This window comes from Helianthus annuus, chromosome 10 (genome assembly GCF_002127325.2).
Source record: "Helianthus annuus cultivar XRQ/B chromosome 10, HanXRQr2.0-SUNRISE, whole genome shotgun sequence".
NCBI classification, from domain to species: domain Eukaryota; kingdom Viridiplantae; phylum Streptophyta; class Magnoliopsida; order Asterales; family Asteraceae; genus Helianthus; species Helianthus annuus.
Window position 1 is genome coordinate 145,898,062 of NC_035442.2, and position 72,089 is coordinate 145,970,150.

General features: G+C 37.1%; 3 long non-coding RNA genes across 3 annotated transcripts; 2 read left to right on the forward strand and 1 right to left on the reverse strand.

Annotated features, from left to right (window-relative positions):
- Nucleotides 1–20,198: 20,198 nt before the first annotated feature.
- On the reverse strand, nucleotides 20,199–21,362 carry LOC110886086. Its single transcript, XR_002562606.2, has 2 exons — nucleotides 20,823–21,362; nucleotides 20,199–20,555 (listed from the first exon to the last, which is right to left on the reverse strand). It is a non-coding gene; the product is annotated as an uncharacterized LOC110886086 (long non-coding RNA).
- Nucleotides 21,363–26,229: 4,867 nt separating this feature from the next.
- LOC118483126 lies at nucleotides 26,230–27,409 on the forward strand. The gene is made up of 3 exons (XR_004869630.1): nucleotides 26,230–26,556; nucleotides 26,849–26,992; nucleotides 27,166–27,409. It is a non-coding gene; the product is annotated as an uncharacterized LOC118483126 (long non-coding RNA).
- Nucleotides 27,410–27,946: 537 nt separating this feature from the next.
- LOC110886087 lies at nucleotides 27,947–29,773 on the forward strand. The gene is made up of 4 exons (XR_004869631.1): nucleotides 27,947–28,036; nucleotides 28,163–28,503; nucleotides 28,583–28,866; nucleotides 29,495–29,773. It is a non-coding gene; the product is annotated as an uncharacterized LOC110886087 (long non-coding RNA).
- The last annotated feature ends 42,316 nt before the right edge of the window (nucleotides 29,774–72,089 follow it).

The window sequence follows — 72,089 nt, forward strand, 5'->3', positions numbered from 1 at the left end:
AAGTTTGTAGCTTTTAACTAAGCCACAAGCAAATAAAATTTCAAAAGAAAAAAGCCGACATTTTACAATTTAAGCCACTTTCAATAAAACACACCTACCCGAGCCACAGCATACCCTTTTAAAAGTCTTCTCGATACTTACAAGGATTAAAACGTCAAAAAGGAAGAGCTTTGATTGCTTGTCAAGCCTATAGGAGGAGTAACTTCCAAACCAGGTACGAGTGTCTTCACTTAAACATCTTCGACCGAGTGTTGAGTGATTACTTGTGAGGTGTGTAAAAGTTGTATATAATTAAAGAGAATTTTATTACGGCATGCTATGCCCAAAAACAAATAAGTTTTCTTAAATTGTTGTAAATAAATCACGACGAATAAGAATGTAAATAAAATAAAAACAAAATAAATTAGAACTTGGATTCCCTAAACTCTAAGGATAAGCCTAAAACCTTCTCTTCTACCAATTTCGTTTGGGTGTGTAAGCCACGCTATAGAATTTTGCTTGAGGACAAGCAAAGATTCAAGTGTGGGGATATTTGATGTACGTAAAATACAACATATAAATTGTATCAAATACGGTAATCAACCATTTTTCGGTACTAATCTTGGAAAAAGCATGTTTCTTTATTCCTTTTTAATTTATAGGGTAAAAAGAGCTTAAACGCACAAAAGGAGCAAAATAACAGTAAAAAACAACATAAATACGAAGAAGGAGGATTAACAAAACTCACCAAGCCCCCGTCCACGTCCAAGCCAATAAAATAACAAGATCAGAAGCTTTGGCACAGGGTCGTGCCCACTAGGCAAGGGCCGTGCTCAGTGGGGATTCTCTTCAAAAGAAAAAGACAACAACAAAAGACAAATCAGGAGCTCAACAAGGGGCAGTGCTAAGGCAACACGGGGCAGTGCTAAGGCACACGGGGCGTGGTCAACTCTAGGATTCGCAGAATATGAGAAAGTACAACAAGTACATTGGCCACGGGCCGTGCCGTTGACACCGGGGCCGTGTTAGTAAGAGGCCTAACACTGCAATTAATGAAGAGGAGATAGATTGAAGGCCACAGGGTCGTGCCAGGCGGGCAAGGGCCGTGTTGGATGTCTGATTTTCAGCTATAAATAGGGGTGCTTGGTTTCATTCCAATCGATCCCTTGGCAAACCACTTCTCTCATACTTGCCACCACTCCACCACCACTACAACACCATCATCCACCACCATCATCCATCTTCCATCATTTAGAATGTGTAGTAGTCTCGGGATCCAAGATCGATCGTAAGAGTTCTTGTCAAACAAAGGCCATGCTTGGCTAAACTCTTACACCACTTGGTGAAGACAAATCTTTTATGTATTTCGTTTTGATTTCCAATCTTTGGCTCCTTTTAATTTGGGTATATATTAATGACTTTAATAACTAGTTTTTATATTGAAGGGGAATTTATCAAACCATTCTTCATATGTTGTTGAGTCACATATCTGTGTCTTTACGGTATATATAAAGCGCGTTAACTACTTGGAATGGGGGTTAAAAGGGTGGTTGGGTAATTCCATGTCTCGTTCAGTGTATAGATCCTGCGAGAACCTGGTTCAAGCTTAGTATTACTTCTCGAGATTGGGCAGGAATGACTACCCCGAAAGTCAGTAAGAAACCACTTGAACCCCCTATCTATAAACTACTATTAAAACTTTAAACCAACCCTACGAGGACTGTATCCCTGCTGACTCAGACCAAAGGGTTGAGGGTAACGCTGCTTGGAATGGGGCCTACCACTTTTCGAATTAATAACTTACTTAATTAGCTTTCAATAATCCAACCTTGCGGGACTGTATCCCTGCTGACTCAGACCAATAGGTTGAGGGTAACGCTGCCTGGAAGGGGGCCTACTACTATAACTTAAAGATAATCTCTTAAAATGCGCAAAGTGCGAAAATCATTAAAGGATACATTAAAGAGGAGTTGGAACCAAGTGATTCCTTCTTGTCTATTTGTTTTTCCTTACATTTTATTTTGCTTTTTAGTTTATCTTTTTATAGGTTTAAAACCTTTTCATCAAAATCTGGTTAGATTAGACGTTAACGATAAGCCGGTATTAAAAGCTCTTGTGTCCTTGGACGACCTGGGTATCTTGCCATCACTATACTACGCCCGCGATGGGTGCACGTGCCCTAACGTGTGTGTAGAGTGATAGTATTATATCATGTTTTATAAATGAAAAACTTGAATTGGCATGTAGATAGAGCTAAAATATATCTAAAAGATATACCTACACCCGCGCACGTCAACGTTATTAATTTTATATCCATCATTGATGTTTTACATAAGTAATTTAAAGTATAAATCTATGAAATGGCATTAAACAATTGTATGTACTACTTTAACTTCTATAGAAAAGATGATTATATAACCCTGCAAACCACGTAATACATTTGTGTGCATAACGTGTATTAGGGGTGTGCATGTGTCGGTTTTGACCTAAAACCATAACCATAATCGAGATGTCGGTTAATGGTTAAACATAACCATAATTGATCGGTTATGGCAGTTTCGGTTAATTGATTTTGATGGTTATAGCGAGTCAATTATGGTCAATTAATCGTGAATTTGAGCCTAGCTAAAACAATACAATTATGCAATTATTTGGGTCTAAAAATTTGGGCTTAAACTTTTTTATAATACAATAAGTTGTTATTACATACTTCTGTATATTAGTATATTACATAGCAGTGTGAGATTCAATGAGGAATACCAAAAAGTGAGGAACTGGGAACCTCCTTTTACACCCTTGGATAAAAAAAATCGATGGATGAGACTACTTTATGAGTTCTGAGATGAAAAAACGGGGGAGGGGTACTTTTGTCCACTAAATATCCATCTTATTTTCCCCCATCTTCAGATCTTTTTTTCATCATCGTCCAACTCCTATAGAATCCTAACAATTCTCCACCCTAACCTACTCTGTCTTTGACACCCGTGAATTTTGTCGTACCGAACCCTTACCCTGTCGGAAACCACCGTGCTCTGAACGCTTGAGTGTTTTCTTCTATGCTATGCCATTCTCTTGATAACCATAACTAACGAGGCATTCACCCTCATCCAATTTGAAGAGGATCTCAAGGACGGGCATGTCCATGATTCATCTTCCATCACCTATTGAGACGAATTGGATTTAGGTCTAACGCCATAGCGCACCATCAATTCTCAGATCTTCCTCGTGATTGTATTCCCTTGTGATGTATCATCTGAAACTACTTTCTTATCTAAGATCTAAATGTTTAGATTCGGATTCACTTGAATATCTGTTTATTTGATCTTATATTAGGTGGACCAATAAATTTATTTCCATTTCTTCTAGTCGATGTATACTAATAAAATTTTGTTTGATGAATGTTTAATAACATGCTGAATGTGTTCCGAAACCGAAATCTTTATGTCTGGTAACTACGGTTTAGGTTAGATGATATGAGCAAAAATGCACATTTTTTATATCAAATTTCCCAACTTAAGTCAAGTGTGAGGAAGGAGGGGAAGAACAACTAGAAAAAGGCTGAGTGAGGGTCGTTCTTGCGAGTAGGAAATATTGGTGCCATTTGCGTTTAGACTTTGCTTTCTCCCCTTTTTACCCGGTCCAATATTAGTTCTCCTTGACATGACACTTACTTATTCCCACTCAAGCTAGCACGTAACGATTACGATTCCTATTCGGGTAATTACCCATTTTTTATATGTTTTGTTAATGAAATGTTCAAAATAGGATTAAATTGGTTTATATTGAATTTTTTGGACAAAAATAACCCATGTTAACAAAGGAAGAAAAACCGGGCTAACAACGGAGAAAAATAGAAGAAATTGTCCAGACACGCCCAATGCCTCGGATCCGGGTACCACCAGACACCTCTAGAAGCTCACCATGCGGAGATCAGCCAAAGAAAGCTAGGCACAGTCCGTGCCTTGGCAGTACAAGACAAAGAAGAGCTTCTGAAAGATTTGAAAGTTTTGTAGGGCCTACAAAGTTGACCACGCCCCGTGTTGACGAGGCACAACCCATGTCTTGGGAACCGGACTAACCAATCACCTGGCCAGGCACGACTCATGTGATCCAGGCACGCATCATGCCTGCCCCAGACTACCTATAGATGGAAGCCCCATTCCATATTCCACCATTTTCACTTGCTCATTCTTTCCCCCTTCTCCATTACACACTTCTCTTCTACCCACACTCTCTAATCATGGTAATCATTAGAAAAAACTAAAGAATCATTAATGTAGTCAAGCTGTTTATGATTTATATAATCTTTACAAGTTTGATCATTTATTCTTCCATGATTATTCTTGGCTAGGTTCTTGAGGGTGTTTGAGAGAAACTTACCCCCTTGATGTCAAGCTAACTAAGTAAGATCATGGGTAAGCAAGGTGTGTGTGTGTGTGTGTGTTAATGACTTTAATTAATTAAATAGTTTACTGAAAGTGAGTGAAATAATAGTGTCTCCATTAACTTGGGTCATTAGAGTTTCCTTCTAATCCTTAAAATCTACCAACAATCTTGCGACACCATTAACTTGGGTTGTTCATGTTTTCTATGTCTATGTAGAGTCAAAACATGTTGATGCTCTTAAAGGAGATTAACCATAACAGACCCGCTACATTCGGTTTTCAGGAAAACAATTAATCGACCCATATGTTTTTACTTTGGTTCGATTTTGTTGACTAATCCGTTATTGGTCAGTTAATTTGATTTCTTGCACACCCTAAACGTGTACCAAACATTATGTGATGGTTGTAGTTTATGTAAAATTAGTTTTGTGTTAAGTTTATCCTTGAGGTTAATAAAAAACTTTATAAACTATACTATATAATAAAAGAAATCATTTTGGGGATACTTTCATCATATTAGGCCATGTATCTTTTGATTCTCTACCAATCTCGTATAGTCTTATTGATAATTATTATTTATAGATAACCCTCCTACTAAATATTATTTAGTTTAATCTTTTATGGATAATTATTATTTAGTTTAATCTCTTCTAATTAATTTTAAATAACTCCCCTACTAAATATTATTTAGCTTAATCTCTTCTACTTAGTTATAGATAATTATTATTTAGTTTATATTTAATGTATACTTCTCATTTATAATATTATTTATTTGATTTTCTATATCATATTGTCTTCAATGTTTATATTACCACACATGTCATAACAGCTACAATTTTTAATTTTGTTTTACCTAAATTATTACTTCTTTTTGACAGACACCTACTTTTTATTTGTAATATACAAATTTACTCTTATTCTGTTCGATGTGTAACTATCTCTAATAAACTTTAAACTTTTACCATAGTATATATATTGCTAGACATAAACTGAAAAACATTTTGGATGGCATCAATAACTTAAGACACAATATAATTGTATGTATAATATACACTTTTTAATAAAATAATACCAAACAAAATTACAAATATAAAATTACTGATTTTACTAATAATAACAATATCTTATTTTAAAAAAAAATAATTGAAAAAATATCTAACTAAAAACATGTGACATTATAATAAAGTTAACCGATTTATTGTCATACAACCTCCCAACTTCAATCATTTTTTTTCTATCTTATATTAAGTAAATAAATAAAAATTAATATTAAATCTTATCCTACTTTAAATGTTGAATCAAATACTTCTATTTTTCTAATAAAATACTATACTTTAGATTGTTAATTTAAGATATTTTTAAGAGTAAACTGCCATTTTGGTCCGTGAGGTTTGGTCACTTTTGTCATTTTAGTCCAAAACTCAAACCTTTTAAATCTGAGTCCCTGTGGTTTCACTTTTATTGTCATTTTGATCCAAAAATCAAATCACCTGTTATTTGGCTATTAAATATGGTTATTTTGTCTTTTTCTTCAGGGACAAAGGTCCATCTCTATTTATTATAACATATTAATAATTAAATTAATTATATTAAATCCATACCCTCATAAATGGTCTGATATCTCTTCCCCCCATAAGTTCATCTTCCCCAAACCCCTTTTCTGGATGCCATGGGAGGATCCAATCGATCCCTCTTCTTCTTCTTCCAATTCTGCAGACAATTACACACATTAATCAAAAGTAGCCCTAGCGATGCATTCAAGAAAAAGATTGCCGAAATAAATAGGGATCGACGAAGGAGGAACCCTAAAAGGAACCGGTTGTTTGTAGAGACTTCAGAATCGTTATCATGTACCGCCAGTATACATATGTTTGCTACTGTTGCAGGCATCGCACTTTTTGCTAAACTTCTCATGATGGTAATTTCACCAATTTATTTGTTAATCGCATTGTTTAATTCATACAGCTAGCTACAATATATGGATGATTGTATTTGCAAATCGTTAGACTAGTGAGTAGTGAATTTGATTGAAGTATATTGATGGTTTTATTTTTTAAAGAGAGAGGTATTAATGTATAATTGAAAGGATAATTACATTACACAAGTTTTCCTTAGTTAGATGATCATAGCTATAGCACATTTCAAAATCAGCAAACAAGTTTATACCGGTGTCTAGAAAGAAACCATAATATATAGTTTGAAGAGATATTTATTATTAAACAGAGGAATTTTCAGGTGATGGCGGTGCCGAAACCTTAAACACTCCGACGTCTAAACCAACATCGAAAGTCACCGGCGGCGGTGAACCGAATCCGCCGGAAAACTCCGTAATCGATACCAAACCACCAGCTAATGACGAACACGGAGAGACACGAAAGCGTACGAGGCTTGTGGAGGCTAGTGATGGCGGGGGGGGGGGGGTTGTGGTGGCTGATGGTGGCGGGGGGAGGGGGCTAAACAATATAGATCTGCAACAGTATCGCTGGAATCAGCCTAATCGACTGAATCTGTAGTTGATGGTGGTGGGGTCGGTGGCAGTGTGGGTAGTGAGAAAGAGAGAGTCTGGAGATGCAGGAGAACTAGAGTTCGGGTATTTGCTAATGATTTATTTGGGGAAGATGAAGACAATTCTCTGCTTTTATACGGTCAAACATCCTATTTTTTATTATTTTATTTAATAATGAGTTATAATAAAATTATAAAGACCAATTTACCCCTGAGGAAAAGGACAAAACATCATGATTTAATTTAAGGAATATTGTCTAATTTCACTTTTGGACCAAAATGGCAACAAAACTGAAACCACAGGGACCCAGATACAAAAGGTTTGTGATTTGGAATAAAGTAGTAAAAGTGACCAAACATCAGAGTCCAAAATGGCAGTTTACTCTATTTTTAAATAACCAAATTATTTATCACCAAAACCAAACTTTGAATTAATATATTATTTATTTTTATTTTCATTATTAAAAAAATTATTATATCAACTTTATTACATAATTTTTAAACGAATTGTATATAACTTTCAATATTACTTTATATATAAAATTAGATTTATTACGGGTTTTTTAAAATATAATTTATATTTTATCACTCAAATGGCTGTTTAGTTGTTTCTTGAATAACATGTTTGGCCACTGTATCTTCTTTTCAATAATAATCTCTGCAATCACCATATCTATTGTCTACAAGTATATCCATTAGCTTTTCTAAGTATAAGTTTCTTATTATTTAGTATATAAAATCATTTTTATTCAACCCGTGTAATATACGAGGGTTTTTAAAGATATAGTTCTTTTTTATTTGGTTAACAATATTATATTTATTCAACCTGTGTAATACACATGGTTTTAATGATATAATTTTTTTCTATTATTTGTTATATAAAATTACATTTGTTCAATCCATACAATACATATGGTTCTTATAGATATAATTTTTTATTATTTAATATATAAAATTACATTTATTTAATCCGTACGGTTTTTAAAGATATATTGTTTTATTATTTAGTATATAAAATTCATTTATTTAACCCGTGTAACATGAGGTTATAACCTAGTATTATATTAAACTCTTTTAGATCTTTAAAAATTATATTATTTAGGAGACCTAACTATTGATATAAAGCCTTCCAAATTAAGTACCCAGCCCGTGATTTAACAAAAATATATATTTTTATAAGGACACGAAATTAATAAATCAAAAGTGCATCCCTAATGCAATTTCATGCCCATCGTTTCTTATGCCCACTAAATAATATATGATGCTAGTATGATTTTTCATAGATTCCACTTTAACGTTTTCATGCTAAAAAAGTATAAGAGACGAGGCATGTTTTTCAAAGTTGACATCAATAAGGCTTACGATTCGGTGAATTGGGCATTTCTTGACTCGATGATGATGCAAATGAATTTCCCAAGTCGGTGGCGATCCTGGATTATGGCTACATTACGGTCCGCCAAAGCTTCCGTTCTAGTGAATGGCTCCCCAACTAGGGAGTTCGAATGCTCTCGTGGGCTCCGTCAGGGTGATCCATTATCACCGTTTTTATTCGTCATAGCCATGGAGGCGCTAACTGGTATTATGAAAGAGGCTGAATCCACAGGCCTTTTCAAGGGTATAAAAGTCACAAATAATGGTCCGTACATGTCCCACTTAATTTACGCGGATGATGTGATGTTTGTCGGTGAGTGGTCTTCATCGAATATTAATAATCTTCGAAGAATGTTAAGGTGTTTCTATTTAGTCTCCGGATTAAAAGTGAACTTAGCTAAGTGTAGTATTTTTGGTGTCGGGATAAGTGAGCTTGAAGTTCAAGATATGGCGAATCGGATAAGGTGTAAACAAGGTACGTTCCCATTTAAACACCTCGGTCTATTAGTCGGGGCAAATATGAATTTAGTTCGTAACTGGAAATCGATAATAGATATATTCAAAAGTAGACTTTCGATCTGGAAGGCCAAAACTCTTTCGTATGGAGGTAGAATAACCCTTATCAAATCGGTGTTGAATTCACTCCCTACCTATTATTTCTCTCTTTTTAGAGCTCCGATTAAAGTTCTTGAATCGTTGGATAGAATAAGAAGAATATTCTTTTGGGGTGGATCGGAGGAAAAAGCTAGGATGAATTGGGTTGCATGGGAAAAAACGATTGCTCCTATTGAAGTTGGGGGGTTGGGGTTCGGGTCTCTCAGGGACGCCAACCTGGCTATGTTGGCTAAATGGTGGTGGAGGTTCAAAACGGAAAAAAATGGACTGTGGAGGAGGGTTATTTGGGCCATTCATCACAACCCAAGAGTGTGGAACGATACTCCGGTTAAAAAATCAGTAGCTGGCCCGTGGAAGAATATATGTAGTATTCGACATTATCTACTGAACTCAGATATCGACCTGAAATCAGCCACTTCAGCGGTGTTGGCGGACGGGAGAAACATATCTTTTTGGCTTGATAGTTGGGCGGATCAGGTCCCGTTTTACATCAGGTTCCCAGTTTTATTCAAAGCGGAGTCAAATAAAACCTGCTTGGTTGCTGATCGTTTGGGCTTTGGTGAAGATGGGCCTGTTTTTAATTGGGCTTGGCTGCAACCGGAGTTAGATGGGGCTGCACATGTTCAGCTTCAACAATTGCTGGGTATCATTGATGGGCTGGGCTGTACATTGGGTAGGGACGCATGGGTCTGGAAACATGATAAAGATGGGGTGTTTAATGTGGCTAGTATCAAAAGTATTCTCGGGCTACATAACCGGACTCGACCTGACCGTGTTTTTGAATGGAACAACTGGGTCCCGAAGAAAGTTGGAATCGTGGCATGGAGGGCGGACATGAATCGGTTACCGACCAGAGGTGCATTGTTGGAGCGAAACATCCCGGTGCAGAATTCGATGTGTATGTTGTGTGGAGATGGTGTAGAGACTTGCGAACATGTGTTTGTCTCGTGTCACTTCACGCAATCGATCTGGCAAAATGTCGCGTGTTGGTGCAATTTGTCCCCTATCTTCGCTTTTGGTGTAAATGACTTGTTGTCACTACATGAGTTCGAGATCAGTGCAAGAATGCGGAACAAAAGGAAAGCACTTCATGCAGTGATTCTTGTGTCATTCTGGAGCATTTGGAAGCATAGGAACGAGGTGTTGTTCAGGCAAGCAGTTCCGAACTGTACGAAGGTTTTAGATGAGATAAAGTTTATGGCGTACCTTTGGGTAAAAAACAGGTCAAAAATGGCTTCTTTAATTTGGGAGGATTGGTGTCGGTTCAATATAGTTGGTTAGATGCTTGTAACTTGTATTTTGTAAATGTGGTGAAAAAACTGGTTGTATGTTTGGTGGTGTAGCGCCTTGCTACAATGAATAAATGGTTTTTTGTCGGCCGTTCAAAAAAATAATAACATGTTGTGATGAACACTTAAATTAAATTATTATGGTTTCAATCTTTTGTAACTAACTCTATAAAATTAAATCTATAAATTATAAGATATATTATTTGGGTCTGGTCATCAGTGCAGGATCGGGCGTTAACCCGTTTGTGGTATATTTGGTGATAATTAGGAATAGCTACTCAGGTTCTCGGTTTTAATGGGTATCTGTTAAAATAAAAATAAACCATTAGAAGAGGCATAAGACCAAAGCCTAATTAAGGATCATCATATCCTTCATCGCTAAGTCAGCAATATCATCATGTAAATCAACATAAACATGACTATAGGCATGTGTGTGTAGGTGTGAGAGAGTGATGTTAGTATGAGAGGAAAAAATAATCAGTATTTTTTTAACGGTAAATTTGAATCACTGATAAACAATGAGTATCTAGGGAGAAGGGAGAGTGCTTTTTGTAGGCTTAAGTCTCGTATGGTAAGAAGAGTATTTGGGTGAATTAATTACATGAATCGTTCTTGCAGTTTAATAAAAATAAAATATTTACGGTCTAACTTTATAAAGTAACAAATCTACGTCTTGCGACTAAATATAAACGTCTAATTTTTTTTTCTCAACCTTTTGTCAACGAATACTAAGTTAAGTTTTATTTTTCTTCTACTTTTTCAACGAATACTAAGATAAGTTTTATTTTTCTTCTACTTTTTTTTTCATATTATGACCAAATATAACTGGTTCAGTCGTAAATAACAGAAAAAAATAAAATTATTATCCAATTGCAAAAATGTGAGAAAATATAAATTTGATATCAGTCTCAAAAAGATCAGATATATTGAAAAATATGACAAAATTAATTTGCTATTAAAAGTTAAGTTTAGGTAGTATTGTAAAAATTGTTATGTGTTAGTTGGTTGGTTGGGTACCAACGAACAATTAATTAGTATTAATCTGATTGAGATTCTATATGTAATTTTCAGTTTTACATGTATATACACACAATTTTATAATTTTTTTTTGTAAACATGTTTTAACACCTTATTCGATCCATATTTTCAAGTAGATATGATTAATTTGCAAGATTAAATATAATTGTTATGTTATATTTAATTGTGAAGCCATTATAATCATTTATATTATTTGGATCAAAATATATTAAACCTATTATATAATTAGTTGGTAATTGTTGATGGACCATATTACCCTTATTAACTAATTGGGTTCACTCTTAGGTGTATATATAAGGAGTAACTAGAGAGGCTAAGGGTTAGATAATTATTATAACATCATTATCATCAAAATCGTTCCCCATCTCTCTATCTCCATATTCACGAACTCAAACCCTAGAGTTCGGTATCACCATCATTAACTTACACTCTAAGGAGGAACCAAATCATCCTGACAAGTTTGTCGAACTCCATGGCTGCATCTCTGACTGGATTCTCGCTGGCATGTATGCTGTTACAGGTATTTCTTTATGTTTTCCATTATATTTATACAGAACTGATCAACATGTGGTATCAGAGCATATGTTGATAAATCATTTCGGTTTTTTGTATCCATAAATTTGGAATAAGAATCTGGAAAACAAAATTTTAAAAACCTAATAAAATTCGAACTATTGTGCCAAAATCACATAACTTTTGAATTAAAATTAGGGTCTTATGTTTAATGGGTAAACCACTTTTACGAAATCATCACTGTTCTGAAACTATTTACAGAACTAAATCTTTCAGTTTTTGGATTCCAGAACTTGGTTTTTATTATTTAGGGCCCATCATAATGTTCATAGAAAATTCTAAAAAATACCTTATTTTGGAATGAATTTAGGATCTTAGGGTGTTTTGCTGTTTTGATCTAGTTTATCAACTAAAATGTTTTCGAAATCTGTTATAATCATAAATGGATATTATTTTCAAAATAATTAGATAAACATAATTAGCATTAAAACAGGAAACTCAATCTCATGATCTCTTAAAATTCAGATTTTCAACCTTATCATAATTAACTGCCAAAATTAAAAGATTTCGAATCTTGGAGAACACATTTCGGATAAATCCGAAATCAAATTTGAACTCCTCAATTTCGGGCAGATCCGAAATCTCATTCGAACTCATCAATTTCGGATGAATCCGAAATATTATTCGAAGGCATACATTTCGGAGGTTTCCGAAATCTAACTTATTCGAAATCACAAATGTTCTTGAAATGTCAAGATTTATCCGAAATTCCATTACTTTATTAGCTTGTTAATGTGAACTAAAATTTTGTTATTAAATTATTGGTTTTGTAAATACTTGATTAATCAGAATCTGATAATTTTTCACAAAACCAAATAGCTTAACTTGAATGAGCTTCTGATGTATCACTTCTGCCCAAAGGTGATTTGATACATCTATTTATTGTTCAAGTATTATAAAAACTATGTTAATTATGCATTACAAACATGAATGTCTTATTTCTGGCCAAAGCTGATTTAATTCATTCATGTCTAGCATATTTAACAAGTGCATAACTAAGGTGATTGTCTCATTTCTGGCCAAAGTTGATTTGTCACAATTACTTTACACACATGCTTAGATGATTACACTTCTGCCCAAAGATGATTTGTCTTCATTTAAGTAGATTTTTTTTTTTTAACTTAGGCTATTATTTTGATGTTAGTAATAGACAATATCACAGCTTCATAACTAAAATGGTCATTATCTATGCTTGCTTTAGTGTAACATGCCCTTAGATCACATTAAGACTTCTTTCTTAGTATCATAATTCGCTCATATATTTTCCACTCTCAACACAATTGCGGGATTCCATCATTGACTGGTGATAACTTTGCTGCATGGAAAGACTCTCATATGCTTACTCTTGCGTTGCTGGATTTCGATTATGCTTTAAGAGAGATAAGCCTGCAGACCTTACTCCTTAAAGTACTGCTGTTGAGCAGATGCTATGGAGAAATGGACTACGTGTAACCGCATGTCTCTCATGTTTATGAAGCAATCCATAAGCAATGCGATTCGAGGAGCTATTCCTGATTCTGATGATGCTAAAACCCACTTGGCTTCTGTGGAGGAACAATTCAAGGGAATGTCTAAAGCACACGCTAGTACTTTAATCCTCAAGCTGGTGACTACTAAGTATGATGGGAGGAGCGGCATTCGCGAACACATCATGATGATGAACGACATTGCCCATAAGCTCAAGGGATTAGACATGGAGATCAGTGATGGTTTTCTTGTTCACTTCACCATAATTTCGCTTCCTTCATCCTATGAAGCATTTAAGATCAATTACAACACTCAGAATGACAAATGGACAATGAGTGAGCTAATCTCCATGTGCGTGCATGAGGAAGAGCGTATGAAGATGGATCGCATTACTGATGTTGCAAACTTCACCACCTCCAACTCTAAGAAGAGGAAGAACAATTATCCAAGAAAGGATGCTTCTAAGGTCCAAAATCCTAATCTTAATACAAGTGCAAACTCTCAGTACTCCAGTAGTTAAGGGAGATGTTTTCGGTTCATTCTAATGTCCGACAACAGAGGTTGAGAAGGAGCAAATGAGCCAAGTACCTTACGCGTCAGTAGTCGGGAGCCTGATGTATGCTCAAGTCTGTACTTGCCCAGATATCATTTATATTGCTGGAATGCAAGGCCGTTATCAGACTAATCCTGACCTAGATCACTGGAAAGCAGCTAAGAAAGTACTTCGATATCTGCAAGGGACAAAAGGCTATAAACTGACTTATCGAAAAAGTGATCATTTTGAAGTGTAGGCTATTCTGATTCTGACTTTTCAAAATGCAAAGATGACAAGAAATCCACTTTGGGCTAAATTTTTATGTTAGTGGGTGGACCCATCTCATGGAAGAGTCATAAACAACAGTTAACCACAACTTCCACAATGATGGCGGAATACATTGCTGTTTATAACGAAATCTGTCATGGAATGTTGCTTAGGAATCTAATCACTGGACTCAAAATCCTTAATTCCATTTCTAGACCATTGAAGCTTTACTGTGATAACTCAGCTGTCGTTAGTTTCTTGAACAGTAACAGTTCGATCGGAGCTGGTTTGATACAAAGTATTTGTTCATACGTGAATGAATTGAGGAAAATAATCTTTGTATTGAGTATATTAGTACTAAAAATATGCTTGCGGATCCAATGACTAAAGGTCTCCCATCTAAAGTTTTCGAAGAACATGTTTCGAATATGGGATTTACTAAAGACCTTATTTAATAGCATATTGTACTTACTTATGTTTTAGTTAATGAAATTTCCTCAGTTTGATTTTCTATGTCTCTAACATATGTTCTGTCGGTGTAATGACATATATACAAATATAAATACAAATCGAACGCTAAAGGGCTTATTTGCGTATTTTGATCATAACTGTTAGGTTTTAAATTGAGGTTGAAGTATGTCTAATAGGGGTCCTAAGTCGAATGATGATTCAACGATTGTATTTCTCTGCTACGGTTCTTGGTTTAAAGCTAAAATGAGTATTAACTTCTGATCAGACTAATCTAACACTCATGATAAATGATTACTTGGCTAAGTCGAAGAATGTAAGATTAAATATAATTATTATGTTATATTTAATTGTGTAGCCATTATAATTATTTATATTATTTGGATCAAAATATATTAAACCTATTATATAATTAGTTGGTAATTGTTGATGGACCATATTACTCTGTTAACTAATTGGGCTTCCTCTTGGGTGTATATATAAGGAGATAACTAGAGAGGTTAAGGGTTAGACAATTATCATAACATCATCATCATCATCAAAATCGTTCCCCATCTCTCTCTCTCTCTCTCTCTCTCTCTCTCTCCATATTCACGCACTCAAACCCTAGAGTTCGGTATCACCATCATTAACCTACACCCTAAGGAAGAACCAGATCATCCTAACAACTATGTCGAACTCCATGGCTGCATCTCTGACTGGATTCTCTGCTGGCGTGTCTGCTGTTACAGGTATTTCTTTATGTTTTCCATTATGTTTATACAAAACTTATCAACATAATTACCAAAATTTACAAGTTTTGGTCAAGAATCAAGTCATAATCACTAGATTGCTACCGATTTTTGGCCAATTTAGGACTAAATTTGACAATTGTTGACGGCCTACCGATTATATATATATATATATATATATATATATATATATATATATATATATATATATATATATATATATATATATAGGGAGCCGCTAAAATGAAAACCACCTCCAGTTGTAAGAACCATGAGAACCACTCTCCACCAATCACAATCAGCCAACGAAAAGGGTAGTTTGGTCATTTACCCTAAATGTCTAATCTCACCCCTCTCTCTTCATTTAATTCACACCCTCTCTCCTCTCTCCTCTCTCCTCTCTCTTTCTTTGAAATTTATATCACGCAGACAATTTCATCTCTCCATTAATCTCTCTCTCTCTTTCTTTTCAATACAGACTCTCTCTCTTTTCCTTTTATAAAACTCCATTGATGATACCATTAATTTTAAAATATCTGCATATTCTCTCTCTTCAAATCCACCATCTTGATGAGAGAAAGATCGGAGAAGGAGATCGCCCCTGTTTCCGGCGACAACCCCGCAGCCAAACACCCTCTCCCCTCCGTCTATACCGTAATCGCCCCCTTCGAAATGTTCTGCACAGTAATCGCCGCCGGCTGGAACTCATACACCCCCCCTAATCTTCTCCGGTGAGCCGCAACCCTTCATCTCCCTCGCTTCATCATATAGATTCAACCACGATTTGTCACCACCGGAAATCTGGTGGTGGTGGTAGGCAGAGATCGGTGATGGTGGTGGTGTGGGGTAGAGGTGGGCGACGGTGTTGGCGGTAGTGGCGTTAGGGTTGGTGGCGGTGGGGGGTTTTTTGGTGGTGTGTGGCAGAGGTGGGTGACCGGTGGTTTTGTGGGGAGAAGGTGGTGGGGCAGGTGGTGTGTTTGGAAGCCGGTGGTGGGGCAGGTTCCCTCCGTTGCTGTCTCCGGTTCCCTCCTTCTCCTTCGCCATCTCCGGTGGTGCCAAGACGTGGTGGATGGTGGGTGACCGGGACGATCGTGGTGGATGGTGGGTGAGCGTCTTGGTGGTTGGGTGCTTACCTGAACCCTAGGTGTTTGCTTTTGTTTCCCCCAGATGGTGTTTACTTGTTTTGGGATTTTGGTCTGGTACCAAGCCGACCGGTCAACCTTTCGTGAGTCCCAAAGGTTCAATTTGTTTCTGTTGTGTTACAATTACACAAAATTGGTTGTTATTGTTGTTGGGTTTTACTTTGATTTGATATTGGGTTTTTACTTTGATTTGATCTTGGGTATATGCTGGGTTTTACTTCGATTTGATCTTGGGTATATGCTGGGTTTTACTTTTGATTTGATCTTGGGTATATGCTGGATTTGATCTTGTGTGATGTTTGTCTGCTACTTTTGATGTTTACGACGGATTTTTTATGATGCTGGTTATTTTGATTTGATCTTGTGTGATGTTTTGGATCTTTTGGGCGATGATGATGCAAAAAAAAACCCGTATACTTTGATGACGAGGGCGCAGCAAGGATGGTGGAGGGTAGGTTTTTGAACCTGCAACCCCTTCTTGCAGCCTCTGATTATCGGAAAAATCTGAGCCAAAACATCGTATTTTTTAAAGATTCCACTCGTTTTTTTTTATTTTTGTTTGTTGGTTTTTTTTTTTTTTTTTGAGGTGTCGATGATGATAACAATATATCTGAGACACCTCTCGAGTTTTCGATTTCTGGGTGCGTATGTAAAATGTAAATCGTAAAAAGTTTTACGTACAACGTAAAAAGTTTTAACGTAAAATGCAAAACATAAAAAGTACAAAGTTCTACATAAAACGTTAAACGTAAAAAGTAAAAAGTTTTAACGTAAAACGTAAAAAGCTTTAACGTAAAACGTAAAAAGTTTTACATAAAACGTAAAAAATTTTTAGTAAAACGTAAAAAGTTTTACGTAAAACGTAAAAAACCGGCGCGTAAAACGTAAAAAAACGTTAACGTAAAAAACTGGCGCGTAAAACGTAAAAAACCGGCGCGTAAAACGTAAAAAACCGGTGCGTAAAACGTAAAAACGTAAATCATAAAAAGTTTTACGTAAAACGTAAATCGTAAAAGTTTTACGTAAAACGTAAAACGTAAAAAGTTTTAACGTAAAATGCAAAACGTAAAAAGTACAAAGTTCTACGTAAAACGTTAAACGTAAAAAGTAAAAAGTTTTAACGTAAAACGTAAAAAGCTTTACTTAAAACGTAAAAATTTTTACGTAAAACGTAAAATGTTTTTAGTAAAACGTAAAAAACCGGTGCGTAAAACGTAAAAAAACGTTAACGTAAAAAACCGGCGCGTAAAACGTAAAAAACCGGCGCGTAAAACGTAAAAACGTAAAAAACGTTAACGTAAAACTTTTTTACGTTCCGTAAAAAAAACGCTCGTAAAAAAACGGGCCGTAAAATACGGAACATAAAAAACAACGCAAAAAAAACGGGGCGTAAAAAAAGTTGGGCAAAACGAGGCGTAAAAAAAATTGGGCATAAAAACGGCGCGCAAAAAAACGTGTAAAAAACGGCGCGTTAAAACGACGTGTAAAAACATGTAAAAAACGACGTTAAAAAAACGGCGCATAAAAAAACGGCGTTTTAAAAAAACGGCGTAAAAAAACGGCGTTAAAAAAACGGCGTTGAAAAAAACGGCGCGTAAAAAACGGCGTGTTAAAAAACGGCGTTAAAAACGACGCGTCAAAAAAATGTAAAACGTAAAAAGTTTAACGTAAAACTTAAATAGTAAAAAGTATAAAAATTTTATAAAAAAATCTGAATTTAAACGGGGCGTAAAAAAAACGGCGCGTAAAACGGGCCGTATGAACGGCACGTAAAAACGGGACGCTAAAACGGCGTGTTTAAAAAAACGGCGTTAAAAAACGGCGCGGAAAAAATGGCGTTAAAAAAACGGCGCGTAAAAAAATGGCGTTAAAAAAAAGGATCGTAAAAACGGCGTTAAAAAACGGCGCGTAAAACGGGACGCTAAAACGACGTGTTAAAACAGGACGCTAAAAAAACGGAGCGTAAAAACCGCGTTAAAAAACGGCGCGTAAAACGGGACGCTAAGAAACGGCGTGTTAAAAAAAACCGCGTTAAAAAACGGCGCGTAAAAAATGGCGTTAAAAAAACGGTGCGTAAAAAATGGCGTTAAAAAAACGGCGCGTAAAAAATGGCGTTAAAAAAACGGCGCGTAAAATCGGCGTTAAAAAACGGCGCGTAAAACGGGACGCTAAAACGGCGTGTTAAAACGGGACGCTAAAACGGGACGCTAAAAAAACAGCGCGTAAAAACGGGGCGTAAAAAAACGGCGCGTAAAACGGGACGCTAAAACGGCATGTTAAAAAAACGGCGTTAAAAAACGGCGCGTAAAAAATGGCGTTAAAAAAACGGCGCGTAAAAAACGGCGTTAAAAAACGACGCGTTAAAAAAACGTCGCATTAAAAAACGGTGCGTAAAAACGACGGTTGAAAAAACCCGGCGTGCAAAAACCGGCCCGCAAAAAAAAATTGTCTTTGTTAAAAAAATTTGAATTTAAAAATGTTTTTACTAAAAAAATCTTTTAAAATAATAAAAAGTAATATAATAAAACTAAAAGGTAATATAATAAAAAAAAAAGTAATAAAAAAATAATAAAGGCAAAAAGACAAAAAAGAGTTATTTTACTTAAATACCCTTTTAGATTAAAATAATAATGACATAATAAGACAAAATCTATTTAATATTAATTTTTGTTACTTTTAATCTCATCCATTCATCTTGTTGATACAAAGGCTAGAAAGTGGTTCCCATGGTTTTTACAACTAGAGGTGGTTTTCATTTTAACGGTCCCCTATATATATATATATATATATATATATATATATATATATATAGGGGACCGCTAAAATGAAAACCACCTCCAGTTGTAAGAACTGCGCGAACCACTTTCTAGCCATTAGATCAAGATGATGGATGGATGAGATTAAAAGTATTTAAAAATAATATTAAGTCTTTTTTGTCTTATTATGTCTTTAATATTTTAATTGAAAAGGGTATTTAAGTAAAATTACTTTTTTTGTCTTTTTATATATATTATATTTAATTACCTTTTTGTCCTATTCATTAATTACTTTTATTTTTTAAACATAATTTCTTTATTAAAAACATTTTTAAATTCTGATTTTTTTAAAAGATTTTTATACTTTTTACAATTTAAGTTTTATGTTAAACTTTTTACGTTTTACGTTTTTTTGACGCGCCGTTTTTTATCGCGCCTAATTTTTTACGCGCCGGTTTTCAAGCGTCGTTTTTTACGCGCCATTTTTTTAACGCGCCGTTTTTTTAACGCCGTTTTTTAAAGCCGTTTTTTACGTGCCGTTTTTTTAACTCCGTTTTTTAACGCGCCGCTTTTTAACGCCGCTTTTTCGCCCGGCTTTTCCACGCGCCGTTTTTACGCCTGCCTTTTTCACGCGTCGTTTTCAACGTGTCATTTTTACGTTAACGATTTTTACGTTTTACGCGCCGGTTTTTTACGTTAACGTTTTTTTAGGTTTTACGCACCGGTTTTTTACGTTTTACGCCAGTTTTTACGTTAACGTTTTTTTACATTTTACGCGGCCGGTTTTTTACGTTAACATTTTTTACGTTTTTACGTTTTACGCGACGGTTTTTTTACGTTTTACGTAAAACTTTTTACGTTTTACCTAAAACTTTTTACGTTTTACTAAAAACTTTTTACGTTCTACGTAAAACTTTTTACGTTTTTACGTTTTATGTTAAAAAGTTTATGGTTTAAGTTTTTTTAACAAAAACGTTTTATGTTAAACTTTTTACGTCTTACGTTTTACGTTTTTACGTTTTACGTTAAACTATTTACATTTTACGTTTTTACAAAAAACGGACAGAGCTTCCTCTGTTTTTGGAATAAGCCGACTACTCAAGTTGTCATTATCTTTTCAAAACTCAACAATATAAACATAATACATAAAATTTCTATCAAAATGCCAAACGTAACAAGTCACTAAAGTATCGGTTCGAGCTCGGTGCGCGTTAACTAAATAAAATCTAAACTAACGTAATAATAACTCGCTACCGAACCGCAAGACCCAAACCGAGACTGAGCCGAAGCTTGACCCGAACAACTCTGAATCTGACCCGGTTTGACTGAGCCGTCGACCTGAAGCTTCCGAACCGGGTTGAACCAAACCCGCACCCACTGACCCGAAACTCGACCCACGGCTGACCCGAACAAAAACTCGAACCATACTTGAGTCTGGCCCGAAATAATCACATTCCACCACCAGATTTCAGTCAACGACAATAAATCCATCAAGATGAAAACATTAAATGTTAATAAAAACATTAGAGTTAATCAAGAAAAAAAAAACCATCATCATCCAAACAAAATTCAACATTAGAGTGAACCATGAAACATAACTACTGTCACAGAAAACAAAAGTCAACAGCATTTGAATTTAAAAAAAAAAAGTAGAACTAACAGATCTACCGATCTGTAATAGAAATAAGTGAGGGTGATTACCGGACTGAAACTTGTTGTCGTCGCTGACCGGATCGGAGCTCCGACGTATCCCCACCTTTACCGTCATCGTCCAAACACCACCACCTTCTCTGTCATCGTTGACCGGATCGGAGCTCCGCCGTCTTTCTTTCTCTCTCCGATCTCCTTCTCCGGTTCCCCTTCTCTCTCATCGAAGGGATGGTGGCCATGGCGGTTCGTTTTCAGGCGATGGTAGTCGGACACCACCACGGCTGTCGAAAGACTCCCACCAACCACCGCCTACCGCCTCTGCCCAACTCCCACCAACCACCTCCCACACCACCGTCATCCGACCGACCACCTCGCACACCCGACTTCCTCCACCGACCAACCACCTGATTTGTGGTTTCTTGAAGATGATACTTTAAAGATGAAGCTGGTGAAGAATTTGAATATAGAGAGAGATGAAAGATGTGGGGATTCAAAAGAGGGAGAGAGATGAGTGATTAATGAGCTGGTGATGTTGATCGAATATCAAGAGAGAGAGAGAGAGAGTTGTGATCTTTTAAAACAAATAGACAATGAAAGATGACAGAGACATATATGGCAGATGATGGAAATGACTATAATACCCTTTAGATTTTAAAATAGTCATGCATATGTGTTATTGTCTGATTGGTTGAGAGTGGTTCTCGTAGTTCTTACAACTGGAGGTGGTTTTCATTTTAGCGCTCCCCTATATATATATATAAATATATATAGGGGGCTGCTAGAATGAGAACCACCTCGAGTTGTAAGAACCGCGAGAACTACTTGATCTGGGTCGAGGTGGACCAATTTTTTTTTTTAAAAAAACGTAGATGCATGTATTGTAAACACATTCGTAAAAAAAAATTAAAAAAATGCCGTGCGTGTAGTTTTTTACACCACAAGTTTGTGGTTTACGAGTTCCGTAACTTTTTAAAATTTTTTTTTTTACGAATGTGTTTATAATACATGCATCTACGTTTTTGAAAAAAAAAATTGGTCCACCTCGCCCCGTAAGGTGTGGTTCTCGCGGTTCTTACAACTCGAGGTGGTTCTCATTCTAGCGGTCCCCTATATATATATGTATGTATATGTAGGGTCAGGATTTAGAGAAAACGGTGAAAAGTATGAGAACGGTTATGGATTGTCAGATCAAAACAATCTATGGACTAGATGAAGCGGTGGCGTTTACGTAAATAACATCACTTTTATTAGTGTGGCGCGCTTCATTAAGGGTAAAAAAGTCTTTTGACTTCTCTACACAAAACGCCATCTCATGAATAAAACGCCATTAAATTACCGCCTTTACCAACATAGCACACACCATCCTAATCTAGAACGCCATTAGATATAAAACTCCAAACTTGTTTTAAACGATAAAGCTGAACAAACAGTGACTGAAACGACGGGACTTAATTACTAGCATTTATTATAATAAAATCTCGCCTAAAGCAACCGCCAAAAAACATCCTATATATATACAACATCTCAGATCTTCCATTAAAACACACAAAACCCCAAACGCCATATTTAGTATATACCATTCGTCTTAGAAACGCCAAAAAACCCAAACATCAAATATCCTCTAAAACAAAACGTTTCTTTGAAATTCAGTTTTATTGTCGGTAAGGTTTCGCTTAATGTAATGCACAAAATCCTTAAGTGAGGATATTGTCCATTTCATTGAGTAAAATCTTATTGACTTTATCCTCAACTTCCATCCAATTTATAACGCCAAAACATACAAAAACATTATTGAGTTTTGTTCTCAATAAAGTTTAGCTGTATGAGGTGGACAACATTGTTAGACATCTTTCTTAACTGAGGTTTAACAATGTTGTCCATCTCATACAGCAAAACATTATTGAGTTTAGCATGATCAAGTTTAGAGGTTTAAGGTACTTTTATTTACTGGCGTTCTTTTTCTCGGTAAAACGCCAAAAAGTTAAAAAATCAAACATCGTTCCTTGGATATTCAATATTGTTCTACGCGAAGTTTCGCCGAATGGATTGTTAGCTGAAAGGTGTAACTCAATAACATTTTGCTGCATGAGATGGACAAATCTTCAAGAAAAAGAGGCTGATGTCAGACTTTGTGCTTCCACACGCCGACAAAAAAGCTACTTCAAAAACATAAAAAACAAAATGAATCTTACGAAAGTCGAAACTGCCAGTGAAGATGTTTCAAAAGAAGAAAGAGATTGGTGACATTGAAGATTTGGAAGATTAATTGTTTATATTTTTTTTAATTTTCTTTTCCAGTTGATTGTTATATAATAACAATGCCATATATAATAAAAACGCCACACAGACAAATGCTTGTGAAAACGCCATCATGCCATAAAACGCATCAAAACTCCCAAACTATAATAAAATTACTTTGGACAAGTATTATAAAAAACCCAAAAAAAAGTATAAAACCAATGTACAAGATAAAATAGAACAAAGTGACATCTTTATATAAAACCTCATCAAAAATAAAAAAGCCAAAATCTCGAAAAGGTAACTAGAAACAGTAACTGCAAAACAGTTAAACTAAAGCGACGGAAACTTTATTATCAAAAACATATATTATATTAAAATCTAAAACGCCAAACTTGAAAGATGGGACGTGTTACAGACTTCAGAGATAAGGCTTATCAAAAACAGTAATTACAAACAGTAACTGAAATGACGAATACTTTATTATAATAATACACCGCCTAACCTACGCGCCAAAGACATCCTATAAAATGATACCTCTCAGCAACTTCCATTTGATCACACCAAAAAAAACAAACGCCAATATTCCTAAATACCACTCACTGTAAAACACCAAAAAATTAAAAAAATCAAAGATGGCTAACATGCTTTCTTGGATATTCAGTATTGTTCTTCGTGAAGTTTCACTGAAGGGATTGTTAGGTGAGGGGAGTAACTCAGTAAGATTTTGCTGCATGAGATGGACAAATCCTCAAGAAAAAGATACTGATGACAGCCATATGTCATTTTGTGTTCTTTGTTCTTGAAGAAGACTTGGATGAGGAGAAGAGATCAAAGACACTGAAGAGTGGGATGATTATAAAGATGAAGATCAAGTTGGAGAGCAAAGCGAAAAACCCACCCACACGTCATCGATCTATGTCCCCAAACATCCACAAAAGCCACTTCAAACAAACGAAGAAGCAAAATAATCAGACCGATGGGTTTGTTAAGTTTTACATAAAACGCCATATATTTGATGACAGTTCTTGTAGTATTAAAGAAGAGAGAGACTGATGACAATGAAGATTGTGAAGAGAGATCCGATTAGGATTTTTAATTTATTTTTTTCGCTTCTATTTTTTCCCCTATGGTTGTAATATAATTTTCCGATTGTAAAACACCAAGATACCACAAACGCCAAAATGTATAAAAAAAAATAATAGAACAATGGGCCATCTTGTCTAAAATGCCTTTGAATCTAAGAACAAACAATGGGGCATCATCCTAAAAAGTCCTGGCCATACTTAGTATGGATGAAGCCATTCAGAGAGATATTCTGACCATTGGGGTTCCAATGGCCTACGATTTGGAAACGCCATAAACGCCAAAATATTAATACAATGAAACCATTAAAACGGCATGTAATTATTGAATTTGGTTAACACCAAAAAATCTTAAACGCCAAAAATGAAGCAATATTGTGAAAAGCGGAATTGGAAAAGCGGAAGATAAAATGACAAAAAAGCCCATACGCCCTAATTAGATCGTGCGCCACGTGTTGGGCCAGGATGCGTTCTCACCGTTCTCACACTTTTGGGCGTTTTCTCCTGATCCCGTACCTGTATATATATTAAAAACTTTACATATGAGAAAAATGCTTGAAATGCATTGTTTATTCATCACTCCTATAATTCAATATATATATATATACACACACATATATATACATATATATAGGGGTTGGTTAACGTCCAATGTTCCTTAACATACGATGTGTACGCTAGGAACTTACGCACGTTATAAAACTCAAAAACCCTAATCACGCATGTTGAAAACCATAATCACACATGTTGAAACCCATAATCACGCATGTTGAAACCCATAATCACGCATAAACATAATCACGTATGTACAAAATCAGAAATCATGCATGGGGTAAAAACCCTAATCACGCATGTTATAAAACTAATCACGCATGTTATAAAACTAATCACGCATGTTATATTTCCCCAGCGTACGTTAACCCAGATTGTACAATACACACACTCTCTCTCTCTCTCTCTCTCTCTATATATATATATATATATATATGAACAAATTTCATTTATTTATGGAATTAAGCTACACATGTGTAGGTAAATCTTTAAAAATATAAATGAATAAATTAGTTTACTAGTTTTTATGTACAAAAAATCTGTATTTGTATAATAATTATATATCTTAGAAATATGAACCGCTTATAACGAAATTAAGGGTCTGTTTGGTATGGGGTAATGGAGTGGACGAGGAAATGAAATAGACGAGGTAATGGAATAGACAAAGAAATGAAATAATTCATTTCATTCCATGGTCTTGTTTGGTTACCATGTAAGAACGGAATGAATCATTATCTTGTATTGTTTGGTAGGTAGGAAAAGAAAATGAATAAAATCGGCAATGGGTGGCGGTTATGGGTTGTGGCGATAGTCGATGGCGGTGGTGGGTGGTGGCGATGCTGGTCGGTAACGGTGGTGGTAGTAGAGGTGGCGACGGTAACATTGATGTCCGGTGGCGGCGGTAACGCCAATGTTCGGTGGCGATGATCGGTAATGGCGTCGATATTCGGTGACAGGGAGCGGTGGTGGGTGGTGGCAGCGGGTGGTAGAGGTGGTCAGTGGTGGTGGAACGAATTTGAGGGAATGGAATGTCCTATGTAATGGGTGATTCAATTACCTTGACCAACCAAACACATTTTTTTCATTCCCTTGTAATAGTCCATTGCATTCCGCCTCGCATTCCTACATACCGAACACTACCTAAATGATTTAAATTTTTCTTTTGTCCCGGAACAATTTAGTGTACTTACAACTACATAAAGAACCGGTTTAGATAATTAATCAATAGCAATAACAATTTATTCAACAAGCGTTTAATACTATGCATCTATTGTGTCACTTGGTAGAGGCGCATGCCTCTTAAAGGGGTTGTCTCATTTTTAAACCTGAGCAATGAAAGTATCTTAGTGTAATTGGTTTAAAGTAGAGTAGGTTATCATTCTCCATTTAAAAAAATATATTTTTTCATCATGTGTTTAATACTACGCATCTATTGTGTGATTTCTGTTTACGAATAGAATCTATTTCATGTAAGATAAGCACTACTACAAATAAAGCCAACTGCCACCAAAATTTTCTACGGAAAAAAACTGTAGCAAAATAAGAAACATTGTGGTGGCAACATATGAAGTCTTAAATTGCCCTAGATCATCACACGCACACATCGCATATTTACGCCTCATCTCTCATCTCCGATCACACGCACATACTCATCGCATGTATATGAATCCTGCACCAAGTCGCAATCAAATCCTGCAATTAGATCGCATCTAACTATGATTACACGCACACATTCATAATCGTTCCTCGATTCATCATGTCCTGTTTAGCTTAAACCTTAGATTCATCGATTCATCCATCAATCTAAACCTAGATTCATCAATACATCTGTTAATCAAGTCCTGATAATGATTCTGCTTCTGGCGACCTCAATCTAGGGCTTGTATCAGGAACAAATCTAAACGATTCCGGTATGTTCTTCTAATTACTGTTTTTGTTGTGTTTTTTGTATCGTTTTTGATGATTTTGAAACAAATCGAGCTGCAATTTCCTGTAGATTTAGAAATCTAGGGTTTTTTTCATACTCGAGGAAGACGATGATACACAAAGTACGATTTTCGATAAGTATTTGTAACAGTTACATATTAACTGAGTGTTGTAATATCAATAGATCTTCCTGAAATCTACTAAAGTTGATCTTTACTATTTTATAAAAATTCTCATGAACATATTAATGAATGCATATTTACTCGTGTGTTATAGCTTTATTATGCTCTCTAGATTCACGAGAAACAAGTTCAGTCTCGAGTCTAAATCCATCATTGGCGTTGAATTCGCCACTTGCAGCATCAGTGTTGATGATAAAGTTGTTAAGGCTCAGATTTGGGATATCATTATCCAATAAAGGTACATATTAACCCTAATTTATCATCGATTTCACAATTAGATTTAGTAGTAAAGGTTTATGTAGGATTTAGGAATCTTTTATATTAGTATGCTATTATTATAACACTAAAATTTAGTGAAATTTTCTTAACTTATGCAAGTGACTCAAACATTTTTATTTATCTTTGATGTAGTCAGCACCATGGTGCAGTCAATGGAATTCTAGTTTATGGTGTGATCCAGATGAACGGGATCGCTATTGAGGTGGAGTGTTATCTTGTCGCTTGATCGCTATTGAGGTGGAGTGTTATCTTGACACCATAGAGAAATGTTTTCGTTGTTTTAAATCTTTGTAAGCTAGTTTTATTAGGACACATACTAGTGCTTGCTTATCATATAAAAGGTTATTAGGAGGTAGCAAGTGCTTTTTGATGTTGATAAAAGGGACCAAAAGTGTATATATATATATATATATATATATATATATATATATATATATATATATATATTCATCAACTCTTGAGTTGACAACTAAAGAAGCCCTTATTGATTGGTGGTACAAACATGTCACTTGCTCTTGATCAGCTTATTTTTTTTCAACATGTTTTAACAATACACCTAGTCATTTAGGTTTTTAGTACTTGTTATACTAATGCTAAAAGGTGACCTCTTGGACAGTAATAGCAAGGGATATTGTAGTGATTTTCTGAAGAATAATTGATTGTTTTAGTTAGCCTCTTTTTGTATTTCTTTGTAGCTTTATTTTGCATTAATCAGTACTTCTTGATATGATTGGTAGGGGTCATTTTGAGGCAGGAATTTCATATTTTTTCAACTAAGGGAGAGATTTTCTCTAGAAATTTATTTGTTTTAAAGCTAAATGAATTATGGATTATGACAAGTTATTGATGGTATATATATATATATATATATATATATATATATATATATATATATATATATATATTTCATCACATTCAATTGTAGCTCATGGAACCTCTATTCTCTAGAGCTGATCCTACAATTTTGCTCAACATTGCAATTGATGGCTTAGATGATCTTTAGGTATGCTGAAGATATTTGGATTACATGTTTTACCGGTCTATTCAAATTAGCATCTTACATAGAGATGCTATTCAACAGATCTAATTCTAATTTATTTTCTACACGTTTATCCTTCAGTTGTTTTAGATCTTTACTTGGAAGGTCCATTGAACAATTGCTAAAAGTTATAGAAAAAGTAGTCTCGAAACTTCTGCTCCCATGTGTTAAAACGGTTGGGAACTTGGCTAGAACGTTTCACGCCGGCCACTGAGTGTTAAATGATCCAACCATTGGTTCAACTTCTTGATGAACGCTAGGCTGAGATCACCAGAGCAGCCACCATAGCACTGACCAAGTTCGAGTGCTCGAAAACTATCTCCACCTTGATCATTCAAAAGTTGTTATCAATGCTGGTGGTGCAAAACATTTGATTTAGTTGGTTTACTTTGGTGAACAAATGGTTTAACAAATTTTTCTGACATCGTCCGGTATAATATTTCTTTCTTTATAATTTAACAATTTGGTGGTTATGGTTTTTTCGGTTGATAACTAATTATTGTGGTCCAGATTTATAATCAGCTTGGTGATATAATGGAGTGCCTCAACTAGCAAAAACAATGAACCAGATATTTTGCAATCCGGTCAAGCACTTTTGAAGTTATCTCTATTGTCACTCATGATCAAGATGGCAATCTTAAGATAAAGTTACATATTTACTTGTTTCTTATTGCTTGCAGATTCTAGTACAACATATCAAAGCAGTGCTACCGGGGTTGAAATCACGCATTAGTGCACAATTAGTTGTTGTGGCAAAGGAGTATGCTAGCTATGGAGAAAGCATAGAGTCAAAGGTACCCATGAAACTGTTTTGTGATTTTTTTCTTTTAATGGTCTTGAGTTGTTGAATGATTTTGTACAGTAATTTTCATGACTGATTACATTGATACACATACATCTGCCTGGCAAATCCGACCCGAGTATCTAGTTTTGGGTCGATTTGGGTCTTCAATGAACACCTATTGGGTTATTATGGACATGAGAAAAACTTCTGGGCATACCTAAACCAAAACTAAACTGTGAACGGGCCAGGATGGGTCTTTACTTGGAGTTGAGCGGGATAGAACGGGTTGCCTAGTTATGAGTGAGAACGTCAGAAAAGGGTTAGAATGGGTGATGCGTCAACTCGTTAAACATCACATAACTGCCAGAATCGTGTTGGAGTAGAGTGGCGGAAGAAAACATCACTAAAACACGATTAGGGTTCACACCCAACCATAATCTTAGGGTTTTGGAAGTTTTTCTTAGAGATTGAGTTGTGTTTTTTGTATACGGTTGTAAGTTAGTTGATGTAATTAGAGTGCTAGCTGTAATCGCATAAGTTTACATTGTTCATAAGAAAGTCACAAAATTTAGTTGTGTTCTTTACTATGGCTATTGAATTTAGCACCTCTACTTATAAATAATGAATTGTTTTTATAGGTAAGTGGTGCCAGGGATGAAAACGGGTATGGGGGGTGTGGATAAAACGTAATATAGCTTTACGTATACAAATATAAATAACAGGGTATACAAAGGAGTATAGTAACATTATGGTGATTGGGCCCAACATCCACACTACCCCTGTCGAAATAAAGGAAAAACTTGCACACTATGCACCACATAGAGGAAGCTGTTGCACGATGCACCTGTAACTGCATGGAGATTTATGTTGTTGCTTTGTCCCAACAAAGAGTAGTCAAAGAAGTCACCCAATGGATGTCTAAGGTACCTACCATTCATCATATTTAGTTATCGCATATATTGTAATAATTTAACCAACTAGTTTTACTTTCACAAACTAGCAGGATTAGCGGGATCCTGGTTTCCAAGATTTATGATCACTGTTTTCTGCTATACAATACGGACACCACACGCCACATCTTTCACGTCTCAGCTGGACTTGAATCGTCAGGATAACTTCGGTTCAAAATAGCTATAAACAATTCTAGTTTGAATTTGGATGTTTAACTTTGTGTATTTGATTTGGATGTTTTAATTTGTGTATTTTGATTTTATTGATTTGGATGTTTATTCTATGATGAACATTGGATGTTTGTTATGTTTTTGAAATTTAACCATTTTATGTTATGCTAGTAGGTATAAAAGGATAGTAGTAAAGCAAAACTGTAGCAAAAATGTACAAAAAGGATAGAAAAACAGTAGCAAAATGGTGACAAAAAGCGATAGCAAAATGGTGACAAAAAGTAAGGGGTAGCAAAATGTTAACAAAAAGTGTTAGCAGAACGGTGGTAAAAACAGTAGCAAAAAATAAAACGGTAGCAAATAGGTGGTAATAGGGCAATTGCTACGTGTGTATTTCCTACCGAGTTTTTGGTGGCAAAAGGGCAAATGCCACCGTTTTTGCGAACGAAATTGCAGTAGCAAAAACCCTATTTTCTAGTAGCGAAGGTATGATAATGTCCGAGAAAATGAGGAATTTGGATTCTAATATAGCAAAAAGTAACCAAGATTCGAATGTTGTGTCTATGTACAAACGCAATTTAATGCAATCCAGCATATATATATAACGCTGAACACCATACATCCCAACAACCCGCACTCGTTTATATCTCACCCCACTCACATACATGATACCTACATAAAATCATGCATACATATCAACTTGGTGAAATGAGAAGGTCTTCATCACGTGTTATCTAGACAAACACTAAACAAAAGTACACAAAGAATGTTCTAACATTCAAAGCATCTAGATGCTCTAGCTCCACTCACTCCACTTAATATTGTCTGAAAATCAATTTTTTTTTTTTTTTTTTTAGAAGTCATTTAAATAGCTAAGTTCCCAATTTTATCCTCTTTTACAAATTCAAACCACTTCATGTTTGATAAAGTTACTAACGCTTGGTAAGCTTATTATAACGTGTTCAAAAATCAATGTGAAGAAGTTCAAAGATAAGATTCTAGAGAAAAAATGATTTCGAATACAAAATTGAAATCAAAATGATTGCAATTTGGTGATCTTCATTAGAGATATCTTTCATCGATAAAGTTATTAACAGATGCATGCCCTTTTACTTACACCTAAAATGTCTGGACGACTCCAACAAGGTGACAAATACCCCCTATTAGCGACGACACTAATAGCGTCGAGAAGGGCCAATAGCGGCGACACATAATAATAGCAGCGACCCTTTACCGTCGACATGTCACGGCTAAAACCTTTAGCGGCGAGAATCATGGTTTTTAGCGGTTTCTCTTGTTTCTCTTGTTTCTTGTAGTGACCCTTAGCCTATACATAAGGTGTTTCTAAAGGTCACCCACAGAAGGTTTGTCAGTTTTTTAAGTTTATATCAAATATGCCATATTCATTATGTGATCATTATATATGATTTACGATATTACAAACTTGAATAATTATTACTCTTTTATAGTGTTAAGATCAAATAAAAAGTTTATTTTGCCTAAGTAGGATAAGAAGAAATCTTAACTATTCATTTTTCAAATCAATGGTTAAAATGAAAGTGTAGGAAAAAAAAGGAGTGCAAAGGTATCTTGAGAAAATCATATTTATGTAGTTTCTTCATCCACATGCAACACATATACATATTCCACCCCCATTTTTTAAACGTTCATAACTTTTTTATACCATAAAAATTTCACCGTAAAATCGAGCATCTTTTTATCTTTAATTTGAGTACCATATTGCTATATAAAATATGAAGACTAAAAAACCCACTAAAATGTGTTGTATTTCTATGTTGTATAACATTTTTTTGTGCTGGATTTTTGTACTATATTTTTGTGCTGCATTTTTGTATTATATTTTTATGCTAAATTTTTTGTGTTGAATTTTTGTTCTCAATTTTTTGTGCTGGATTTTTTTGTACTACATTTTTTTACTGAATTTTTTCGTGCTATATTTTTTGTACTAGATTTTTTTTGTACTACATTTTTTATGCTATATTTTTTTGTAGTAGATTTTTTGTGCTAGATTTTTTTGTACTAGATTTTTTTGTTGTATTTTTAAAAAACAAAAGGGGTGTCACATGTAAGGACCAAAATACCCTTTATTCCTACTTATTAGGAGTGTCATATGTCATAATCACAATCCTTCTTAGGTTACTTAGGAAAAATCTACTTTTTAGTGGATCCTTCCTCCTGTTTTATAAAAAGTAAAATTCGGTTACTTCTTTATTTTATTCTCATGTGTGATTTGATATTATTCCATTTTAAGTCATTTAAAACAGTTTTAACTTTGTTAATAACAAATGTTGATTGATAAGTATATGTATAAATAAAACTAATAATTAAGTGTAATATATTTTAATTATTTGAAGTATTTAATACCAAATGAAAATGATAATTTGCTCTTTTTATCTTTGATGACAAAACAATACTCTTTTCTCATATTTTAGATGATAATTTACACTTTAACCATGTCATTCTTATCTTTAGACATTGGCTTATATGTTCTCATGTGGTGGAAGGACGACGAATCACAACCTTGGTTTTAGACTTTAAGATGTACTGATGGAGCAAATAAATATTACAGAATCTCCATTTTATTAAAACAAATCCCCAAGTGAGTTACGTAGGAATCTTAAAACCCTATTTTTATTTAATTTACCTTTTTAGCCCACTTACTTTTAATCAATGTTGCAGAAATCGGCGCCTAGGCGCTAGGCGGCCACTTACTGCCTAATTTTGAGCTAGTCGGTCAATTAATCGGCCATGGTCAAAGTCGGTCCTAGGCGGTACTAGGCGGTCAAAAATCGGATTAATCGGACTATATTAATCGGTCAAAATCGGTCCTAGGCGGTCAAAATTGGTCAAAATCAGTCAAAATCGAACCATACTATCTGAAACTTGAAGTATTTATGTGAATTTTGAAGTATTATTTTTATATTATTGGGTATATATATATAATTTTGAAAAAATACATATAAAAATCCCATTCCGATTAATCCCGATTAGTCCCGATTAATCCCTAGGCGGTACCTCACCGCCCGACTAGCGCCTAGCGCCTTCTACAACATTGCTTTTAATAAATGTTTTTGATCACCTAAATGTTTAATAAAATGCATTACAAAAAATGAAACACTTGAAAGTGTGTTGCGTTAATAACATTTGTAACGGCGAATCCACGACACCCACGAACACCAGGTGATAGGCAATAGAAAGTGATGGTACGAATATCGCGTTGTATGGATATGCTTGTAGTTGAAGGACGAGTAGTGCTATCACAAGTTTTAGTATAAAACTAATCATATTCTTATAACTTGACATGTAATTCACTACAAGAAATCCAAGTATTAGCGGCGACATCTAAAAAGTCGCCGCTAAAGGTCTTGATCCGGGAGACGGGCTTTACAAAAGATCTGGACCGTTATTTGCTTATTTGATCCAATGACTAGGATTTATCCCTGAATAAAGCATGTCTAAAAAGCTCACAATCCATTTTAGCAGCAATGTTCCCTCCAAAATTCTTTGTAGTGATTACCATTGACGTTAGTATCGGATCGACCAAGCCAGTCAATCGGACTAAAAACCAATTACGTAACCAGTCTGGTTGAGTTCATTTGAGTTATCTTTAATTGAATCGGTTGGTTATAAGCATGGTTGTAAAACAAGGTCTCCAAGGCCGAGTACTCCCCGAGTAGTCGCTACAAGGTAGGCTGCCGAGGCGACTTTCTTCAACTCCGACTAATTACTCGGAATCGATCAAATGCGGTCAACATCGGTCAACATCGGTCAAAATTGGATCTAATAGGTCAACTTGAGCCGATTTTGACTTAAAATAAAATAAAACATAATTTCAATTCATATCGTATTAAAGAATGAATATCAATTTCACGTATTTTGTTATAGGGTGAGAGTTGGCTACAAAGTCCAATTTTTCTACAAAGTTATAAATATTAGTAAATTTATGTTATTTGAAACATATTTAATTTCCGAAAACTAATTTCTTTATAATTTGGCATGTCCGAGTACTCCCCGTGTACTCTCCGCCTAGGCCGAGTACTCTCAACTCCCCGGTCGACCGACTAGGGAGCGCCTAGCGACTTTTGCAACCATGGTTATAAGCAGTGGCGGAACTAGAAGAAAAATTCAGAGGTATCCTAATTTTTTTCAGCATACATTCATACAATATAAATGAAGAAAAAACGATAATAAACCAATGTTTCCTTCAACATCCGATAGACGAGAAGGCCACATATTTAATTCGGTTTTGCAAATGTATCATCTTTTCCGGTAGTTAAAAAAGAACTATTAAATGGGGGGGGGGGGGCGATAAATAGAACTGAGTTGTTTTACATCCTCTCGTAAGTTATTCGATTGTTTTACGTAGTGCCGGGCCACCGACAATTTCATCATTTAATAATTCAATTTCATATAACTTCTTTTATTGTTATTTTCATTGAAGGATTTGATGAAGTCTCCACACTTAATTTAAGATTCTCAAAATAGTTTTTGAAAAAAGGGTTCTATCACATAACACAAAATTTGACAAACATTTATATAAAATTATCTAAATACATAATCAGATATCTTACATATATAAGTTATTTATAATATAAAATCAGATAAGTGTTGCCTACATCTTACCAATTCTTAATTGTTTATCAAAATAACAATTAAAATTAAAAAAAAAGAAAAAAAGAGAGAAAAGAAGTAGTAAAATTTAAAAAAAAAGAGAGAATACTTCATAAATTACGTGGTGAAAGATGACAAATGATGATGTGTGTGGCTTAGTAACTTTTGAGCTGGCTATAGAAAACTTAGAAAATAAAAACAACAATAAACTATCAGGTTTGACTTTTATAACTTATAGTTGTGCCAACTCTTTACAAGCCCATAAAAAACTTTTAATTAACCTAACCTCTGATACATCATCTTCTTCACAGCTCGCCGACCTCTGATACGTGCCGGAAAACTTTAAAACCTCTTTATTTTCTTTCTTCTTTCAAGTCTAGTGAGGCTTAGGGGTATCCTAATATTTGCTCAGGGATATCTCATACATAAAATGGGGAAAGACAAGAAAAATTTTACCCTTCGTCAAAAATGTTGAGGGGTATCCCAGACAACCCCTGCCTCCCTTGTAGATCCGCCCCTGGTTATAAGTCCGACCTATTGAACCAGCGAAGCTGACCGCATGGATGAGCCGTATCTCAAAGGTTTAAATTTTATGAATGTTTTTTTAATCTGATCATCTACTAATGTATTTACCAACATGTTTATTTAATGAGTTACATTTTGCTAGCATTGTAAATACACAGCAAAATATGACATAGTTCCATATTTTGTTTAAATTAGTTCCATATAATTTTAGTTAAATTTTAAATTGTTTATAACATTATTCGATTGTGTACCCATATGGTGACCACTAACTCATTTACCGATCCAATTACAAATGCAATGCATAAAGAAATAGAGAAGCGTAAAATAGGGGTTGAAAAGAAAAGAATATTTGTGTTCCTATAAAATGAAGGACAACCACTTGCAAAAGGAATGACTTTTAGCTCGCTACGTATCAAAGTTCAAAAAAAAAAAAGCCTTTTTCAATGGGCCTGAGATAATGGGAAGCAAGAAAACCACACAGAAAACATCATGACTCAAGACAATCTATTCGAGAAAGAAAGTACACCAACTTGATCACTTATAGGACATATAGGACAAGGGTCGGGTGGATGCCAACTCCTCGTTTTTGATATATTCGGCTTTACAATGATTTTGATCAACCAAGTCTTCACACTTTACTTCTGAATGTTTAGTTTTCTATAGTCATTTATCTACATGGATGGCTCGTAAATATTGTGTTTTTGAGTTTTTCTTTATAATGCTAAGATACATATGGCTTGCGAGGAGCTACAACATGCTTGAGATACATATGACTAGCGAGGAGCTACAACATGCTTGAGTTAATTGGTTGACCTAGTTACACATAGTTTATGCTCTAGCGTAATTTATGCTCAACAATGATGGCCAAATATGTTTAAGTGTACAATGCAACTTGTCTTGTTGTTAAGAAATATGATAAGCAGACTCAAATTGTTAACTCTGTATCACGACCATAAAAGTTATAGTGTTATAACTTAGTTGTCATTGGTTTCTCGAACAATAACAATACGAGTGGAGTTGTGTTATATCTTATTACAAATTTCTTCTTCATACATGAACAAGTAGAGGAAAATAACCTTTGTATCAAATACATTATCACTAAAGATATGCTATAGGATCCATGACTAAAGGTCTATGTAACACCTCGTAAAATCACGACCAATATAATAAAGACACGTGTCATGGGTTTAAACGTGTAAGGGATTATTTCCGAGGGACTAAAATTGTCAAACAATGTAAATATGTTAGTAAAAGGGATCCAAAGTGTCAACATGCCATTCTTGTGCCTCTGATTGACCTCACACGACGTTCGTATTCTTTAACGAATAATTTATCGAACTTAGAAAGTCGTTTGTGCTCAAAATAAGGATCTTATGAAACATAAGGGTTAAAAGTGTCAACATGTTGAAAGTAACCTCTGAGTGACCTTTTAACGATCCCAAGAACATTGTAATAATTGTATATTTTGATCTCAAGAATGTCGGATATTAATTTTGTGGAGTTTCGAAGAAAACAAGACTTTTCGGGTGATCGTACAACTAACCGGGAGCTTAACGGAGTTAGTTTATGACCCAAGGCCTTAAAAGTTAACTATGGGGGTCCAAAATGCAATAAATGGAACTTAAATAAAGGTTAAATGGACCAGGGACTGAAATTGCAAAGTTGCAAAAGTGTTTACCGGAGATAGCCCTTTACGCGGGCCGCGTAGACCCAAGGCCAACTCTTACGCGGGCCGCGTAAGAGTGCCAGATGTAGAAAATGTGGACAGCTGCATGTACAGCCAGTTGCACCGCCTTTGCATGCTTGTTTTCGATTCCAGGGACTGAGCCAACAGTATTTCATGCATAGGGGACACCTGGAATCATCAGAAATCATTGTAGGGTCATGTGGAATGATCTTGTGAAGTTTAAAATCCTATATAAGGCACTTGTTGTTGCTCTTGTTCATTTGCATTCTCAAAAATCACTTCATATTGCTTTCTCTGAAGCTTCCTGAAGTTCAAGCAAGTTTTCTTTAGTCCCAAATTCGTGCTAAGGACCATTGTAAGTGTTCTTAGCTCCCTAAGTTCAAATTTTATTAGTTTAATGACCAAAAGTCAAAGCCATCGTAATTAAACTTTGACTTAGTGATTAATCACTAATAGTCCAACCATTATACAAATTTAAAGTGGCTATGAGTTGGTAATTATGTGGGTAATAAACCCTTAAAAGGGCACCCACTGATTATCACTCTAACTTGGTCAATTGTCGGGTCAAACTTAATATTAAAAAAGTCAACAGAAGCTATGTTTGCAAATAAATTCATAACTAGCAATGCAGAGGTTATGGAACATATTTTAAAATTAAAATAACTTGGTAAATGATATAAGAACATGTCTAGGCATGTTCAACCCGACAATTATGAGTTTAGGCTCGGTTCGGAACCGAAAGTCGCAAAAGTAGACTTTTGCTTTTGACTTTCAGTTCTGACCCGACTTAGCTTGTTTTAGATATGCCTTAGGATTCCATTAGGATGATATTACATGTTAGTATAACCCTCTGAGGTTATACAACTTGGTTCCTTAGAAATCCTAGTTCATTGCATGTTTCCGTTAATTGCTTAAAAGTTGACCATTATGCCCTTTTGATATAAAAACGAGATTTTTGAAAATGTGAGAGGACAAAAACCTTTATTACTGATTTATAAACATGTCCTAAAAATTTGACATCAGTTTGAGGTCTAAATTAGGAGTTATGCTTAATATCGTAATTTGAAAGCTTTTTATTAATTAAACAACATTTTTAGCATAAAGCCTATTTAAACCCAAATTTCGACACCAAAATTTTTACCCACTGATGTTATATAATATTTTAGGATTTTTGAAGATTTTTATTAATTTTTAAACTGATCATAACATGGGGTTCTTTCTTTGATTCGGTAATTGACGGTTATACTCTTTTTGCTAATAAAATGAGTTTTACATAACATTTTGATACCAAACCTTTTGCTACTGATTTTATATGATAAATAAAATATTTTGAACTTTATAAACTGATCAAAAACTCAGATTTCCTTGTATAACCTGAAAATCGCCTAAAATCGACTTTTTACGCTTTTTAAGCACATAGTATGGGTTAAAACTATGTTTAACGTTTAAGACCCATTACCTACTGATATTATAAGTAATTTTTGATACTTTGACAGTAAGTAAAAGTTTTAAACTCAGATTTCCAGAATTGACCCTTAAAGCTTATGTGAAATGACCAAAATGCTCCTACGGTGCATAATTTGGTCATAAATGATAAATTTCACATATATACAATATCTTACTGTTATGACCTGCAAAAATAAATATTTTTACTGATCATTTTAGACCAGAACCTGATATTGATATTTAACCTCTTTTATAATCTTTAAAAATGACCAAAATACCCCTACGGGGCTTAAATTGATTTTAAATCCGTTTTGGGCATAATGGAAGGTATCCTACTGATATCACAACATATTTAAGGCATATTAACTTGTGAAACCTGTACATGACTCATTGGTTACCCGTTATGCATTTTTCGCGTTCGGTACGGTTTATGTGACTAGTTTGCATAAATTGACCGAAACGGGTCAAACCTTATCATTTTTGCTTCAAAATCCAGAATGTGTTTAGTTTACCTTATACAAGTCTTCATACTTGTCGGGTCTAAATCACATTCTAATCTGGTCTTCGCTTAATCTTGCGTTTTGAACCGTAAACCTTTCTTTAAAACTAACCGGTCTAAGTTTAAACTTAAGTAAGACCCGTTAGGAATCTAATAGGTTACATAAACATTCGTTCCAGATTTAGGAGCCCAGTAAAAGATATTTGCACTTGCTGATTGTTATATGGCTGAGATAAAATTGTATTTTTGCTCAGGTAAATACTTTTAACTTATTTTCCGTTATACGGGCTTGGGATACGGTATTATAATAATACTGTAACACCTCGTAAAATCACGTCCAATGATGTATTGACACGTGTAATAAACCCTAATAAAGTCAAACATTGAATTTATGGGACTAATTTTTCGAAAAATCGAAAACTTTGATTATGAAAGGACTGGAAGTGTTAACATACCTAAAATAAGTTTCTAAATAACCTCGTACGGTATTTATATTCACAAATGAGCCACTTGTTGATAGAGTGTAGCCGTTTGCGTAATTAATTGAAAGTTTGCGCAATGAAGGGTTAAAAGCGTCAACATGTTAATTCTTACCTCTGAGTGACCTTTTAACAAACCGGGAACTTCATGATATTTGATTATACTCTCGGGAATGCCAAATAATGGCCGTCTAAGGTTTTTATGCCTATAAGTAAAGTTAAGCACAACTTTGCAAGTTAGAGGGACTAGAAGTGTCAATATGTTTAACTATACCTCTGAATGACCTTTTAGCGAACCCGAAGCATCGTGATCTTTAATAACACTTTCAAGAATGCCTAATATGGATTAGATGAGGCTTCAATGCTATTAAATGATGAGATGCGCAAGTTTGCGTAATAGAGGGACCTAAAGCGTCAACTTTTGAATCTACGCCTTTCGGTGACCATTTAAGCGAACAAGAGTGTAGTAATATTTAAGTATATGCTTGGGAATTCCCATTATGGGACATAGAAGGCTTGGATATCATTAAACAACGTTTCGCGCTACTTTGCGCAATTAAAGGACTAATTGCGTCAAACTGTAAAAGTATGTCGATTCGTAGGGTATCGGACCTTCCGGAATATGACCATGAGTTAAACATGCCCTAATTATCCCCTACCTAGCTTAGAAATAGGCTTAGAGGTGTTTCGTGCGCAAAAATAAACTTTTATGTCATGTAGGGACTAAAAGTGTCAAAAAGTGCACAAGTTTGCACTTTCGCGCATATCTCACATTCTGAATATACCCGGACACCCAAAAATTTATGTAAGCACTAAAATATTTTGTTTTAGTGTTTTGCTTGATAAAATTCCATTCGTCGCGTAATTTGGATAATTTTTCGCGTCTGTTCGTGTTTTGTCGTAATTAGACGAACAACGTGACCGTACGACCAAACGAACCGACATCCGACATGTTTTTGAGCATGTTTCATGTCCTGTATGCTTAGGCATTATTGTAGAGCCTTGAAAATAGCTTAACGGGCCTTAAACGTGCCAAACGTGACCTTAAAAGCTAAACAGGGACCAAATCTGCCATTTCTGAAACTTGGTTTGCTGATCAGACATTCAGGCGGGGCGCGTAAGCCCTCTTAAACTCTTACGCGGGCCGCGTGAGTTCATCAGAGTTGCAAAACTGGTTTTTCAAACCAGCAGCTGGGTTTCCTTGAGTTGCAAATGGTTTTTAGGTATACTATGGGCTATTTTTGATGCCCATGGTTTACCAAAACAATGGGTAAGAGGTGTACGGTCCAGATCAAAGCTCGTTTATCGATGAACGATCTTAACGGTTCTGAAAAACCTATAAATACCCCACCTCATTTCCTTCAAACCCACACTTGATTTCTGAATTCTCTAAGTTGGAGACCTTGCTCTTCATACCTGAGAATTTAGGAATCAAAACCTCCTTGCTTGGACCCTTTGTAAGTGTTCCTTCGTGCTTAGTTTAATCGTTTAGCGTTTATAGCCGAAAAGTCAAGCGTTTTTGTAGGACCGTTTTGAGACCTGACGAGTCGTTCAGAAGAGCGCTTAGACAGAATCAGAGGCGGAATTCATTGATTCGCTCTTCGTAAAGCTTGATTTCACTACTTAACGTCTCCTTTATTGATTATATAACAAATATACAAGATTCTGGAGACAAACGAGCAGAGCTTCGCCGTTTCACACACACAAACTGTTACCACTAGATCCGCTCGAATGGCCTATTTATAGACTCCTCTGGTTCACTTTTATGACCTGCCTGGTTCGCTTATATGGACATGTCCATATAAGCGAACCTACATGTGTAAGTATAAGCGAACTTCCATGTTGTCACATAAGCGAACCCACTCTTTAACACATAAGCGAACCTATCACTAAAACATGATTTCTCGATTCCCGTTCACTCTATAAACAGCCCTAACCTAAGACTCGAACTAAGATGTAGTCGACAGACAACTGCACCAACAGACTCCCCCTTGAATGTTGACGGAATCTTCAGTGAGAGTCTTCAACATGACATTATCGTTTTTGCTCGGTCTTTTTCAGGAATTCTGCCTGGATCTTTCTCTGGCTATAACTTTCATCAGACTTCCCCTATCACCATGCTAGGATCGCTGTCTGGGATTTGTTACCACCATTGAAATCATCTCCTGGCTTTATCTCTTCAAACTTCTTCTCAGGTTCTGATGTATCTCCTGGCTTTCCGTAGCAACAGGATCAGAAACCTGCACAACTCAAACAATCTATCACAAACAAACACAATTGTGAGTCAACTTAATGAATCAACTAATCATTTAAGAATATTCAAGAATTCTTCACATTTAACAATTTATTAAACTTCCACAATCTGATTAACCATTTCAAATCACTTTAACCAAACCAACTATTCATCTTATTTAGCCTTTGAGATTTTGAATTTCAGCTCTCCAACATCAGTTGTCGAAAATCTTTTTGGATTTTTCAAATATGAAACATAAATGCAACAACATCAATTAAAATGCAGAAATGAAATATATACAAACATATTTTGTGAGTTCGTGCAAGAGGATCATATCAGCTGTTTGACTAAACACTAGCACCGTTAAGCTGTTATTTCATTTTAAGCTTTTAAACAGTTCGCGTTGATTGTCGATATATTGATCCACTTAAATTCTCACAAAATGTTCAACCTGTTCGAGATACAGATTTAGTGTTTTAGAACTTAAACATCTACATGTGTCCCACCTCAGTATATACTCCCGTATCCAGACCCCAATATTCAGTCTTACAGGTGAGTATACCACAGTTGATATTTGTTAAGGGGTTATGTGCGAGGGCCGTGAGAGCTCAGGTCGATACTTCCGTATACGCAGAGAGATGACGGCTTCGACTTCAAGGTGGGTCCCCTTTAGAGGATCTTTTATTACAACAGCAAAGATTATCAATTTTATTGTTTAATCAGATTGCTGAGGGCGAGCTTGTATTTCAAAGCTTTTTGCAGAAAGTATTATCCGGGGACTAGGTCAGTACTTCCATACAGCAGAAGTCCCGGGATAATACCCCAGATATCACTGAGCATAAAGACCTAGTATCTCAGAATACGGGACCCTTCAAACAGGATTTCAGGGGTTACCTATATATCCTGGAGGTGTTCCCCACGTAGACGCAAGTGAAATTTATGTTTATATCCCAAACTGATCTACTAATTCTGTGAAAACCTATCGACGCATCTTTAGCGAGACTGCTTAATTGCATTTATACATTACAAATCTTTAGCGTACTGTGCCAGTCTAGCTGATGTACTATCATTTCACTATTCGCACCAAAACTCATTTTTAATTTTTCGATGTTTTTGACATTTTCAAATTTTCTAATTTTTTTAAAATTTTACTCCCCCTAAAATCAAAATATGTTTCAATTTTGATTTTCTGGGAAAATTTGAAAACGAACTGTACAAAATTTGACAACTTGATGAGAATCACTTCAATTCTCCATCCACCAGGCGTAAACAATCAGAACTCCCCCCTCTCAACAAACTATTTTCCCATTATGATTTCAAAACACTTAAGTTTGTTTTAATCAAAATGGTTTTTCCAGAAAATATAAGTTTGTTTACCAAACATTTTAGGTATAGGGTTACGGTTCATCATCTTGTCTTTCAACCATAAGTAGGAAAATCCAAGTACAAGTTAATGTCCTTGATTTACCATTATCAATTCAGAAACCTCTGTACCACTTGTAAAAACATAGAATTTTCTAATACCACTTGTAGGAAAAACACATACAAACCTTTTTACTGTTTATATGATTGACATTACCGAATAGAATTAGAGAAAGATGCCGATTCATGATCCACGATACCATCTTGGGATCTCCGGCAAGTCAGGGTTTTTCATTTGAAAAGATTCACCCAAGCCTGACCAGCCTTGGGAGTTTTTGACAATTTTACCTCAACCAATGGCTCCTCTGGCTTTGACGAACCAGAATCATTGCCTGAATGTGGCTTGTCTGACTTTGACGAGCCAGATTCATCGCCAACATGTGGCTCCTTTGTTTCCAAAGAAACAGATTCATCGCCAGGAAGTGAAAACTTCACTTTCTTCTTCTTCTTCTCCTCTTTTGTCCTCAGATTTGTATCTGATGAATTCATCTTGCTTGACTTTGCAGCCGAGGGAATTAATTCATCAGAACTTTTATTCTTTCTGTCCGGTGAACCCGAGGACAATATCTTCTCGAGATATTCTCTCGCTTTCTTCCTCTTCTTCCTCAGTCGGTCTTTCTGCCCTTGAGAAAGCTTTACTTTCGTTTCCTGAACTTTAGGTTCTTGAACCTTCTGTTCTTTGGGCTTGACCTTAACTGGTGTCTTCTGTTCTGTTCTTGGACAATCTCTGGCAATGTGACCTTTGATTTGACAATGATAGCACCTCCTCGTCTCATAATTCCAGCTTTGGCAGTTAACAGCAATGTGTCCCTGATAACCGCATCTGTAACACATCCTGTTATCGTACCAGTTACCACCTTTGTCACACCAAATGCTCAGATTATAACATTGTTTGGCTTGGTGGTATTCTTTCCTCAAGTTTGCTGGTTTTGACGTTTGAGCACTGTGGTCTGACCTGCACCACTTATTACCAACAATTTTCGACTTTTCATTTTTTACTTTTTGTAATTTTTCATTACGATTGGATGATCGATCTGATGAACTTTTATTATGTTTTTGAAAATTTTTCTCATTTTTAATTTTTTTGTTTCTGTTCCTCTTTCTTCTTCAAAGGTTTTTGCTTAGAGCATTCTCCCTTTTCAGTCGATTGCAGAACAGTTTTCTGAAATTTTTCTTTCAAATTTAAAAACAATTTTTGTTTTTCTAATTTTTCATTTACATCATCAGATTTTTTATCGCAATCTTCAACTTTGACTTTGTCAAAGTTTGTGACATTGTCACTTATTGGAACAGAATTGATTGGTTTTGGACAGGGAAACTTCAAACTGTCTGATGCAGTCACAAAACCTATCAATTTCTTTTCAAGTTCATCAATCTTGATTCTTGAATTCTCAGCTTCTTTTTCAAGCTGAGAAATTCGTTCAAGATGAGACTTGATAGATTTTTCATTCTCATTCTTCATGTTTTCAAGACCAGATTTTTCATTTTCCAAAACTTTTATCTGTTCTTGAAATTTTATCTCATTTGCTTTCAAATTCTTGTTTTCCAGCTTTATCCAGAAATCGTCATTTTCTGATGATTTCTGTTTGTTTTCAAAAACCTTAACATTTTCTTTCAAACCTTTGTTTTCAAATGTCAAACTGTTCAACCCATCCAACAGTTTGTCATTTTCAGCTTTCAGTTTCTCACAATTTTCCTTCAAAGCTAGAATCTGTTTTTCCTCAGTTTGCTTCTCGTCTTCCAACTTCTTGACTTTTGATGTCAAACTTTCCGCATCCTTCAAGAGTTTGTCATTGTTAGTCTTAAAGTCGTCACATTTAGAGCACACTGATGCAGAACTTGAAGATTCATTCTTCACAGATTCTTCAACTTTTCTTATCACACTACGTTTGATTTGCTTTTCTTTTGTTGCTGCTTTTACTTCTTTCTCAGCTCTGATCTTTTCTTTCAATTTTTCAATTTTATCGACATAATATAAATTTGAACAACGTTGATCAGGTTGAAGATGTTGTCGAAGATATTCAAGTCTCTGGATTTCTTTTTCATAATGGTCACTTTCCTCATCAGATGAGTGATTAAAAACCGGAACTTTTTCAACTACTTCTTTTGCTGAGACTATTACTTCTTCATCAAACACCATCGCCATTTTCACAAAAGCGAGACAGATAACGATCACAAAAACGAACTGGATTGTTCACTCGAGCGGACCTACTTGGTCAAATAAGCGGATCTGATTTGTTCACAAAAGCGAACTACAATCAGTCACTATGAGCGGACCAGATGAGCACCAATAAGCGAACCAGAAAACCTCAAAAGCGAACCAGATGAGCGAACCTCCAAGTGATCAGATAGGCGAACCGTTCGAGCGAACCAAACCTTAATTCGAGCGAACCTGTCTCTAAATTCGAGCGAACCTGTCTCTTTAAGCACGTTCGAGCGAACCTATATCTCGAAAATGTCACTAAAAGCGAATCTAATATTTCATTTGGAGCGAACCTACTCAAATGTTCGTATAAGCGGACCTAAGTTCGAAGCAGTTTTGACCCATTTTAGTCCGTATTTCAGTCCAAAACTTTCAAGGGTTTGTCTATGTTCAATAACACACAATCTGTGAACTTTTGGTCCAATTTTATCCGGTAAAATTCCCTGAACTTATGAAAGAAGGTGTAGAAATCAGAATTTTGAGCGACAATCGAGCTAAATGGTAAGAACTCTTCCTCCTGAGCTCTGATACCACTTGTTAGGACCGTTTTGAGACCTGACGAGTCGTTCAGAAGAGCGCTTAGACAGAATCAGAGGCGGAATTCATTGATTCGGTCTTCGTAAAGCTTAATTTCACTACTTAACGTCTCCTTTATTGATTATATAACAAATATACAAGATTCTGGAGACAAACGAGCAGAGCTTCGCCATTTCACACACACAAACTGTTACCACTAGATCCGCTCGAATGGCCTATTTGTAGACTCCTCTGGTTCGCTTTTATGACCTGCCTGGTTCGCTTATATGGACATGTCCATATAAGCGAACCTACATGTGTAAGTATAAGCGAACCTACATGTGTAAGTATAAGCGAACTTCCATGTTGTCACATAAGCGAACCCACTCTTTAACACATAAGCGAACCTATCACTAAAACATGATTTCTCGATTCCCGTTCACTCTATAAACAGCCCTAACCTAAGACTCGAACTAAGATGTAGTCGACAGACAACTGCACCAACAGTTTTCGATAAACGCTTTGACTTTTAAGCGGTTGAGCCATGGTTCGCAACAAACATGGCTACGTGACCGTAATTAGGTAGGTGTTAAACCCTCAAAAAGGCACCTCCTAATTACCACGTTTACTTAGTTAAATTGTCGGGTCAAATAAACGTCAAACGGGTTAGTTTTAAACAAAATTCATAACTATTAATATAAAAGCCATAAAATCAGTTTTCTCACTTTAATAACTTGGTAAATATTAGTTGAACATGTCTAAGCGTGATTCAACCCGACAAATCTAAGTATAGGCTCGGTTCGGAACCAAAAGTCGCAAAAGGTGACTTTTGCTTTGACTTTCAGTTCTGACCCGATTTAGCTTAGTTTAGATATGCCTTAGGATTCCATTAGGACCATATTATAGGTTAGTATAACCCTCCGAGGTTATACAACTTGGTTCCATAGAAATCCTAGTTCATGCATGTTTCTGTTAAATGCCTAAATGTTGACCGATATGCCCTTTTGACCCTAAAACGATAATTTTGAAAATGTGAGAGTACAATAATCTTTATTACTGATTTATAAACTTGTCCTTAAAATTTGACATCAGTTGGAGGTCTAGATTAGGAGTTATGCTCAATAGCGTAATTAGAAAGCTTTTATTAATTAAACGGCGTAATTAGCGTATATCCTATCTAAACCTAATTTTTGATACCAAACTTTTTACCTACTGATATAAAATAATATTTTGGGATTTTTAAAGATTTTTATTTATTTTTAGGCTAAGCATAACATAGGGTTCTAGCTTTAATTCGGTAATTGTTGGTTTTGCCCTTTTAGCTCATAAAATGAGTTTTACATAATATTTTGATACCAAACTTTTTGCTACTGATTTTATATCATAAATAAAATATTTTGAACTTTATAAACTGATCAAAAACTCAAATTTCCTATTTAAACCCGAAAATCGCTTAAAACCGACTTTTACGCGTTTTAAGCGCATAGTATGAGTTAAAACTATTTTTGACATATGAAACTTAATACCTACTGATGTTTTAAGTAAATTTATATACTTTAACAGTAAAGAAAAGTTTTAAACTCAGATTCTCTAATTTTGACCTTTTAAGCTTATGTGAAATTATCAAAATGCCCCTACGGTGCATAGTTTGGTTATAAATAGTAAATTTCACATAAATGCTATACCCTACTGTTATAACCTATTAAATTAAGTATTTCTACTGATTATATCAGACTTGGAACTCAGAATAATATTTAATCTCTCTTATAACCTTTAAAATGACCAAAATACCCCTACGGAGCATATATTGGTTTTAAATTCGTTTTGGGCATAATGGAAGGTATCCTACTGATATCACAACATATTTAAGGCATATTAACTTAGGAAACCTGTTCATGACTCTTTTGGTTACCCGTTACGCACTTTTCGCGTTCGGATCGGCTTATGTAACTAGTTTGCATAAATTAGCCGAAACGGGTCAAACCTTATCATTTTTATCTTAAAATCCAGAATGTGTTTAGTTTACCCTTATTAAACAAGTATACAAGCTTGTCGGGTCTAAACCACATTCTAATCTGGTTCTCGCTTAATCATGCGTTTTCAACCCTATCCTCCTTTAAAACTAACCGGTCTAAGCATAGGCTTAATTAAGACCCCTTAGGAATCTAATAGGTTATTAAAAACCTTCGTTCCAGATTTAGGAGCCCATTAAAAGCTATCTGTGCCTGCTTGGTGGTATACGGCTGGGATAAATTGTATAAATTTGCTCAGGTAAATACTTTTAACTTATTTTCCCTTATACGGGCTTGGGGTACGGTATATAAAATACCGCTTGGTCGGGCATTCGACTTTAATCGTTTGGTGGTTAAATATTATCGAGATGACCTGTTTAAAAATTTGGTTTTGTTTGCTTAACGCCTTTGGGGGTTTAATGACCATGTCCTGGATATCCTTGGCATCATTCATAGAATGGCCACGACCTTAGCACACGGGTGTAGGCGTACACCCGTCAGTGCATTTATAATTAATAAGGTATAATCGCCGGTTACGAGAATAACTCGCCGCGGGACTATACCATGTGGTGTGTCTATTAATCTTTAACCCGACATGAACCGGGCAACTGAACGCATAACAAACATGTAATTCTTTTACAAGATTATATACAAGTAATTATCCCAAGTTATAAAAAGTTTTGTGCCATGTGCATTCAAATCAATTTTTTAAAACATTTTCAAAATGAGTCAGTTAAATTGTATTTACCAGTGTAAACTGACGTATTTTCCCAAAAAGGCTAAGTGCAGGTACTAATCGGAACAGGCTGGCCACTCCTAGCATCAATAAAGAGTCTTGCAAGCTTAGATGTTAAAATATGTTGAACAATTATCTTTTATTTGATCCGCCTGTGGATCCCTTACATTCCGTTTGTAACACTTTGATATTACTTTATATCGGATTGTAATATATTTATCTTTTGCTTCCGCTGTGCATTTAAATTGTGTTGTTTGACTATGATGATATCAACTACGTCACGATACTCCCCACCAGGCCCACCGGTAATACGTGGACATATCGGGGTGTGACAAATACCGCTTGGTCGGGTATGTAGTTATTTAAATCGGATTGTGACTAATATATTTACATAACCCGTTTTAATCTGTTTTGTTTGGTGCAATGCCTTTGGGGGGTTAATGACCATGTCCTGGATATCCTCGGCTCATTCATTGAAATGGCCACGACTTAAGCACGGGGTGTAGGCATACACCTGACAGTTGCGTATGTATAAACGGTATCCCACAATAAGGAATTTTCCTTGTGGGCATTATACTGGTGGTGTGTTACTTAATCTTGTCCGGCTCTTCTAACCGGTCCTGACGGACGACAAACATATAAAACTGTATACAAGATTATTTTTAAATAATGGTCCCAAGTTATAAAGGATTATTTGTGCATCAAAATCAATTTTCTTAAATGTTTCAAAATGTATCGGTTAATTGTATTTACCAGTGTAAACTGACATATTTTCCAAAAAGGTTAAGTGCAGGTACTATGCGTAATGGGCTGGCTACTCCTAGTATCAAATAAAGAGTCTTGCAAGCTTTTGATGATTAAATCTATTGAACAATATTCCCTTTTTATGTAGATCCGCCTGTGGATCATTTTACATTCCGTTGTAATACTTTATGTTACTTTCAATCGGTTTGTAATATTTTTACTTTAGACTTCTGCTGTGCATTGAACTGTGATTATTTGACTATGACGATATCAACTACGTCACGATACTCCCCATCGGGCCCACCGGTAATCCGTGGAAATATCGGGGTGTGACAGGTTGGTATCAGAGCCAAAATTGAATGAATTAAACACTAGCCTTTTGTGTTTAGTCTCAATGACACAATGCACATTCCTTGACTTCCGAGTCTAGGCAAAGGTCTCAGGACTAATCCTAATCTTTTATTTTGTCCTTTATCATTTTCCTTTGTTGTTTCCTTTGTCGTTTTGACAGGAACAAGAAGATGTCGCCCCGTATCCAAGGAAGAGGTAGAGGCGGAAAAGCCCCAATTTTCACAAGTCATGACCATGAGGCCGGGCCATCACACCAGCGAACTCCTTCAGCAACCATGAGCACTAGTCCTCAAGAAGACTGGAGGACGTATTTGGAACCCGCGAGGCGTTCAGTCTCGCTAAGCTCTTCGCCCCCGTATCACCACTCCTTTGGGCCTCAATCAGAAAACGAGCCCAATAACTCACACCACACCTACTTGCCGTTGCAGCGGTCGGGTTCACACCGCGCCTTTCAGGACCCGCCCCCGTACTTTCAGAGTCGGTTCAATCCGGTGAATCAGGTGTAAGAACCAGTGGGTTTTAACCCATTGGGACCAGAAGATCATTTTTCCGGTGACCAAAATATGGATATGGATGATGACCCCGATCCTGAGATGCCACCAAGTGGGACGCCGACGCATCCCATCGAGATTTCTGATGGATCGTCTTTTCATGGTTCGCCATACCGGAGCCCCCTATCGGACTGGGTACCCAGCCTATGGGTATCAATATCCACCACCCCCTCAACCTCTTCAGCAGCAGCCGCAGCCGCCACTTGTCCAACCACCGCAGCAGCAGGAGATCATCCAGAGGTTGAATCATGTGGAGCAGGATGTTCAGAGGGAGTGTAGGAGCCGTCGGGGTCTACTTAAGGGTTTGGCTGATTTAATCAAGGGGAAGAACAGAAGGGATTATTGAAATTTCTTATTTGTTTGTTTTATATTTCTTTAATTTTCAATTAAGTCCCTGTGTGGACATCTATTTATGTACCTAGTCCCTACGAGGACTTGCATTTTCAGTTTATCCCCTGCTTGGGCAAGTTATTTGAGTAAAAGTCCCGTTTAGGGCACCTATGTACTCCTTTTAAAATTTAGTGGAATGTTTTAATTTTAAAATTTCATTTATCATCATATGCATGAATATAATATATATGAAATAAGTCAAAAATATCATTCCAATTTAATATTGATCTTCGATTTTATATTAAAAAAAATCTTAAAGGCAAAACCTAGCCATGTGTCATTTTAAGACAGGGCCATGTTGGTAGTTCCTTATTAAGATTCAAAATCCTTGTTAACATCTGAAAACATGTTAACACTCCTGGCAAATGTGATTCAATAAAATCACATAAGTCATCCTTATATTGGATTCTTCCAATTCCTTTCTGTATTATTTAAAACATCCATTAGTGATGTAATGCCTGCGGGCCATATTCATTGTCATATAAAACAAAAGAAAGTTGTAGTCTACGACTCCCTATCAAGAAAAGGTAATGAACTATGTTCAAACCTAAATGCCTTGATTCTATAAAATCATGGCTTATGAATGAAAACTGTCCTTGTGACTAGGCCTTTTGTATGCCACCATATTATCCTTAATAGTTTATAACTGGGATAAAATATAATAAAAATTTAAATAAATTAAAATTAACCAATATGGATTAAAATTACCATGGTTAATGAATTGCCATAAAAGACAATTCCATAATAGACTTCTGAATAAATCTTTGTCAATATTTTATGTAGCAGTCAAGCTACATGGCTGGGTCAGATGAAGTCAACAGTCACCCGAGGGAGAATCATAATACTACCCGAGTTAATGTAGCGGGTGCGGAATTGCAGGCATTAATAGGTAATGTCGTTACTCGAGCTCTTGACAGACAATTTAATGAACCGAGTGGAACTCGCGTTAGAACTCAGTCTGTACCACATTCAAAACCACCCTCCAAGACTCATACAGCTCGCAAGAGTGAATCTCATCATTCATCAAACCAGAGGAGTGTCCCGTCTAAGAAAGTTGTGCTCAATCAAGAGCCCCGTGTTAAGACCTGTTCATATAAATATTTTGTCTCCTGCAAGCCTAGAGACTTCACTGGGGAAAAATGAGCCATTGAATGCATGACATGGCTTGACGAGATGGATACAGTGGTTGATATTAGTGGTTGTGCAGAGCAAGACATTGTGAAGTTTGTGTCACAATCATTTAAAGGAGAAGCTCTAGCTTGGTGGAGGTCCCTAATCCAAGCTACAGGGAAGATCCCGTTGTATAATCTGACTTGGGATCAGTTTGTTGCTTTGATCAAAGAGAATTTCTGTCCTCAACATGAAGTTGAGAAAATTGAGACTGACTTCTTGACCTTGGTCATGAAAAACTTAGACTGCCAGGCGTACCTTACCAGTTTCAATACCATGTCACGATTGGTTTCATACTTGGTTACACCGGAACCAAAACGCATAGCTCGTTTTATTGGGGGATTAGCCCCAGAAATCAAGGCAAGTGTAAAAGCATCAAGACCTACTACTTTTAGGTCGGTGGCTGATTTGTCGTTATCCCTTACTCTCGATGCGGTTAGGCAGAGATCGCTTAAGAGTTCCGATGAAGGAAAAAGGAAACGTGAGGATGATAACTCACGTCGTTCTGATAAGAAACATAGGGGTAACTCAGACCACAAGAAGAATTCTGGGTCTAACAAGGGTAACCAGCAAACAGATGAGAAGCCTAAATGCAAAACCTGCCAGAAGCGTTATTTTGGAAAATGCAGGTTTGAATCGAAGTCGCAGTCACAATCAAAGCCTATTGGATGTGGGATCTGCAAGTCCAAAGAACATAAGACTTTGGATTGCAAGAAGTTGAAGGACGCAACCTGTTATGGTTGCAACAAGAAGGGGCATATCAAGACTAACTGCCCAAAATATGCGAAAAGGCCCGATGAGGCTAAGAAGACCAATGATCGGGTCTTCCAAATGAATGCACAAGAAGCGATTCAAAATGACAACGTGATAACAAGTACCTTTCTTATCAATGATGTTTATGCATGGGTATTGTTTGATTCGGGTGCAAATAAGTCATTTGTGGATAATAAATTTTGTAAATTATTAAATCTGCCTGTTAGAACCCTAAGCATAAAATATGAAGTAGAATTAGCCGATGGTACCATAGAAATTTTTTCAACCGTGTTAGATGGATGTTCTATCTCCATTAGGAACCACTCTTTTCCACTGTCTTTGCTTCCTTTGAAATTAGCTGGTTTCGACATAGTGATAGGCATGGATTGGTTATCTTCTAACCAAGCTCAGATCGTTTGTGATAAGAAGCAAGTGGTTATTAAGACTCCTCATGGTGAGCCAATCATAATACAAGGAGATACTCAGTATGGGTTGCCTAAGCAAGTGTCTATGCTTAAGGCATCGAGGTGTATGAAGAAAGGTTGTGTCATTTATATGGCACAGGTAACCATTGATGAACCAAAGCCCAAGATCGAAGACATCCCTGTTATTTCTAAATATCCAGACGTGTTTTCTGAAGAGCTACCTGGATTACCTCCAGATAGGCAAGTGGAGTTCAGAATTGACATTATTCCTGGAGCAGCACCAGTTGCAAGAGCACCTTGCCGATTGGCACCAACTGAGATGAAAGAGTTGAGAACTCAATTAGATGATTTGTTGGCAAAAGGTTTTATTCGACCTAGCTCATCTCCTTGGGGAGTGCCGATTCTGTTTGTGAAGAAAAAGGATGGGTCGATGCGTCTGTGCATCGATTATCGCGAGCTAAACAAGGTTACAATCAAGAACAGATACCCGTTGCCCAGGATCGATGATCTGTTCGATCAACTGCAAGGGGCAAGTTACTTCTCCAAGATTGATTTAAGGTCAGGTTACCATCAGCTAAAGGTCAGAGATGAAGATGTGCATAAGACTACATTCAGGAGTCGTTATGGTCACTATGAATTCTTGGTGATGCCTTTCGGGCTCACTAATGCACCAGCAGTGTTCATAGACCTCATGAATCGCGTTTGCAAGCCATACTTGGACAAGTTTGTCATTGTTTTTATAGATGACATACTTATTTACTCGAAGAATCAAACCGATCATGAGAAGCACCTCCAATGTATTCTTGAACTTCTTCAGCAAGAGAAACTCTACGCCAATTTTTCAAAATGTAAGTTTTGGCTTCGTGAAGTCTAATTTCTTGGACATGTGGTTAGCGAGCGTGGTATCCAGGTGGATCCCGCTAAGATTGAAGCCATCATGAATTGGCAAGAACCGAAGACGCCCACAGAGATTCGCAGCTTCTTAGGTCTGGGAGGATATTACAAGCGTTTTATTGAAAACTTCTCAAGGATTGCTGCACCCCTAACTTCAGAATATCAAGTTTGATTGGGGTCCCAAGCAGCAAGAATCCTTTGATATTCTTAAACAGAAGCTAAGCAATGCACCTGTGTTGACATTGCCTGAAGGGATTGAAGAATTTGTTGGTGCACTTGTGTCTGTACTTTGTCTGTATTTTGTAATGTATAAAACGATGTCTTTTGTCTGTTGTGGTTATGTCTTTTGTTGTATTTGTTTAAGTGTTTGACTAAATGTTTGACCAAGTCAACCATCCTCCTGGTTTGACTTGGCCAAACAGTCAACATTATGTTTGAAAGATAATATGGTTCGAAGGATGTCATCGAAGGATGTTATGTATCCTTCGATGACCTCGAAAGACATCTTTCGTTGGAAACTTATGGACCTCGAAGGATATATCATCCTTCGAGGTACATATGGATCCTTCGGAATTTTTCGATGGACTTTCTGGTCGATAGATGATCCTTCGACCAGAAATCCTTATCCTTCGTGCATGTTAACTGATGTGGGTATATATATCCCATGTAGGTTTCACTTCATAGTTAGTTCTTTTAGCAGTTGTTCAAGTTCATATTGAGAGCATTTTGTGAGTGAACCCAAGGTCTTGTAAGAGAGCATTTCAGTTTGGTCAAGGGCTGTAACCGTGTCCACTGAAATACAAGAGAAAACTTTGATATATTGCTTGTCTACTCTTTCTCTTTGTAATCTTTGCTTTCATCTAAACTACGGTTTGCACTCTAGCTTGGATTCCGCACTTGCTAGTGTGTTAAACATAACAAGGAATAGGTTTAACCTCAACCTCCGAGGGACCTACAAGTGGTATCAGAGCCGTGGCTCTTTTCCTTGTTAAAACCGGGTTTGTGCAAGACTTTGGTTGTGTTTGGACAAAAACTTTCTTGGTTTAGCACCCGTTTTTAGTGTGTTTCTTGCATTTTTAACCATAAAAACGTGTTCTAAACTAACCGGGTGTGTTACGGGAAGGTTTGGGTAACTGAAAATCTTGTTTGAAAAGGTTTGCTATTTTCCGGCCAAATTTCCGGCTTAACTCCGGTTGCTTGGTTGTGGATAAGAAACTTCCTTTTTGGGCATTTTTTTGAAAGTCAAATCTGACTTGGTGAAAAGTTGGTGCAGAAACATCCCTTCTGCCGAAAGTTGGTTCACCAACCACATCACCTTTTCACCAACCAGTCGTCCTTTCTGTCTGTGTGTCAGACGTGTTCGAAAGATACCTTTCGAACTCGAAAGATCATCCTTCGATCAAGGAGATTCGACAGATAACCATCCTTCGAACATCTTTCGAAGTCAGTGTGTTGTCTTTCGAGTCAAGGAATCTTTTCGAAAGATACATCCTTCGAGTTACTGTTTCCCTTCGAAAGATAAGGATCCTTCGTGTAGGAGAATCTTTCGAAGTGATTGTTCGAAACTCAACAGTGATCCTTCGAACACTGTTGATCCTTCGAACAAGTGTCATCTTTCGAGCATCCTTCGAGTCTTATCTGTTTAAACTTAACAACTTGTGATTTTCAGGTCTTTCGATCCAAGATCCTTCGACAGTTTGTTATCCTTCAATTTTTAACATAGTTTGTGAAAATCAATTTTTTTTAAATTAATTTTCACCTAATATATTAATTATAAAATGGGAACAAATGGTCAATGGGATCCATCTGCGTGGACTACAACAACTTTGACTCCACAGTCATCATCTACGCAATCATCAACCACGCAATCTGCGCCAGAGTTCAACAAAACTGCATGGATGCAAGCTATTGCCCCACCTCAAGCTGCAATGATAACTGCAAATCAATGGGCTTTGGTCACAAATCAAAGCAGCAGCATTCAAGCAATGATGCAGAACGACAGTGAAACTGGTACAAGCACGAAACCGCCAAAGCTTAATCACATCAATGATTGGGGATGGTGGAAAGAAAGGCTGAGAACTTATGTTCAGGGGCAAGGTCAAGATTTATGGATGTGTTTCTTTACTCCATTTGAAAACGAGTTGGAAGTTGCAGGATCGAATCCAGAAACTTACGGCACAATGTCTGATGATGATAAGAAGAAATTTGAGTTGGAAAAGAAAGCATTCATGATTCTCACGCAAGCTCTTCACAGAGACATATACCACCAGTTCGTTTACTGTACAACTACTAAAAGCTTGTGGGATATGCTCACGTTACGGTGTGAAGGAAATGCTCAATCGAGGAAGATTAAGCAAGAGCTGCTGAAGAAAGAGTTTGAAGGTTTCACGTGTATGGAGAACGAGAGTTTGGCAGAATTATCTACAAGATTTCATCATCTGTTGAGTGAAATGTTTGCCTTCAAAGTCACTGCCACTCCACAAGAAATGGTGAAGAGATTTGCTGATGGCTTACCAGCAAAGTGGAGCAGTTATCTTGAGATCCTAAAGGAAAACGGTGTTCTGGACACAATCACCGTTTATGAGCTAATACAGAAATTGGAAAACAAAGATGTGGAAGAAAAGCTCAAGGCGAAAAGAACAATCACTCCTCAGAATCCAGAGATGTATTTTGGGATTGCAGGTGGTATTACTGGAGAAAAGCCAGCTTCTCAGCATGCTAAACTTCAAACAGCGTTCATCTCCAAGACCGGACCTTCAACAGCAAATCAATTTGATCCTTCAGCATACACGATGATGTATTCAAGACCAGATTCTTCTTCTCAACAACAACAACAACAGACAGCTCAACAATTCACACCACCGCCCTTCTTGGATCCTAACAGAGCTCAACAGCAACAACCACAACAGCAAGGATTTTATGGAAGTTCTTCAAGCTTTCAAGCTACTTCCAATCCGAACACTGTCAGATTGGACACTTCAAACTTTTCAAAAGTCAGTGTCGAGATAGCCAAGGAGCATATGGAGATGTTGAATACCTTGGTTAGTGCTTACTGTGGGTTGGTTGCAGGTCAGATTGGAAATATCAATCTAACCAACGAAGATTACCAGCAAGTTGACAAAGAAGAGTTTGAGATGATGGATATAAAGTGGGCTCTTGCTAGTGCTATTCGTAGAGCTAAAGAGTTTATGGAGAGAATGGGGAGAACCAACTTGGAAAGCAACAACAACACCAAGTATGGTTTTGATAAGAATGCTGTCACCTGCTTTAACTGTGGTGAAAAGGGTCATTTCAAGCGGGAATGTCAGAAGCCACCCAAGCAAGGCAATCAGAATCCTTTCAGGAATCAAAGACAGCCTCAGCAACAACAGAACAATTCTGACAGACAAATAGTTCCCGTGGGAGGAAATACATCTGGAACCACAAACTCTAATCCCCACAGAGGATTAGTTGTTCAAGTTGATGAGATTTGCAACTGGAATCTTCAGCTTGGTGAAGGAGGAAATGGTGGAACAGCATGTTACGCCAAGGTGGTTGAAAAGGTTGTAGAACCCGTGTCTGCTGGTGAATCTTCAGAAGATGAAGATAGCTCGGGTTATAGTGGAAGTTTGGATGGGGAATCACTTGATGCAGGTGATTTATCAAGTGAGGCTTTAGACTTGGAGGTTGATGAGTTATTGGCTGATGCTGAAGCATTATGCAAGAGAAGATCTATTCTTTGCCAGAAAGCTGCTGGAACTTCCGAGAAGCTTTCTCAATTTTTCTCTGAAGATGGATCTTTTTCTTTTCATACAGCCTTTATGGCTCATGTTGAAGGACAAACCTCTCAGGTATGTGATTCTAAACCTGACTCTATTTCTGCTGCTGTTGAATGTGCTAAATGTCTAGAGTATGCAGAAAAGGAAAGTCTGTTTGAAATCACACACAAACACAATCAAGAATTGATTGTTGATCTGTCTAAAGCAACTGAGGCTAACTTGTTTTTAACCAGAAATGAAAAGGAATTTAAAGCAACAATTGCGTCATTAAAACATGATGTTTCTGAACTACAAAAGGCTGTTTTGAGAAAACAACATGCAAACAATAATTTAATTGACACAATTGAAAAACAGATGGTAGAGTTAGCTACAGCTAGATGTGAATGTGAGACAATTAAGCAGAAATTGGAAAGCTATTCCAATTCCCGCTATGTTTTGGATCACATTATCGATGTTCAAAGGAAAAAGGGGGATGCAAAATGTATTGGTTACAAATCATGCCCTCCCCCGATGATTCACAATTACTCCAAGTTGCCTAATGACGAGGATATGCCCCGTTTTGAACCTACTGTGCCACTTGGTCTAGATGACTTTGCAGTAGGCCTCGGGTTCACAACAGGTACATCATCCTCGGGGCAATCTGAATCTGAGAATGTGAAAAATTCATCGTCTGTTAAGGAACAGAGTTCTCCGATTATTGAGGATGCTGATTCTTCGGACGATGAATCTGAAGAAAATGAGAAACCACAGTCTAACTCGGTTACACCAGACATTCCAATTGAGAATCACATCCTGTGTGATCCACCAGTGAAACCGAGTAAGGCTGAAACACCAAAGGCAATGAAGCCCAGTGTACCGAGCATTGAAAAGAATAACTTGTTGTATACGCTCAAGGGAGACAGCAAAATCTATTCTGACAGAGATTTTCCAATCAAAAATGTAAATCAAGAATTAATTGAGAAAATTTTTGAAGGACGAACTGATAAGTTTTTGGGAAACAAAGGTAACAAAGTGACGGTCACTCAATGTGAACCAATTCCGTGTGAGCTAATTAGAAAACAATACGGAAACCAAAAACTGCCAGTTGAGCGAAAACAACAAGTGAATTCTGGAAAGGGTAAGGGCCAGGTACAGGAAAAGAGGGCTCAAAACAAGAATACTCAAGCACCAAAAGTTCAGCAGCCTAAGACTGAACAACCAAGGGTTCAACAACCTAAAGTTGAGCAGTCTAAGGCTCCTCAATCTAAGGCTGCACAACCTAAAATTCAACAATCTAAGGTTGAGCAACCTAAGGTTCAAAGGGTGCAAAACAAAAGAGCTCCTGTCAAGAAAAGAGAACAGAAAGTGAACTTTGTTGGATCAAAGGGTACGGACAAACTTGAAACATTTCAAAATAAATCTAACATTGATTTTGTAAAACAAGTTAGAATTTTAAAACGAAATGATCAGAACAATTATACCCAACACACAAATGGATGTGACTTAGATCCAAGCACATCTAGATCACAAAGTTCAGTATCTGGTTCTTCGTCTGGTCATCAACACGTTTCTCCGAGGTTTGTAGAGCGGAGAATGTGTTTTGAATGTGGAACAGTTGGGCACATTGTAAGATACTGCCCATACTTGCAAAAATTGAAAGGAAAAACAAGTGCTCCCCAAGAAACCAATTACCAAAAACAACCGGTTTCCCTGAAACAAGACCCACGTGTCTTGAAAGAAAGGGAAAAGAAGTTAAAACAAAAGAACCAAAAGGTAATTGAGAAGGCCTTAAAATCAGAGGTCAAAGAAGAAAAACCTGTACAAGCTAAATCCACAACTGTAAAACCAGTAAATGCAAAAACAATTAAATCAAATACTGGTAAGGGACAACAAGCTTGGAAACAAAAACAGGTAATTCAGTCAGGGGGAGCACCAGAGGTTTTATTTCCTAATCATCAAGTGATTGAGATCACTTTCCTTGATGATCAAGGACGACCCAAGTCAACAAAGGCTTGGGTCCCCCTCTCAAACTGATGTGTTAATTGCATGTGCAGGCGGCTCCAGGAGGAACTATCAATAGTCTTTGGATCGTTGATAGTGGGGCTTCCAGGCACATGACTGGCGACTATCGTCTTATTTTCGATGTGCGAAGTATAAGAGGAGGATATGTTGCGTTTGCTGGAGACAAAGGAGGGTATATCACCGGCGAGGGAATGATCTCAAATGGAATTGTGAGTTTCGACAAAATCAATTATGTGCAATAGTTGGATCACAATCTCCTGAGTGTTTCTCAGATCTGCGACAAGAAGTTCACCGTGCATTTTGATGATGCCGGTTGCTATGTGCTAAAGCCAGGATTCAAGATTCCCGCTGAATGGATTCTCTTATCAGCACCAAGAGTTAATGATTTGTATGTCCTTGATATGAGCCAAGCAATAACTCAGTCAAAACAAGTTACTTGCTTTATTTCAAAAGCCACTGAAAAGGAGACGATCTCTTGGCACAGACGGATGGGTCATATTCACCTCAGAAAAATGAATCACCTTGTCAAAAACAATTTGGTGAGAGGTGTCAATGTGAAGAACTTTCAACTTCAAGATGTCTGTGTGCCATGTCAAAAGGGAAAGCAGACCAAGAAATCTCATCCATTGAAGAAGGTTAACACTGTCAACATGCCACTCGAGCGTTTGCATATGGACCTTTTCGGCCCAGTCAAACACAAGAGTGTGCACGGAGAAGTTTTCTGCTTGGTAGTTACTGATGACTACTCAAGATTTTCATGGGTTGACTTCATGGTCCACAAGAGCGAGACTCCAGAAATTCTGAAGAATTTGATCACCTTGTTGGAAAATCTGTATAATCTAAAGGTGAGGCGAATTCGAAGCGACAACGGTACCGAGTTCAAAAACAGGGTTATGGATGAGTTTTGCACTGCAAAAGGAATCCTTCATGAATACAGCTCTCGGTACACGCCACAACAAAATGGAGTCGCTGAAAGAAAGAACAGAACCTTAATTGAGACTGCAAGAACCATGTTGGTTGAGTCTCAGCTTCCAGTTCGATTCTGGACTGAAGCTGTTGCCTCGGCTTGCTACACGTTAAACAGGGTTCTCACAGTGAAAAGACATGGGAAAACGTGCTTCGAACTCCTACACAAGAAGACTCCTGACTTGGAATATCTAGAACCTTTTGGTGCACCATGTACCATGATTGAGCCTGACGGGAAGTTTGGTGCCAAAGCTATCGAAGGTTACTTCCTTGGGTATGCTACTCCTAATCTGCGAGTATGGAACCTGACTACCAAAAGGATTGAAGAATGGGGTGAAGTAAGAGTTCAAAGATATTCTAATCCTCCGAAGCCTTCTGGAGATCCATGGATGTTCGATTATGATGGTCTTTTCGACTCATTTAATCTGCCAACATTTGATGATGACAATGCAATTGCTCAAATGTTGTCTGAAAGCGAGAATGCGACTGGCTCTCAGTTAGCTCGTCCAATCATTGTTGACTCACAAGCTTCTTCTTCTGTCAACAATCTCGCTTCAAATGAGGTGTTTAATGATGCTGTCGATTACAATTTGTCATCGGAAGATGAGGAGTATGTTGATGCAAATGATGGTGAAGCACTACGTCCGGTTCAAGGTACTTCAGAAGCAACGGATCCAGTGTATGCGCCAATTATCCAAGAAGAAAATGCATCATCTTCTACAACTCACCAGCTTCAGAATGATATCGGGAATTTAAATATCAATAACTTGAGGTCAAATGTTGAAGTTCCTCCAGTTTCTGAAACCCGAATTCATAACATTCATCCTCAGCAGAATATTATAGGTGATGTTCTCAGTGGTGTAAGGACAAGGAATCAAATCAGAAATAACGAAAATGCTGGCTTGTATGCTGAGATACGAGAATCGGGACAACAAAATGATTGGTCTTTCGCCTGCTATGTTAGCCAAGAAGAGCCTAAATCTTGGAAGGAGGCATTGAAAGATGATTCCTGGGTGGAAGCAATGCAAGAAGAACTTCAGCAGTTCGAGAAGTTGGGCGTATGGAAATTGGTTGATAGGCCCGACAACTACAAAAAGATCGGAACTCGCTGGGTGTTTAAGTGCAAAAAGGACGACCGTGGGATTGTTGTCCGAAACAAAGCAAGGTTAGTGGTTCAAGGCTTCAGTCAGATCGAAGGTATTGACTACAATGAAGTGTATGCACCTGTTGCTCGTCTGGAGGCTATTAGAATCTTTCTAGCCTACGCATCTTTCAAGAAATTCAAGGTGTACCAGATGGATGTTAAAAGTGCTTTTCTACACGGAGTAGTCGAAGAGGAAGTATATGTCGAGCAACCACCGGGGTTTGAAGATCCATTACATCTTGACAGGGTTACACTACTTAACAAGGCATTATATGGTCTTCATCAAGCACCTCAGGCTTGGTATGAAACGTTGTCTACCTACCTGCTGAGCAATGGTTTTAGACGGGGTTTGATCGACTGTACCCTCTTCATCAAAGAAAAAGGTGAAGATCTTCTGTTGGTACAAGTGTATGTCGATGATATTATCTTTGGTTCTACCGATGATAAGTTATGCAAGGAATTTGAAAAGGTGATGCAAGATCGATTCGAGATGAGTGCGATGGGTGAAATGACGTTCTTCTTGGGTTTGCAAGTAAATCAGTCCGAATCTGGAATTTTTATTCATCAAACCAAGTACGTCGGAGACATCTTGAGCCGGTTCCAGATGTCAGATTCGAAGCCAATTTCTACTCCTCTTCCTCAGAATCACGGGATTACTCCGGATGAAGAAGGGGATGATGTGGATTCTTCACTTTATCGTGCTATGATTGGATCCTTAATGTATCTCACCGCATCAAGACCCGACATTATGTATCCAACTTGTCTTCTCGCTAGGTATCAAGCGAATCCGAAGTCTCTCACTATGCTGCTGTCAAAAGGATTTTTCGTTATCTGAAGAGTTACCCTGACACCGGGTTATGGTACCCTAAGGATGATAACTTCGATCTCAAAGCTTTCAGTGATTCTGATTTCGGCGGCTGCAAGAAAGATGGAAAATCAACTACAGCAGGATGTCAGTTCTTAGGCAATCGCCTAGTCACTTGGCAATGCAAGAAGCAGACATGTGTGGCTACGTCTACATGTGAAGCAGAATACATTGCTGCGTCTAGTTGCTGCTCCCAGGTTCTATGGATCCAACAACAGATGCGGGACTACGGTTTTGAATTCCTAACTACTCCTATTTATGTTGATAATGAGGCTGCCTTACAGATCACTAGAAATCCTGTGCAACACTCGAAAACGAAGCACATCGATATTAAATATCACTTCATACGTGATTGTTTTGAAAAGAGACTTATCGATGTGGTTCATATTCATACCGACCACCAACGTGCCGACCTTTCTACCAAAGCATTTGATAAATCAAGATTTGATTATTTACTTTTGGTAAACGACATTAAGGTGAAGCAAGAGTAACCGACATCAGGAAATCGTTTTTGTAAATATTTTTCTAAAAACCAAAAATCCAAAAATATTTTTCATTTTCTTTATTTTTGAATTTTAGGGGGAGAAAGTTTCAAGAAAAATACAAAAACATTGAAAAACCACAAAAATACAAAAATATGTCTTTAATTTATTTACTTTCTGCATTTAAGGGGGAGAAAATTCAGAAAAACACAAAAACAATAGAAAAACAAAAATGAGTTTCTTGGTAATATAAGAGAAAGCGATATTACATCAGAGGTCGGTTGAAACATGTTTCTAGAAATAAAAAGAAAAGAAAATGATAAGTAGATCTACTAATGATGTACCGGTAGACTCACGATCATTTTAAAGTATGCAGGAGATATAAACATAACGAACTGAAAACCGCGTGGGAACCGCTCATTGGCATATGGTCTTGGTACCGAAATTTCGTTTGATAGATTACCGAGGTTCTGAGATATTCGGGGTTTATGCTGTTTATCATCTGGGTATCATGGTTGTTTCTATAAAAGACAAAGTCTAAGTTCTTCCATGATACCATACATACGTGTACATATTTCATACTGCATTCGACCTCAATAAGTGATAAACAATCACATGTCCATCAAAATAAGTGATAAAATATCACATCTATCCGGGAGTCAAGTTCGTCTCTCTGCTGTACGGAAGTACTGACCTGTTCACGGACTTGCTCCTGTGCCCTCATGCATCGAAAATCAAGTTCCTCATCAATAAGTGATTCTATCACATAGGGCTTGTTTTCAAACTCAAATAAGTGACTTGTTCACATTGTATATATATACGTTAAAAACGGATGATAAATGGTATACTCCCTAGTATGATGAACTCTCGTGCATACCTTGATACGGGAATGTGTCGTGAGTGGATGAACACCGGTCGGTATGTATAAATCATACCTTAAACGTATCTCATTGTATTATGATTACACTTGATTGTTGAGTTTAAGTGGATAACAATATCGGTAATTGTGATAGAATACTTATCAACTTCTGTAAAAGAATTTTAAAAGGAAATGTGTTTTGACAAAAGACCGCAAGCTGATATGATTCTCTTCGCCAGAAACTCGCAAAAATATTGTTGTGTTTGTACATATTTACTTACTGCTTAATTTCTACTGCTTTATTTTAAACAGTTATGTCGTTTGGTGCATATCAGCACGACATTAGCGGTGATGTCGTTTGATAACATTCAAAGGATACTAAAATTGTTGCCTTTTATTTTATCAAATCACAAAATCCAAAAAGATTTTCAATTTAACATTATTTTTGATTAACGGATGTTGGTGCTCGATCCGATACCTGACAAGCCGAGATACTTCATAAAACTAACCTTTGAAGAACTTCATAACGGACAACTTTTCAAAATGGTCATTTCTGAAAACCTCCAAAATTTGAAGGGTGTAAATTGGAAATTCCCAAAAATCCAAAGTGTTGGTGGGAAATCTGATCCTTCGAGGAAGCAATGGCCCTCGAAAGATCAGATGGTCAAGAAAGTCAATGAAAGTCAACTGTTTCAGTCGAAAGATGTTTTGATCAACGAAGGATTTGACCAATTGATCTTTCGAGTTGACCAGATCTTTTGAAAGATGGTTTAGATCGAAAGATACCTTTCGAAGGACTCCAAAATATCTGGTATCCTTCGATCCAGATCTTTCAAATATCTGGATCCTTCGAGCCATATATGGATCCTTCGAACCAAAAGTCATCCTTCGAGACACATTTACATCTTACGAATGGTTTTGGGTCCTTCGAGGCGGTTGGACTTTCGAGGTCAGGGTATAAAAAGGGTTTCTTCTTCATTTGCATTTATCAGTTTCAAAATACCATCTCTCAAAACCCTCTCATTCTTCTCGAACCTCTGCCCAAATTTTCAAAATCAGTTAAAAGTATCAGGATTCAATAACAACACTCGGTAGGATAATCATCATCGTCTTAACATACAATGGCTCAATAATCAACATGATCATGTGTTTCCTTTCTCAAATTTCTGATATGATAAATATGAAACATAAATATGTTGTAAATGAATCAATGTTTAGTTTTTGATGATCATTTGATGTTCTTTTATGTGTTTGTTTGTGTTCAGAATGCTTGGTTTTGAATATTAAATACAGGGGTGTTTGATTTGGTAAAACAGAGGAAATGGTTAGGGTTCATGGTTTGGATCAATAGCATGTGTGGGTGTTCATGTCCGGGTTGGGTCAAACTGTTGATGGTGTGAAATGGTTCGTAGTGTTGTTCTTGTTTTGGCATAAAACACACTTGAACAAAATTTAAAACATCACCGGAAAAACACTTAAAATCCCACCGGAAAACTTGCTGATGAACAGTGCCTCCGGTAATCAAAACGAAGGATGATGACGCATCACCTCGATAGATGTGCTGAACAACATCCTTCGAGGTGAATCACGAAAGATGTTAGATATCTCGAAGGATCATCCTTCGATTGATCAATCCTTCGAATGATCAAGACATCTTTCAAAATTCTTGATTATTCGAAAGATGATCCTTCGATAAAGTTGACATCCTTCAAGATAAGTGACATCTTTCGAGCTTGACTAACATCCTTCGAACCATCTGTCATTCCTCGAGCCATGTTCAATCCTTCGATGGATAGATGTGATCCTTCGAGGGTTCAACACTTAGAAAATTTTCAAGAAATTGAAATTTTTCTAAGTATGAAACCCTAACTTGACAATTTGACTTTTCTAATTACGTGTCAATGTGTTATATACAGAAATGGCACCGAAAGTAAGAAAAGAGCGGGCAAAGCCGACAAAGAAGGAGAAATCGGAGGTTGAGGCTATGTCTGAATCTAGACATAACATGGCTGCGTATTTACAACCGGAAGGCAGTATCAGTCCGGAGTTTACTGGAATCATGGAGTACCTTCACAGGGCGCGCATCAATTATGCTATCACAACTCAGCATATTGCCTATCAGTCGCACATCAAGGCATTTTGGAGTTCAGCTGTGATTGAAACGGTAGAGAATAAGGAAGTGATCAGGGCACCAGTTGCTGAAAAACCCGTGGTTATTACAGAAAACACTATCAGAGAACGTCTACGGCTTGGAGATCAACCGGAAGATCCTACTTCTATAGATTTACAATGTCAACGGGGGTTACTGATGAGGCTGCGGTACAGCGACGACGTTCTTGCCAATCAGATCAACAAGAAGTATATGCCGCTTTGATACAAGTTCCTGCTGCATATTCTTATTCATTGCCTAAGCAACAAGCGTTCTGGGTATGATCTGTCACCGATCGATTTGACTGGATTGTTTACGACGCTGATTCTAAACAAGCCGTTCAACATATCTCGCTATATCTTCGACAATCTGAAGGAAAACGCTCGAAGGCCACTTCCGTCACCAACACAACGAACAAACACCAAGTTCTGGCTATATCCCAGATTTCTGCAAATGATGATTGACGATCAGATTCCTGATCTTCCAAAGGCTGAAGCAGATAAACTACCTGTTAATCCAATGAATGAGCGTACTCTGCTGATATTCAAGTCCATGGCCGCCTATAAAGAATCAGATCCAATTAGGAAACTTATTGGTCATCTTGATATTCCTAACTACGAGGCACCACAGAACCACAAATGGCGGCGAGACGCAAGTGACTCTGATAATGAAGAGCCAAGATTGATCGCTTTGGCAGACACGCAGCTTGGGGCTAAACATGGAATTAAAGCATCAAGGAAGTCTGCTGGGAGTTCTAGTGCTCCAACACGTGTTGAAGTGGATGTTAATATTGCAACTGAAGAAGTTCAGGAAGAGTTCGTAGATCCTGATGCTAGTATTGGTGCAGGTGGTGATGGTGGTGCTGTGGTTGTTGAAACAAGTGTTAGTACAGGTGGAGATGGTGGTGCTGCAGGTCAGTCTGGTACTGTTGCGACTGACAAGGGTAAAGGCATCAGCCAAGAAAGCTAGTTGATGAAAGCAGCTCATCTTCTGATGAGGAAGGAGGTTCGGGTGATGGTGGTTCATCGTCTGAGGATGATAATCCTCCTCCTCCAGGGATGATGAAAGTATTTGATAGTCGCGGGAATCCCCGGTTTGAGCGAATAGAGAAGACAGCTAGAACTGGAGAATCTGACAGGGATGAGGATTATGTCCTTACTTCTCCGGGTTTTATCAGAAAGAGGAAAGCTAAACGACAAGGTACTCGTGCGTCAAAGAAAGCTGCTGGTGATTCCTCTATTCCAGTTTCTGTTCAGCCTTCATCTGCTCCTGAGCAGCAGTTTCCTCCCTCTGGTGATCAACTGACTGAAAAAGAGACGCTGGAGTTAATGTCTTCTCCTCAGAGGTCTTCTAGGACACGCACGGTGACTGTTGATCAACAGCCGCCTGCAACTCCCACCTCAGGTACACATGCTCGACCCCCTCTCACTATTACTGGTCCTACAGGTGCTTCGGGTCAGGCTGGTCAGTCTGGTTCTTCAAGACCTGAGCCTTCGCGGCCAACTCTGGCAGAAACCTTATCTGGATTTTCTGAAGCTGACAAGATACAATTCCTGATTGAACAAGTCAGTGAATTGGGATCTATAGTTGGTCGACACACAAGAACTATTGAAGAATATCGTGTCCAGCGTAAACAGGATGTAATGGCACACAATCATCTATGTTCAATTGTTGAAGCTCAGAATATCAAAATCAAGGAACAGGCCGAGGAAATTGAAAGGTTAAAACAGGCAAACAAGGAAAGAGATAGGGAGGTCGAAATTATGAAGAAGCATAGTACTAATTTGGAGACTCAGGCGAAAGCTTTGAGGGAGAAGGTAAGTAGTCGTGATGATAGACTGATGGAAGCCTTCAAACCCATGTATGCAAACTTCAACAAGATTCATTCCAAAGTTGGTACATTGTGGAATGAAAGGTGCAAAATCTTAGGGATAGTTACCCCAAGGCGTGAGGATGATCAAGATGATGATGCGGCTAATCCAGATCAAACAACTGCCTCAGGTTCCGGTGCAACTGCATCCGGTGCTGCAGGTGGATCTGGTACACCTCAAGACACTCCTTCTGCTCCTCCAACAGCTACCACTGGGCCATCTGAGCAGACAGAGACACTGGAAACATCTACAGGGCCTGAACATATTAGTATTGAAGCAGAAACGTTTACAGATCTCCCTGAATCCTCAGTTGCTCAGAAGTTTCATCCAGTTACGGGTGAAATGTTAGAAGAGGGAGAATATGTTTCTGAAATGTCGGATGAACAGATACTGGCTCTGACGGAATTGGATGCTGTTGCAGTAAGCATGATTGATAACACTCCGTTAGTTCAGGATCAAACCGATTTCTCTTCAATAGATGAAATCTTCATCGGTTCAGATCCTGATCGTCCTGTATATGTTGGAAAGGACAATGCGGAGGTGAATGCCCTTGATGATGATTTTGTGGCTGAAAAGACTGCAGAGTTCGCCAATCTTTCTTCTGATTCGCCATCAGCTCAAGAAAACCGTGAGAAAACCGTGAATGAATGGCGAGCGGATTTCCTTGCTAGGAATCCTCCTCCGCTCGCTCCTTTGGAACAGGCTAACTATATGATGCTGGAGAAGAATCGGGCTCGGGGTCGCATTATTAGTTGGATGTTTGTCAAAGATCTTCACTGCATGGTCGTGAAAAGAGAAACGGGTCTTCAGTATTTCAGAACTCTCCTCAGTATTCTCACACTTCCATATTATGATGTTGTAGTGTTAGCCCAACTAGATGTCATCAATCGGAGCGAAGAAAAGATGGTGGATCTGTTCGCTAAGAAAATCAGGTTGGAAAGGAGATTGGGTTGGAAGGATCCTCTGTACAAGCCACAGTTTCCCAGATACGAGCAGATCAGGTTTACACTTGATCCAGAAACAAACACAGCTCGTTATCGTTTGGTATATGATACTCCCAAGGTGATGAAGAAGATACCCTTGCTGAAGATGAAGACCGACTTTCTTGGAAACTTCCGTTGCTGGGTTTACGATGCTGATACTGGAGAAGCGGTGATCCTCTTCAGAGATAGTCAGGAGAACTTCAGGATAATAGATCCGATGTGGATTACTAACATGTCCAGATCGGATATTATTGTTCTGAAGGATCATGAGATAAACTACTTAGTTCAGGATCGAGATCAAGCTATGAAGTTTCAAAGGATGGCCCGATACTGCTTCAATCTGCTGGTCAACGCAGGAAGTGCATGGTCATCTCATCATCTGACAGTGGAAAGGACGTCAGAGACTTAGAGACACGAAGACCGAGACAAAGCTACAGCCAAGGGGGAGTTTGTTGGTGCACTTGTGTCTGTACTTTGTCTGTATTTTGTAATGTATAAAACGATGTCTTTTGTCTGTTGTGGTTACGTCTTTTGTTGTATTTGTTTAAGTGTTTGACTAAATGTTTGACCAAGTCAACCATCCTCCTGGTTTGACTTGGCCAAACAGTCAACATTATGTTTGAAAGATAATATGGTTCGAAGGATGTCATCGAAGGATGTTATGTATCCTTCGATGACCTCGAAAGACATCTTTCGTTGGAAACTTATGGACCTCGAAGGATATATCATCCTTCGAGGTACATATGGATCCTTCGGAATTTTTCGATGGACTTTCTGGTCGATAGATGATCCTTCGACCAGAAATCCTTATCCTTCGTGCATGTTAACTGATGTGGGTATATATATCCCATGTAGGTTTCACTTCATAGTTAGTTCTTTTAGCAGTTGTTCAAGTTCATATTGAGAGCATTTTGTGAGTGAACCCAAGGTCTTGTAAGAGAGCATTTCAATTTGGTCAAGGGCTGTAACCGTGTCCACTGAAATACAAGAGAAAACTTTGATATATTGCTTGTCTACTCTTTCTCTTTGTAATCTTTGCTTTCATCTAAACTACGGTTTGCACTCTAGCTTGGATTCCGCACTTGCTAGTGTGTTAAACATAACAAGGAATAGGTTTAACCTCAACCTCTGAGGGACCTACAGAATTTGTGGTTTATTGCGACGCATCACACACTGGCATGGGATGTGTGCTAATGCAGAAGGGCAAAATTATTGCATATGCTTCCCGACAATTAAAGGTGCACGAAAAGAATTACACCACTCATGACTTGGAATTGGGTGCCGTTGTGTTTGCACTAAAACTTTGGAGGCATTATTTATATGGTACCAAGTGTGTGATCTATTCTGATTATAAGAGCCATCAGCATCTGTTTAACCAGAAGGATCTGAACATGAGACAGCGACGATGGATGGAGACACTGAATGATTATGATTGTGAAATCCGATATCATCCAGGCAAGGCGAATGTAGTCGCCGATGCCTTGAGCAGAAAAGAAAGAGTTAAGCCCATTAGAATCAATGCCAAGAGCATTGAATTGAAGAACAGTTTGAATGAAAGATTGTTAGCCTCTCAAAAAGAAGTTGTATTAGAAGCTAACTATCCGAATGAAAAGTTGGGAGTAACTGCTGAACAATTATCATATGGCAAGGATGGAATCCTAAGATTGAATGGACGAATATGGGTTCCAATTTATGGAGGACTCAGGGACGTTATCCTTCAAGAAGCCCATAGCTCCAAATATTCTGTTCATCCTGGTAGCGATAAGATGTATCAGGATTTAAAGGCAAATTACTGGTGGATTGGTTTGAAGAAATCTATAGCCACTTATGTGGCCAAATGTTTGACGTGCGCACAAGTTAAAGCCGAACACCAGAAGCCGCCAGGTTTGCTTCAACAGCTTGAACTTCCCACCTGGAAGTGGGAAATGGTAACCATGGATTTTATCACTAAGTTACCAAGGACAAAGCGTAGAAATGATACTATTTGGGTTATAATAGATAGACTGACCAAGTCAGCCTACTTCTTACCTATTAAAGAAACACACAGCTCAGATAAGCTAGCTCAGCTATACGTGGATGAGATAGTATCTCTCCACGCAGTGCCGATATCTATTATCTCTGATAGAGATACTAGATATACATCTCACTTTTGGAAAAGCTTTTAGCAATCATTGGGCACTCGATTAAACTTCAGCACTGCTTATCATCCCCAGACGGATGGGCAAAGCGAACGTACAATTCAAACACTGGAAGATATGCTAAGAGCTTGTGTTATTGATTTAGGTGGAAGTTGGGATGATCATCTTCCGTTGATCGAATTTTCATATAATAATAACTATCATTCGAGTATTCAAGCTGCACCTTTCGAAGCTTTGTATGGAAGAAAGTGCAGGACACCAGTTTGTTGGGCGGAAGTTGGAGATGTCCAACTAACAGGACCTGATATAGTCCTGGAGACGACAGATAAGATTGTGCAGATACATGATCGTCTAAAAGCTGCCAGGGATAGGCAGAAAAGCTACGCAGATAAAAGGCGTAAACCTCTAAAATTCAAGGTAGGTGACAAAGTGCTACTTAAGGTATCACCTTGGAAAGGGGTGATGCATTTTGGCAAGAAAGGCAAGCTAAGCCCATGATACATAGGGCCATTCGAGATCATCGAATGTGTCGGAACAGTGGCTTACAAGTTAAACCTGTCTGAAGAGCTCAGTGGAATTCACAATGTGTTTCACATCTGCAACTTAAAGAAATGTCTAGCCAATGAATCGCTAGCCATGTCACATAAGGATATGTATATAGATGAGAGCTTGAAGTTCATTGAGAAACCTTTGTCGATCGAGGATCGACAGGTTAAGAAACTTCAGAGAAAGCATGTATCGATTGTGAAGGTTAAATGGGATACCCGTAGAGGTCCCGAATACACGTGGGAGGTTGAGTCCACAATGAAACAGAAGTACCCTCATTTATTTCAGTAAATCTCGAGGTCGAGATTTCTTTTAAGGGGGTGAGGATGTGACACCTCGTAAAATCACGACCAATATAATAAAGACACGTGTCATGGGTTTAAACGTGTAAGGGATTATTTCCGAGGGACTAAAATTGTCAAACAATGTAAATATGTTAGTAAAGGGGATCCAGAGTGTCAACATGCCATTCTTGTGCCTCTGATTGACCTCACACGATGTTCGTATTCTTTAACGAATAATTTATCGAACTTAGAAAGTCGTTTGTGCTCAAAATAAGGATCTTATGAAACATAAGGGTTAAAAGTGTCAACATGTTGAAAGTAACCTCTGAGTGACCTTTTAACGATCCCAAGAACATTGTAATAATTGTATATTTTGATCTCAAGAATGTTAGATATTA